At 57.4% G+C, this 63,017-nt stretch overlaps 3 protein-coding genes across 3 annotated transcripts; 1 reads left to right on the top strand and 2 right to left on the bottom strand.

Annotated features, from left to right (window-relative positions):
• Positions 1–937: 937 nt before the first annotated feature.
• On the top strand, positions 938–6,138 carry GPR37L1 (G protein-coupled receptor 37 like 1). Its single transcript, XM_062509591.1, has 2 exons — positions 938–1,591; positions 5,326–6,138. The coding sequence occupies exons 1-2, from the start codon at positions 938–940 to the stop codon at positions 6,136–6,138; spliced, it is 1,467 nt and encodes a 488-aa protein (XP_062365575.1).
• A 3,863-nt stretch (positions 6,139–10,001) lies between these two features.
• Positions 10,002–23,519, bottom strand: ARL8A (ADP ribosylation factor like GTPase 8A). Its single transcript, XM_062509401.1, has 7 exons — positions 23,376–23,519; positions 15,512–15,592; positions 14,476–14,549; positions 12,226–12,319; positions 11,053–11,120; positions 10,279–10,349; positions 10,002–10,157 (listed from the first exon to the last, which is right to left on the bottom strand). The coding sequence occupies exons 1-7, from the start codon at positions 23,496–23,498 to the stop codon at positions 10,108–10,110; spliced, it is 561 nt and encodes a 186-aa protein (XP_062365385.1). The 5' UTR covers positions 23,499–23,519; the 3' UTR covers positions 10,002–10,107.
• A 6,398-nt stretch (positions 23,520–29,917) lies between these two features.
• On the bottom strand, positions 29,918–40,387 carry PTPN7 (protein tyrosine phosphatase non-receptor type 7). The gene is made up of 10 exons (XM_062509492.1): positions 40,328–40,387; positions 38,738–38,966; positions 38,197–38,380; positions 37,684–37,768; positions 37,041–37,117; positions 34,917–35,054; positions 32,963–33,073; positions 32,222–32,379; positions 31,209–31,322; positions 29,918–30,667 (listed from the first exon to the last, which is right to left on the bottom strand). Exons 2-10 carry the CDS (start codon positions 38,866–38,868, stop codon positions 30,574–30,576), a joined length of 1,092 nt encoding a protein of 363 aa, XP_062365476.1. The 5' UTR covers positions 38,869–38,966; positions 40,328–40,387; the 3' UTR covers positions 29,918–30,573.
• Between the last annotated feature and the right edge of the window lie 22,630 nt (positions 40,388–63,017).

Consider the following 63,017-nt stretch of genomic DNA (forward strand, 5'->3'; position numbering starts at 1 on the left):
GAAGTCAGGAGGAAAAGCAGCAAAAAACCTTGAGAGATCTGGGCCAGCAGATCTGACCCCACACTGTTGCAAGAAACATCACTGGAGTCACCAGTCCTTCCTCCTGCCAAGGGCAGGCCTGTCAGCCCCTCATCCCCAGGGAGGTAGTCTGGCCAGCCTGTCCTGAGTCCAGGCTGAGTGTGCAGGGGATGTGCCACGTCGTGCCCACACATGCCACATGAGGCCCAGTGCTGCACATCAGTCCTCCTTAGTGCCACATGCTCCAGGGAAAGAGTGCAATATCTGCCATGGGAAAAGCTGAGCTTGGCTTGGCCAGTGCCAAGCTCTGGGGGCATCCCTCATCTGGCTTGTTCTCAGGGGATCTTGGGGGATGCTTGGGGCATCTTGGAGAATTGGGGCATATTGGAGAATCTTGGAGAATATTGGGGATGCTGAGGGAAGCTGGGGGTGTTGGGGGATACTGGGTGATGCTGGAAGATGTTGAAGGATGGTGGTGTATTCTAGGGGGGATGCTGAAGGGACGTTTGGGGATGTTGGAGAATTTTTTTGGGATGCTGGGGAGCTATTGGGGAATGTTTGGGGACACTGGGGGATTTGTGGGGATGCTGGGGAGAGGTTTGAGGATGCTTGGGGGATGGTCCAGGATGCTGAGGGGACGTTTGGGGATGTTGAGACAAATACTGGGGGTGTCGGAGGATGTGGACCTGCCCAGCCTGGCCGCTGTCCCATCTCCCGGGCGGTGGGTGACCAGCAGAGGGCTCGGCTCCCCTCCTCCCGCCGCCGCTTTATGCTGCCCAGCGCTCCCCTGGCGCCCAGAGCCGCGGTCGGAGCCGGACCGAGCGGCCGTGCCCGGACACCGCTCCCGAGCAGCCCCGGGGGCTGCGCCGCCTCCGTCACACGCGCTCCCGGAGGGTGCGGGGACAGTCGAGGGGGGACGATGCTTTCGCCATCACTTCTGTTACTGCTGCTGCTGCTGCTGCTGGCCCCGGGGGCCGCGGGGATGCGAGGCAGGGCTGGGACCGGCAGGACTCACCATGGCCCGGCTGCCCGGGGCATCCCGGAGGGGCAGGAGAGGAGGGAGAGGCAGCGCCGGGGCACGGAGGAGGACTCCAAGTCGGTGCAGCAGTACGTGCCGGGAGTGCGGGTGGAGTTCCCGCGGCCCCTCAACTCCGCCGGCCTGCACCCCACCAGGGCCCTGCTGCCATCCAGCACGGACCCCTCGGAACAGCAGCCGGGGGTCCCCACGGACAGGGACAGGGCAGAGCCCCGAGCCAACCTCACCACCGTGTCCGACAAGCGGCTGCAGATCCACAACCCCCTGTACCCGGTGACTGAGAGCTCCTACAGCGCCTACGCCGTGATGTTCCTGTCCCTCATCGTCTTCACCGTTGGCATCATCGGTAACCTCTCCGTGATGTGCATTGTGTGGCACAACTACTACATGAAGAGTGCCTGGAACTCCATCCTGGCCAGCCTGGCTTTCTGGGACTTCCTCATCCTCTTCTTCTGCCTGCCTGTGGTCATCTTCAACGAGATCACCAAGAAGCGGCTGCTGGGGGACACGTCCTGTCGTATTGTGCCCTTCATGGAGGTAAGGGGCTGCACAGGTCCCCGGAGGGATCAAGAACTCAGCTCCTCTCTGCCCTCTTGCTCCAGGGCAGTCCATGGTGCTGGGGCTGGCACAAGGACTGTGCCAAAGACCCCTGATTTGGGGCACAGTGAGGAGTTGAGGGACAGTCCCCATAATGACCTTCCCTCTGTCCCAGGCCTTTCCTCGGGCTCTGCAGCCAGCACCGATTCTGCTAGGACTCGGAAAAGCCCATTAGAGCCTCCAGCCAGCACAGGGACTTCTGTTGGCAGGGTCCCTCCATTAGTGTGTTCTTGTCCCAGCTCGACACCCCAAAGCCTGGGGGCTCAGCCCAGCGGTGTGCTGGCCCAGAAACTGGCCACTGCAGGCTGCTGAGGATGGTCCAGGGTCAGGGGGCTTGAGGTGGACAGTGTTGGCCAGCACTGGAACGGGACAGCACAGGAATTAGGTCTGGAAGCCTGAGATTTATGTTTGTCCTCAAACCTCATGTGTGATGTGTTTGCCACACTCAGGGAGAGCCAGGCACCCACTGAGAAGGCCAGAGGGACTGTGGTGGCAGGGGATGGCAGAATGAGCAAGATTGCCCCAGAGGGCAGGATTTGGGCTGATGCTGCTCTTATGCTGGAAGCCAAGCCTCAGTGTGCTCATCTCGTATCCTCAAGGGACCCTTGGAGTCCAGCTGTGCCCTTTTGTGCCTTGGTGGGACAGACAGACCAAGCCTGCCTGTTCTCTGTGGTCAATGCCCCATTTATCAAAGGGTGCAAACACCTGGAACAGCTTAGAGACAGTGTCAGATCACTGAAGACCCTCTCAGGCTTGGTCAGATCAGACGGGGTTCAGAGCCTGCCCCTCCCGCTGAGCATCCACCCCAGTGTTGCGGGTTCCCAGCTGCTACGTGCCCTGCTGGTGCCAGAACAGTCACTTGTGACAGTGACCTGTGACACAGTTGTTATAAATGAGAAACAAAAAGTCTAGATATTTAGCAAAATTTCAATTGCTTTATTTGATATAAACGGAGCAAGCAGAGCTGGGGAACGTGAGGGGTCACCGCCCACACCACGCTCTGTCGAACCTTGGTTTTGCAGCTTCTTTTTTTATAGCTTCTTTTCTTTTTATATGTTTTTTTTGTAGTAATCAATAATTGTTATTTTTTTTTTTGTTGTCATAATTCTGCCAGGTAAGCAGTGGTGGTCAAAAAACATCCGTGGGACTGCTGTGTGAAATCTCCAGACAATTTGTCAAGTAACCATCTGGTTTTGGTAGATAAAGAACAGCAGAAGTGGGAAGTCTGGTCTTAGCAGATAGGTTGCAATTGATTACACAAAGGCAGGAAATCTGATTTTGCAAAATCTTCCAGGCTCTGGGAAAACCTCGTTTTACAAACTGGTATCAAATACAATTTACTTAGAAAACACAATACTCATAACGGGGGTATTTAAACAGAATGGTTTTAATAATATATTTCCCTTTATCTAGTTCTATGTCTTACCTAAGTATTCTGGTTTATACAAACTCCAAAACTTCTATGATTAACACGAATCTTTTATCAATTATCACACAGTCACCTGTGACAGTCACCTGTCTGTGCCCCAGTGCCTTGTGCAGGGTCTGCACTTGTGCAAGGAGCCCTGGCTGTGCACAGCCCTGCAAGCTCCAGCAATGCCAGTGGGTGCTCTGGGTGATGGACCGGGGTGTCCCATTGAGCACAGCCCCAAACCTGCACAGCACAGCCAGCACAGGGATGTGGTGTTTGCTGGGAGAGCCCTACAGCCCCCCCTGCTTGCCTGTGTCCCTGCCCAGCAGGCAAGAGCTGCTCCTTTCCAGAGGTGTCCCACCCAATTCTCTCACTAACTGGAGTGTTTGCCCCATCCCTGTCTTCCATCTCGGGCTTCCAACACTGCATCTGGGTGGACTCAGAGAGGGGCAGGAATTTGCCCAAGCTGGCTCAGTGTCCCAGGGAAGGGTGGGAAAGGAAGGGTGATGTCTACAAAACAGATCCTGTCTCAAGGAGGATCTGAGGAAGATCTGCTGCTCATGGGCTCCCTGTCCCCACGAGAGAACCCTGGGGATGGCACCACCAGGTACAGGGGTTCATCAGCACCAGGGTGCCCTGGGACAGCTTGGTCCAGAGGAATCAGGAAGGGACAAGAATGGTGGGATGTTGGTGCTGCAGAAGGATGAGTGTGTCACAGTCTGGGAAGCACGGTCCTGGTGTGGGGACTCTTGCTCTGCCCCCCAGCACCAGCCCTGCATTGCCCTCCTGCCCTCCCAAGCATGGGCAGAAAGGGGCTCCAGGGCTTCAGCTGGGACCAAGCTGCAGGGAACCTGGGTGGGAGCCACAGCCAGGCCACAGCCAAATCCCCAGCAAAGGGTCAGCTATGAGAGGGGAGCCTATCTGGAGGCCAAAGGCTCATGTCTGGTGGAATTGTGGCTCAGGTCACTGGATGGATGCCAAGGGAAGCAGATCTATCCTCTGTAGCTGCTCAGTGCTCTGGCTGGGAGCAAAGCTGGTTCCACGGACTTCTGGGGACAGGCCGTGTGCAGGGATGTGCTGCACTGACTGATGCCACCAGCTACATCCTTGCCAGGACCAAGGCACCAGGAGAGACAGAGGAGCCTGTGAAGGGTGTAGGGGGAGGAAGGAGACAGCACTGAGGGCTGCAGGTGCCAGCCAGGGAACAGGTCCAGCGTGCTGGGTGCTGGCTGTGGGGCAGAGCAGGCTGCTGGGTGCCCAGGCTGGCCCTGGGCTTTGGGCATAGGAGCTAGGACATGCTGGGAGGTGGTGCTGGGTGCAGGACGCTGGTGCTGGACTGGTGTCCTGATTCTGTGTCTGGGGAGATGCTGCTGTGCATAACCGATGGTGCTGCTGAGTGCTGGCATCACTCTGGTCATCAGTTTCTGGAGTGACCAGCCCAGGGCCAAGGAAAAGGCTGGGAGGGTCGTGGGGGGGGGGGGAGGGGGGACAGTGTTCTGGGCTGTTCCCCATGAGCCACGTGGAGCCCTGGGAAGTTTCCTGAGTGCTGGGAAGGTCTTTCAACACAGGGTGATGTTTGATGGCTTCATGAGGCCAGGAATGGCCACAGCACTGGGACGCCAGCATGTGACTCTGCCATCATCTTAGCCAAGGGCTGTGGGACTTGGCTCCCAGCTCTTGGGCTGGGACTGGGAATGTTGGTCAGTGCCTGGCCAGCCCTCCCAGAGCCACAGCGATTCCTCTCTCTCCCTTGGCCCCCTCCTTTGGCAAAGGGGATGTTTTTCTTGCTCGTCTCAATGCAGCGGAAATTGTCCCAAGCTGGTTTGGGACAAGAGCGCCTTCAACTCACTTGGCCTGTCCAGGCATGCCTTGGGAACCCTGGGAAGATGCTGGTGGGTGTGATGGTCCCTGCTTCTCCTCTGCAAGAGCCATCCAGAATAGCCTGAAGGAAGAGCCTGAAGTACAATCCTGTTGTTCCCACCCTGGCTGGATGGACAGACAGACATCCAGCTAAGCTTCTCCCTTGTGCAGAAAAGGGAGCTGGGCAGGGACTAGAGGGTCAGGGGGCATTTTCATCCTTTCAGGAGTCACAGAAAAGTGGCTCTAAACCCTGGGATGCAGCCATGGGCTGTGACCTCCCTACAGCCTTTGAAGTAGGGGTTGTGGTTTTAGGTAGCCAGGGGTTTGCCATGAGCCTGGTAGAGCCAAACCCCCGTGATGTCCCTGCAGCAGGGCCCACCTGTTCTGCCTCCTCCCTCACCAGGTATCATCACTGGGAGTCACCACCTTCAGCCTCTGTGCCCTGGGTATCGACAGGTTCCACGCAGCCACCAGCCCGCAGGCCAGCACCCGGCCCATCGAGCAGTGCCAGTCCATCATTGCCAAACTGGCCGTCATCTGGGTGGGCTCCATGACGCTGTCGGTGCCGGAGATCCTGCTCTGGCAGCTGGTGCAGGACACGTCGCCCGTGTCCGGTGTGGTGACCGAGTATTGCACCATGAAGCCCTCGTCCAACCTGCCCGAGTCCATCTACTCCCTGGTGCTCACCTACCAGAACGCTCGCATGTGGTGGTACTTCGGCTGCTACTTCTGCCTGCCCATCCTGTTCACCATCAGCTGCCAGCTGGTGACCCGGCGCATCCGCAGCACCGACAAGAAGAGCGAGTGCCGGGGCGGCAAGCACGGCCAGTGCGAGGGTCACCTGAACTGCACCATCATCGCCCTGACCGTCATCTATGGGCTCTGCACCACCCCCGAGAACGTCTGCAACCTCGTGGTGGCCTACATGTCCCCCGACATGTCCAAGCAGACCTTGGATCTGCTCAACCTCATCAACCAGTTCTTCCTGTTCTTCAAGTGCTCGGTGACGCCTGTCCTGCTCCTGTGTCTCTGTCGTCCCCTGGGCCAGGCCTTCATGGACTGCTGCTGCTGCTGCTGTGAGGGCTGTGGCCCCGACACCACCTCCAGTGAGAGCAGTGCCGACAGCAAGCTCAAAACCGAGATGTCCTCCTCCATCTTCTTTGACAAACCCCGGGAGACTCCCCCACCCCTCCTGGCCCTCGGCACCCCATGCTAAGTGCCACTGGGGAGCTGTAGCGATCATTTCACCACCTCCTCCCAAGACCAAACATTGTTTTACCATTAGTACTCATGTCTGGACGTGGAACAAGCAGAAAGACACAGCTCAGGGGGCTGCACCGTGGGCTTCAAACCCAGCATTGGGCAGGTGGGGCTTGAAATCCCAGTCCCTGTGGCTACACTGGTGACCCTCTTGCCTCTGCCCAAAGGTGAGCAAGGACAGCAGCACTCTCCCGTCCTGGCTACCTGGCTGGGCTCCATGGGGCTGCTGCTGTGGAGATGGCACTGTGCCAGAAAGGTCTTACCTGAAACCACAGAGGCTGGCCATGATGGCTTAGAGAGGACACAGCAAACACAAACTGCCCCCTCCCTGTCCCCTCCCCTCCTGCCAGCCCCTCTACAAGCGGAGAAGGTCCAACTGGCCGTATCCCACGGATTCAAGCCGTGCCCTGTATGAGCTCAATAAACCAGTAACCTAGAGCACGTCGTGCTTGCAGCCGCTGGCACTGCTGGGCTGAGCCCTGGGAGCCCCTTGGAATGTTCTTCCCTGCACCTGGGGGGGGGGGCTCTAGGGTGGGCGTGGGCAAGCTGGGGGACAGGAGGGACAAGGAAGCAGCTGTGCCGGAGTGGGCAGTGGTAAAGGGGAGATAAGGAAAGGCTCCAACCCCTTTGCTCCCTCCCTCTGGGGTGATGCTGAGCAGTGCCTGTGAGAGGGGGTGAACCTAACCTCTTAAGTGTTTGGTTTGGGATCATTTGCAGGACTTGAATTGGTCTCACTAAAGCCCAGCCAGCCCAGCACAGGGCTGAGGTACTCCCCCAGCCTGCTGGCTCCCCGTGTGCACTGCTGCTGTGCAGTGCTCGGGGAAGATGTGGGACCACCACCCCCAGCACCTCTTGGGGAGCCTTGGCATAAGAGCATCTCACCCAAACTGCCCCACAGGGCTCCTGGCCCTCATCCATGTGCCCCTTGCAGGGACAGAATTGTCCCAGCAGGACAGTTTCAGGGCATCAGGGTTTCCAAGCCCACATCCACCCCCTGCGCATGGCCCCGGCAGGGGCAGAGGGGGTCAGGGAGCAGGGGGGTCAAGGAGCAGGCAGGACGGATCTGCCCAAGGGCAGCCTGGCCACGGCAGCCCATCCACCGGAGCTGTTAGAGCTCCTTGTCCCAAGTGCTGGCAGCTGCCCCAGCCCCTGAAATGCCGGGGCGAGGGACACGGTTGCCACGGGCAGTGAAAGCCAGGGGCTCACTGCGGGCTTTGTGCGCAACACCCACCGCGCGCTTTGCTTTCGCAGCCCCGTTTCCAGGGAAACAAAAGCCCCAGTTTTCTTTTGTGAGCACAAAACTGGATTTTTCCTTTCATCCTCCTCCCCCCCACCCCGTGCTGGGCCCCACGGTTTGGGAGAAGAGGGGTCTCATCTTGGCACAGGGATGCAGGGGTGCTCAGAGCCCGGGCCATACCTTCAGTCCCCTTTGTGCCCACGGGGTGAGCGGGGTCCCCGTGAGGCTTTGCTGGCTGTGGGGCAGTGGGGGAGGGCATCTCTCATGTGCCTGGTCCACATCGCTCCGTCCTGAGCCCGGGCCAAGGGCGAACAAAGCCAGGCTTGTACTGCAGCCCCGCGGGGCGGCAGGCGTGGGGAGGGGACAGGGGGTGCAGGCAGCACTGTCGCCATGGCCTGCAGCCCCACAGCAGGCACAGCACGCCACGGGATGGGCTGAACCCCGGCCCTGCTCCCACCCTGCTGCCTGGGCACCTGCCAAGCACAGGACACATCAGCAGAGCGCATGGCAGGGGCCACTCCCGGGGACCCCAGCAGCAGTGGCCACCACCTCCCTGCAGAAGCCACCTCCAAAAGACACAGGGCAGGGCGAGCCCCGCAGCAGTGGGCACAGCCCCCTGGGGGTGCAGGGAGAGGGGGAAGGAGCACTGCAGGTCCCCCACACCCAGCAGGGTTCTGCAACATTCTGGGACACAACAGGGGCAGAGGAAAGTCCAGCAGCAATGACCGCAGCGGATGGAATGTCCGAGCAGGTCTTGGAACCCAGGCCAAGAAAACAAGGCACCTTGAACCATGAGAGGTGCCTCCAGCATGACCACACAGGTGCCCAGTGCTACCCTGGGGACTGGGCCCTCCCTCCCAGGCAGGGCCTCGAAGGATGGGTGGCAGAGATTGTGAGGAAGTAACATGATTGCAACCACACCAAACCACACCCACAACGCAAAATTGTTAATTTATTATTAGGAGGCAAAAAAATTGTACAGTTACAAGAATCATTTCCCAACAGAGGTCAAATCTGAGTCAAAAATCTCTCTTACAAAAAAAAAAAAAAAAAAAAAAAAGAGGGGGTGGGGGGTGACAACACTTTACAAGTCATTAAATTAAAAAAAAAAAAAGAAAAAGAAACCTCTCTTTGTGCAATTCTGCAAAAACAAGAACAGAAGGTAAATGCCCAGCCTGATACCCTGGAGCCAAGTGGGAGGAGGCTGAGAGGGGCACTGCAGCCCTCCAGCCATCCCCGCCCTATGCCCCAGCCCTGCACTGGGACCTGCATACCCACCCTCCAGTGCCAGCTCAGTCCCCCTAAACTGGCCCCAAACAACCTGACCAGGCCTCCAGGCTGCACCTCAGAGCCCCAGCCAATGGCACAGACATGGCACAGACAGCCACAGCCTTTCTTACCCCACAGGACTCCCCAGGCCCTGCACCCTGTGCAGACACAGACCAGAGTGTTGTCCCCATAAGCCCTGCTGCCCCTGCCCCGTGGCTCCCATACCTCCCAGTCAGGGCAGCATGGAGTCAGGGCTCCCACACCTCCCAGAGCAGGGGGTGGCATGGGGAGCAGGGCATGGGGAGCAGGGCACGGGGAGTAGCAATGTGGTGCAAGCATGGAGAGCAGGGAATGGGGAGCAGGACATGGGGAACAGGCACAGGGCACACCCCTGGGTCTGGTGAGCAGCACTGAGGGTGCACAGATGCTCTGAGTGTGTCTCCAGGTGCCTCCATGTGTCCCTCTCTCTCTGGCATCCCAAGGGATATCCCTGGCCAGGGCAGAGCCAGCAGCCCCAGCCAGGCACAGGTGATGCCACTGGGCATGTGGGGAGCCAGCACAGCCATCTGAGAGGTTACAGGGGGCTGAGCCAGCCCTGGGACAGGTGGGAGGCAGGTCCCAGCCCCCAGCTCTCCCAGGGACTGCTGGCATTGCTGGGCCCCCAGCACTGGTACCAGTGCCCCAGATCATCCCCCAAGCAGCCAGGCTGGGCAGTGGGCAGGCTTCTGCCCAGGCACAAGAGCAGGGGACACGTGGGGCAGGGGGACAAGTGACCCTGGGCCCCAAAGAGGGGTTGGGAAGTGGAGGCAGTAGGGGGAGGCTGATGGCAGTGGCTCGTGGCTAATCCCTGTCCCCCGGAGGGGTGAGGAGCCTGCAGGTGGCATTGACACGCCCTCCCCCCAGCCCGAGGCAGGAAGGGCAAGGTGGGCACCCCCAACACCTCCAGGGTGGTCTCTGCCTGGAGGCAGCAGTAGGACATCCAGAGAAGAGAAGAGGGCTGGCACAGCCCCATCCCCAAGGGCTGTCTTCTGCTACCACCCTCCTCCTTCTCCTCCCAGTGCTGACCCTTGGCTGCCCTTGGGGAGTCCCCAGCTTTCCTACCACTCACAGGGCCCAATTTAATAACAGCACTATCCCTTAAATTAAAAAATTAAAATATATATACATATATATATATACTGTATACACAGACAACAACAGAACAGTGCCAAAATGGAGGAAGAGACAGGGGAGGAGAGGGGGAGAGGAGGGCAGTCAGACATCTTTACAATAAAAACAAGGACTCTGCCCCAATGTGAGCAGAGTCTGGGGTCCCCTAAAAATACCCATCTAGAGAGAGAGCTGGAGGGACAGAGCAGGAGAGAGGGGCATGGGCTTGTACAATGGCATCTTCCCAATCTGAGCCAGGCCCACGGGACCTCAGCTTCGCCTGGACTTCGAGTGCTGGATAAGCCACTGTAGGGTGATGTCTGCAGAGACAAGGGGACACTTACAGCCTCTGCCTCTGGCTGTCACCTCCCCTGTGCCCAGGCAAACACATGGGCACGGGCTGCCCCCCACAACCCCCATGACCCAGCCCATGGCACTCACCAATGTTGTCCTTTTCTTTGCAGGAGATGGAATAGCAACAGATCTCTCGGTCTTGGATGGCAGAGAGGTTCCTGTGGGAAGGGAGCAAGTGCTGGCTGCAGACACTGAGCTCTGTGGCGTGACCTGGGAGACATCCTCAGGCAGCCCCAGAAGGGTCCTTTTGGACTCTGTCTCTGAGACAGGGCACAATGAAGCAGCAGCAGCTCCCCAGGCTCTGCAGGAGGGTCAGGCAAGGGCACCATCGCTCCATGCCTGAGGGGCAGGGCTGGTCTGGGGGGGTGGTCTGCATGTGACAGGGCTGGAGGGACCCGATCCCACAGAGACCCTGGCCAACAAATTCAATAGGCTCCCCCCCAACCCTGCAGCCAGATGGGGCAGGAAAGTTTTGGGAATGGCACAGTGCCCATGGTCCAGAGGTGCTCTGAGAGGTGGCTGAAGGGGAGGAAATGCTGTGAGTCAGTGCAGAATCCCAGATTCCCCCTGTGAAGCAGCCCAGCCCCACTGTCCAGTGTGGTATCTGGGGGACACCAGCTCCACCAGCCAGTGCCACACTGTGCCGGGCCCCCACACCATCGTGTGGGACCCAACCCTGGCACTGGTGGTTCCAGCTCCTCTGTGTCTGCACGAGGCATCACCTTGAACAACCTCAGCCACCCTCCTCTGCCAGCCCACCCCAGGCAACACAGCGGCACCCCAGATGGTGCTGGTGGGGACATGGCAGAACGGAGAGGGGCTCACACTATGTCACACCCCCTTGTGCCCTGGCACACTTACATCTTCTCAATGAGTTCCTTCTCATCCAAGGCACCGGGCAGGTCCCGCTTGTTCCCCAGAACGAGGACCTGCAGAGCAAGACAGGGAACACCTGAAGCACCCTGCCACCAGACCAGGCAGGAACCTGCTTCTGCCACCAGACAGCCACTACTCCACTAGGACGTCCCAGACAGAGAAACCCCCTTCAGCAGCACTCAGCAGGCAGAGCACTTCAATTAACTGCCCTATTAGCCTGTACACAGCATCTCCTGTGTACTCCCTGCTCCCAGTGCAGAGTTGGCGCCACAGCACATCCTCTCTGAGGAGCACCAGCATCTGCTGTGCCATGTAGGATATTCTCCCAGGAGCCTCTCTGTCTCTGAGCAAAAAGTCAAGTGAAATGGCTAACACTGACGTGATCCAGCAGGAGCAAGCTGTGGATGCCAGGCAGAACCCATTCTGCAGGCAGCCAGCCCAAACCAGGATCAGCTGTTTGTGCCATCACTGATCTCTCCTTCAGGGCTCTTGAGAGCCACAAAAGCATTCTCAGATTGTGTAAGGAAAATAAGCACCCAGCAGGGCTGGTTTGTCCCTCTGGAGCAGCCATGTGACTGTCACCTGACGGGTGGTTCCGGGGCTCTGCAGCAGCACAGGATGAGTATCCCCTGTTTCAATCAGGAGCCTTGTTCTCAGAAGAGAGCCTTCAGAGGCTTGCAACTGCAACATGGTATGTTAGGAGCTTAATTTAGCTGGCAACGGACATTTGGGATCCGTGGCAAGATCTTCAGCTAGCTCCTTTCAAAGGATGCTGATTTGGGATGGCTGGTGCACAGCTCACCTGACACACACAGCATGCCCAGCACTGCACCACATCCAACCTCCTGCACATCACAGCCCAGCAGCTCCCCTCCCAGGACACAGGACCTTCCTGCCACACCATAAATCAGGTGCAAATCCACGTAAGAGGATTTCACCCAGAGGTCCTGATCTCTGCCCTAAAGGTCCCTCTCTGTTGCTTGGCCCAGTTCTGACCTAGAAAGTGTCATTGTCCCAGCCGGCACCCTCAGGAGTGCAGCAGGGAACTGACACCTGCATGAAAGGGGAGCCACTCCCTGAATCTGCTCTGCAAGCCTTGGCAGTGCCCAGCCTTGGCACCACGAGTGGCTGGGGGCACTGACTGAGGCACCAGCTCACCGGGATGCCCTGGAGCTGCGGCTTGTCAAGCAGGTTGTGCAGTTCGTTCTTAGAGGCTTCTATCTTCTCCTGGTCAGCAGCATCCACCATGTACCTGCAAGGGAAGGGACAGCCCTGACACAGGCGCCCAGGTCTCCACGCTCTCGTGGTGTGCTGAGCTCCATGTCACCCTCAAACTCCTCCCACAGCAGCTCAAAGCAAACTGGGTCAGCACGTGGAGGTGGCCGATAACAGGATCCTTCCCCCAGGATGCCTCTTCCCAAGGATGGCTATGGAGCTGAGAGCCCCTCATGTCTCACCCTATCCTTGTCTCTGCAGGTGTCAACCCGCTGACAGCAGGTTCAGACTGGGAGAGGGAAGCCCAGGCAGGAAAAGCTGCAGGACACACATCGTCTCCAACAACATGTGCATATGGCAGCTCCCATGTAAACATCAGGATAGAGGACCAGCAGAGAAGGCAAGAGAAGCTGAGGATGGAGAGGTGATGATGATCCAGGAAGGGGAAGGACCTCCTCATCCCATCAATGGGATAATCTTGGGAGGGGCCATGGAACACGTGGATGTGAAGCCAGTGGGCACCAATGCTCCTCTGAGCAGAAGGGGAGATTTGGGGAAGGATTTTGTTCTTACAGGCCAACTTCTATCCTACAAAGGATGTCAGTGAAGCCAAAACTTCACTGGAAATTTTTGGGTGAGGAACTGGTCAAAGCAGCCTTGATTTCAAAGATCAAGAAGCTTGCAGAGAAGGAGTGGGAAACACCAGCTCATCAGGCTTTGGGGAGTTATTTAAAAATAGAAAAAGAGCTACTAACTACTGAAGTGCTTAACACAGGAAAATGGGAACGCTGTGCCAAGAGGGAAATGCACCCCCAGGGACTGCCCCAGCATGTTGGGCATGGGGGGGAGAGCTGAGAGCAAAGGGAAAGGGACCTGACACAGCTCGATGTGATGAGGGCAGACTCCAGTGTGACCTGGATGCTGACAGGTCCTCTTGTTTCCTGACAACCACATGGGCCAAAATTACAACATTATGAAAGGAGGCAGCAAAAGGAGTGAAAAGACAGATATTTTGTTATTTCCAGCAAAGCTCATTGTAATAAAAACCCTCCTGCAGGTCCAAGGCCATATCCCACCATGGTGACAGTCTGCAAGGAGAAGACACCACTGTCCAAACATGCAGAACAAGCAGTACCACACTCCTCCCCACCAGCCCAGGCTTACAGTTGGGGAGGGCAGCACAGAAAGCAACCCTCCCAATCTCAGGGTATGGTCATTTGGGAAAAGATCCCATAAATCTCATTTTCTGACTGGGTTTAAGTAATCCCAGTATGGTGTCCCAGGATTTGTCCTTTGAAATAGGCAACCTGCTTCCCATGAGTGCCTTGCCATGCTCACCCTGAGCCTGGACTCCCTGGGGTTGCCTTTACTGCACTGTTTGCAAGCAGGGGACACCCAGGGACACTCAGATTTGCTGACTCAGTAGCAGGTGAGACTCCTGCTCTTAGCACAAGATTTATCTGGCAGCATATAAATATCCTGACCTGGAAACCAGCCTCTGGGAAGGGCTGAGCCCCTGGGTTTGCTCAGCCCCTGTGCTGAGCAAACAGCCCAGAGGATGTATGGGAGCGTGGAAGGCTAAGATCTGAGGAACAGAGCTGGACTGAGTAATGCAGCAAGGGAAGAGAAGGATGTGGCATAGCTGGAGGGACCTGGCTGTCCTTTGCTCAAAGCCCATGTTGACATCAGTCCCCAGGGAAAGTATCAGGAAGAAAGGAGGCTCAGGGGGGACCTTCTTGGTCTCTCCAATTCCCTAACAGGAGGGTGAGCCAGGTGGGGGTCGGGCTCTCCTCCCAGGAAACAAGCGACAGGACCAGAAGAAATGGCCTCAAGTTGAACCAGGAGAGGTTCAAGGTTGGATATCACGGAAAATTTCTCCCTAAAAGGGTGGTAAGGCCCTGGCACAGGTTCCTCAGTGGCAGAGTCACCATCCCTGGAGGTATTCAAAAACCATCTGAGAACACAGTCTAGTAGTGAATATGGTAGTGTTAGGTTAATGGTTGGACTCAATGATCTTCGAGGCCTTTTCCAACCTTCATAATTCCATGATGATTCGGTGATTCTAACTCCTGACACAGGTGTCCAGCTTGGGCAGCAAAGGCACCCCAGCACCCTGGGGTGGGGTGATGCCCCCAGCCCCTGGCAGGGCTCAGCAGCAGCACAGGGGTGGCAGCAGGGCTCTGGGATACTCACACGATGGCACTCACTCCACGGCAGTATCGCTCCCACATGCTGCGGAACCGTGGCTGCCCGCCGATGTCCCAGAGCTGTGCCGGGGAGATGGCAGCGTTAGCACCGTGCCCATCACCCCACACTCCTGCCCGACACTCTTCCTCCCCCATGTGGCCACCTGGGGCATTTTGGCCGTGTACCAAGCCCACCCCCATCCTCTCCTCTTCAGCTCCAAGCTCATGAGGAGGCTCCTGACCTGATAATGAAGGGAGAAACCTCCGGAAGAAGAGCTGGAGGATGCTGAATCCCCCTGCACTGCGACTCTACTGGCATGGAGGGACCCCCTGGCCCAAGCCGGTGCTCCTCCCCATGCCCATCACACCTCCTGGCATCTCCCTGAGGCATTTCCCATTTAAAAACATTAGGCATACTCTCAAAAGCATTCCTGCAGCAGCCAGAGATCCCCCAGCCAGCTTTTCAAGCCTGTCCAACAGCTATTTCCCAGTACAAGCCCGGGCCCTTGAAAAAAACAGAACAGGTAGAACCCTCCTCTTCCTTTGCTCCCAAGGCACAGACCACCCCTGCAAGCCAGGATCTGTTTTTCCCAGCACTACCACGCTCAGCCAGGTGATCACATCCGTAAGTCCCCACCAGGAAGCTACAGGTATAAGGAAACCTCCAGCATTGCAGCCCAGACTGACTCTTACTGCTTAAGTGTGGAACTCCTACAGCCCTTTCCACCACCTCCTCTGGTGGGTACCTGCAGGACACTTACAGGGCAAATCTTTTACTTCCAGATGTGAATCACAGTCTCTGGAAACGTTACCAAAACACATCGATGTGTTGGAGACATGATTTAGTGATGAGCATGGCACTCCTGGGGGAAGTGTTAGACTCGATCTTAAAGGGACTTTCCACCCTTAATGCTGCTATGCTTCTATTCCATGAGCTGCAGCTAGGATCCCTGGAGTTCTTCCACCTCCAGAAGAAGAGCCACCGATCTCCCTCCCTCACTTTCAACTTTAATCCCTCACCAGCAGTAACAACTGCATCTTACCTTTATGGTAACATTCCCTTTGGTGATCTTCCTCATGTTAAAACCCACTGTTGGGATCATGTCTTCATTGAACTGTCCTGACTGCAAGGAACAAGGTGAAAGAGCGTTAGGAAGTAGAGGAACAGGGCCAGCCTGCCCTGGCAGGGCAGCAAGGCTGACAGCCTGGGATAACCCCAAAGGCTCTGCCAGCCCTGCCCTGGGCACGGTGCAACCCTCCTGCAGGTCCAAACCAGGAGCACAGAGCCCAGGAGACACGGTGACACCAGGACTAGGGAATGTTGCTCTATTCCAGCTGGGAGAAAGCCTGGTGGGCAGAGGGAAGCCATTGTTTCATTGTCCAGGGCTTGGTGAGCATCTTGCATGTAAATCACCCCCTCTTTGTATACCACTGTTATTAGTACTGATGCTCATACTTTCCTCTTATCTCGTTGCTGTTTTTAGTAAATTGTTCTTATCTCAAGCTGTGATCTTTGCCTTTTGTGCTTCCAGTTTGGAGGGGGAAGGGGAAGCAAGAGGCAGCAAACACCTGACACCAGTGGGAGCACCAAACTGGGGAATACCATTCTTAAACCATGAGGCTGTGGCTGCTGCAATGGGCACAGGTGTCCTGAGTGTCCCAGTGCAGTCCCCAACCCTGTAGCGAGCTGCCAGCCTCAGCCCTGTTGTCCTGGTGGGCTGGGGGCTTGCCCATCCCAGCTCTTTCAAGCCCTTTGTGGGAGGAGGCTGAGACCTTCATCCTCTGCAGTGACCTCTGGTGAGGCAGCCCTGCAAGGACTCCCGGGGTTTCAGGCTGGGCTTCTCACCCATGGAGCCACCTCCTGCTCCAGCTCCTTTCCAGCTGCAAGTCCTGCAGGTGCCAGCATGCAGCATGTTTCCTGCTTTGGATCATTTAGGGCCCAGCTCAAAATCAGACTGACTTCTGCTTTCAGGCGAGTGCTGTCTACACGGGTCGTCCCTCAGTTCTCCATCCTGCCTGTGCTGGATAACTTGGGGGTCACAAAGTGTCCCCCTCCTGCCCCCAGGAGCTGCTCCCAGTGCTGCTCCAATGTCTGTTCAGTTTATGGATCACACGCATGAGATCCCTGTGGGGCTGAAGCATCCCAGCACTGCTGTGGAACAGGTCAGGACTGTGGGAGCAGTGAGCAGGAACCAGCCCTCTGTTGATGCTGGCTCATGAGCCCACGTGCCCAGCACCACACCACAGGGTCTGGCAAAGCCCACCCCACGTTCCAGTGTGCTGCTCAAATCCCAAGGCTGCAGGACAGGCCCAGGTGGAGCAGCACACAGGGACGTTATGGGCAGTCCCAGCAGTGATGTGGCATCTCTGGGGCAGGAGACAGGAGCTGGCACAACCCACTGCCTCCAGCAGCTTCCCTGGGACTCAAACCAGGCTTAAAGCCTGTACATGCATCCTGAGGGGAGGCCACGCTGTGGAATGCTGAGGAGCCAGTAGGGCAGAATGTTCCACAACCAGGAGAATGCAGCTGTGGGGATTTTGGCCACCAGTGTCAGAAACCTGCAGGAACCACCAACCATGGCCAAACTCATCCTAGCAGCATTCTACTACCTTAAAACTCTCAGTTTCTTGAGGGCTTTTCTCTTAGTTACAAAAACCTCAAAACAGGAAGTCAGTTTATGCTATTTTATCATAAGCAGATTTTTGTGCCTGGTTCAGTCTGTGCCTCCTCCAGATGCAGCACATCAGCAAGTCCCCAGGGTTTTCCTGACCTCCTCCAAATGCTCTGCAATACACTCTGCTTCCCTTTTTCATATCCCTTTCACATCCAGCAGCAAAACCCAGCGGCCAAGGGGTGTTCAGGCCATGCTGCACCCAGAAAACACTGTGAGGAAGGGCATGGGGAGAGGAGGGGAAGCAGGCAGGGATCCACAGGGGATGTCTCCTTTGGATTGAGGTTCAACACACAGCTGAGCTTTATGAAATGAAGAAATTCTCAGGCTTTGATCGGTAGACATGGAGAGCAGTTCCTGAAGAGCTCTTGGAAGCTGCAGGCACCACCCTCAGGAATTCCAGACCACATCATGGGATCTGCTGGCTGTGCAAAACCACACAAGATACGGTCCTCATGTGATAGAAGCTTCTCCCAGGAAGGGTGTCAATGTAGGAGCCAGGAGTCACCTCTTCTTTCCTCCATGGGTGGGACAGAGCATGTCTGTGTGAGGGACCACAGCCTTGCTCCCTGCCCCAAACCCCTCTCCCATTGCAGCACCTGCCTCCAGGCTGTCCACGGCCAAGGGGCCAAAACAAAACCATTTGAGTTTTCCCAAACAGGCTGAGCTGGGAATGCAGTGCATTGTGTGGTCCAAGATGGCTCACATGTGCTCCCTGTTGTCCCAACACCCACAGAAGCATCTTGCACGTGCTTTGCCTGCATCAGCTCCTCCTGCACCAGCTGCTCTCTGAAAGCAACTCTCAGTGGTGGAAACCCAGCTTCCTCTTCCCTCTCCAACTACTCCTGACACTGGTGCCTTCAGTAGACTTTCAGCTCCCTGCAGGGCCCAGACATCCAGAGCTCCACTGCCAGGAAAGCAGTGAGCACCCAGATAGAGACAAGCAAAAGCTTCACTGGACACATTCTTCCCCAAAATTTTGATTATGTAATAGACATAGCATCCATGCTCACCCTGAAGATGATGCCAAGCCACACCAATTGCTTAAGAATGGGATTCCACTGGGAAACACAAAAATCACTGCAGGCAAGATCTACAGACTCCAGTTCCTTGCTGGTTCTGCCAGAGTCACCTACTGCTCTGCACAAACCATTCTGACTTGGTGCCAGGCCTGGAAGGCAAGAGATCTTTTTGCCTAGCCCAAACACCTTCCAGTTGGATCACTGGGAGAGGTGGCCAGAATTCAGGTTTTGCCAGGGCAAGTGGTGCCCCCGGCTCATGCTGCGCCCCACCCTGACACAAGCACATAGTTACTGCATCACTGCCATTTCAGCCAGGCTCAGACAGGGCCTGGGACCTCAGCTCACTGGCACATACAGAGAAGCCATCTCAGCCTCCACCTGCCCTGGTGAGCAGCATGCAGGGCTGAGGTGGCCAGGCCCTGCTCCTCACCACGGCCAAGGGGCTGTCACCCTGTCCCAGCACAGGATGACACTGAGCTGATGTGACCGGCTCTAGATAAATCACTGCTGGCTGTTCTGCAGCCCTGCTCCCCAGAGGGCAGAGATGGCAGTGCTGGAAGCCTAACCCTGGATCTATTCAGTTGTGCTTCCACCAGAGCACGGCCCTCTGTGGGACAGAGGCAGGAGCTCAAACCGCCTTGGGTTGGGTGTCTCCCAACACTGCCTGGACCATCCCCAAAACTGCCCAGCCTGGCACTCCTGCAGGCATCTCCCACCACGTACCACTTGAGTCCTTGCCAAACCCTGTCCAAGCTCTAACATGGAGGGAAACTTACATATAAAAGATAAAAAAGAAATGTTTTATGATGTGAGAGGTGAAGCTCTTGCACAGGTTACCCAGAGAAGCTGTGGCTGCCCCATCCCTGGAAATGTTCAAGGTCAGACTAGATGGGGCTTGGAGCAAACCAGCCTAGTGGAAGGTGTCCTTGTATGTACCTGCCAGTGGTCAGGGTGTTGGACAAGATGATCTTTAAAGGTCCCTTCAAACCCAAATCACTCTGTGATCCTACCTCAGGAATGTCACACTGTCCATTTTTCTTGGCTCATGTTGACAGAGCTTGCATCAGCAACACAAGACCATGCCCCAGCCACATTCTCCTCCTCTTCCAGGAATATGCAGAAACTCCCCAGAAAACCTGCAGCCTTCTGCATTATGGTGCAAAGACACACCTGTGGAGGGCTCCGATGCTGCATCTGGAGGCAGAATGACCATGAGGCAGCATGAGAACCCACGGCCACCTCCCAGCCATGCTGGCCCTGCCAGACCCCACTCGGGGGGCACACCAGGAGTTCCTGGGAGAGGTGGGTGTCAACACAGACTGGCACAAATGCATCAGAACAACATCTCCCTGCTACTTCCTCAGCACCTCTCTCCTCTACCTCCCCAGCAAACCCTGGGGACCTTACAGACTTGGAGCTGCACCTTCCCTCCGAGGCTCGGACACCAGAGCACCAGAGACACCAGAGCATGCTGCCAAGAGGGGCCAGCTGCTGGTGACGGGGTCAGTGTCTCTCTGAGGGTGGGTGCGAGCAGGTGCTGAGCTCTGCAGTCCCCTGAGCCACTACCAGGCCATTCCTCTCCTGGCTGCACTGTTGGGAGAGCTGGCTACCTGCCACACCATCCACCATGCTACCTGTGCCAAACATGAGGCTGATGTGGTTCCACAGGATGGTCAGGTTGGAAGGACCACAGTGGGTCATATGATCCAACCTCCATGCTCAGCCAGGGCCATCCCAGAGCACATGGCACAGCATTATTCCCAGACAGTTCTGGAATGTCTCCAGTGAGGGGGACTCCACACCCTCTCTGGGCAGCCTGTTCAGTGCACAGTCACTGCACAGGAAAGAAGTTCTTCCTCATGTTCAGGTGGAACTTCCTGGGCATCAGTTTCTGCCCATTCCTCTTGTTCCTTTGCTGGGCCCCAGGGAGCAGAGCCTGGTGCAAACTCTGATCCCTCCCTGCAGGCACTGATAGACACTGATGTGGGCCCCTCTCAACCATCTCTTTTTGGCTGTTTGGCTCAACAGCCTCAGCCCCTTCAGCCTGTCCTCATAAGAGAGATGCTCCAGTCCTGTCAGCACCTTCACAGTCTCCACTGAACTCTTGCAGCACTGGTCTGAATCACTTTCCAGGCAGGGCTGAAGCACAGGACGGTGCACCAGAGCTCCCACCACATGTCCAACAACCTAGCACTTGTGGTTTCCCTCTCCTGGAAGGCTCTAGCACAGGTAGGATGTGTTTGATGTTAAAAAGCAGCTTGTTTCTAATCATGAACTGACAGATTTTGGGCCCCAGCACCCGTTGAGAAGCTCTCCGTGCCTTCAAGTAACCCACGTTGCCACCAGACTGGTGAAAAGGCAGCTAAAAACCCACTAGCTTCAGATTAAATCAAGACCAGGTGTATCTACATTTTTCACTTCTCCTTGCAGAAAAGACTTCAAGCCTTCAAGACTTCAAGCTAGGAAAAGAAAAAATAAGTCCTGGAAAACCAAAGCCCCCAGGCAGATGACCCAGGAGGAGTCACTCCGATCAACCATAGCGGTCTTCAGCAAAGCCCTTGCACAACCACAGCCACCCACCTTCCAGGGAACCACAGTCCATATTTCAGTCAGGTGCAGCTACAAATCCTGGAAGAAAAGGATGGTGCCAATCCCCCCCCCGAGAGCAGCTCCAGTCCCAGAAAGGTTTCTTGCAACATCTCTCCAACAACCAAAATCCCATACTTCTTCAGTTCAGGTTTTATCCCCCACAAAGTCCAAATCACAGCTATTTCCTCCTCCAACAACCCCATTGCAACACCCTAAAGGCAGGAGCCTGCAGACCTTCTCAGGCAGTTCCTGTCCAGTTGGCATATTCTGTGTCATGCTTCTATTTTGCTGTGCATAACAAGTCCTTCTTTCCAGAATGTCTTCTCAAAAGTTAGTGCCCCCTTTTGTGTGCATCTGCCACAAAAGTTGAACTTTCCAAGTAACTTGAGAGGCCGAACTCAGCACCCTGAGCCTGATTGTTATGTGAGGGTCTCAAATACCCCACAGCTGACCTGAGAGGCCAGCAGGCCATGGTGCCAACTTCAGCCACCTCAAGAGCTGCTCTAATTCCTCTAAGCCCCTTTTCTCTACACCAGCAATCCTGGCTAAGCAGAGAGTCCCAGACCCCAGTGTCCTGCCAGGGGGGTCTTGCCCACAGAAAATGTGCCAGGTACAAAGATTTACTCACAGAAGCAAACCCCACAAAGCTCACGCGGAGCCCTGCCTGCTTAGATGTGGCTGGGAGAGGAGGAGGCATGTGGGGAACAGGGAGCCAAGTAAAACCAACCCTTGAGGTGTCCAGCCCTGTACAGGCAGAACAGCGCAGCAGATCTGGGATAAAGCTCCATCACACCTCACAGCTTAACTGAGTGATTAAAACCAACACTAAATTAGTTTGCCATTTTTAAGGCAGTCTGAGTGCTGTTAACAGGTAGCAGCATCCCGCAGATCCAGAGCAGGAGCAGTCCATGGGTGGCATCGCCACGTCCCACCCTGGCATGGGATTGCAAAAGTTGACTATTAAACACACAAATGGGAGGGAGAGGTCCTCTGAAAATAGGACTGGTGCTCAGGGTCACTGCCCCAGAGCCAAAACGCTCCAGGTCTCCAGAAGCTGGTGTTGGTTTATGGGGGGAACCAGCAGGAGACTGGAGCACTGAGAAGTGCGTTCCAGCAAAACAGCTTGAGAGCAGGAGTGCCATCGTGTCCAGGATGGAAAGCATTTTAGGATGACCTCTCTCTGTCACTAGACACTTCGGGAAGGACAGTTTTGCTCCTCAGCACCTCCCAAAGAGCATGGCTCCAGCAAAGAAACCTCCACATGAGCTAAAAATCCCCTCTGACAGCCCAGCAGCTTCCAGCACCCTGAGCAAGCAGCAACAACTCGCTCTGCTTCAGAGCCATGGCAGGCATGGACTTTGGAAACACGTGCAGGGACCAGGGGGCAGTGGGGGAACCAGGGCAGATCTGCATCCATCTCCTTCCATGAAACTCTCCGAGGGCAACAGCCCAAGCCCACCTCTGCAGGATCCTGCCGCCTTGCACCATCACCTATTGAGAGGGCGAGAACAACCCAAACGGCAAGAGGGGACACTCAGCCGAACATCCCCACGCGGGAAGCCACGCCCTGGGCTCCGGGCTCCGGGCTCCGGGATCCAGGACGTGCAGCTCCTTATCCACCGCGGGATGCAGAGACACCGCGGCCGAGGCAGCGCGGCCGGGGAGAGAGAGGCCGGGGTTGGAGGGGCCCAAGGCGGTTGTCGCTGCCCCGCTCGGAGCCGCTGCAAGAGCAGCCGGCACCCACAGGACGCTGCTGCTGGCGGATACTTCCCGAGGAAGGTCGCCATGCAAACACCTCCCACACCGGCGCCCAGGCAGGGAAGCCCGGTGGCACCGAGCCCGGCAGGGTCGGCATGAGGGCCCCACCTGCGCGTCCCGGCGGCGGCAGGGACGATGACAAAGCGCCTGCTGGAAGGGGTACCAGAACGGGAGCTGCCCGGTCCCCAGGGCCGCGGCTCCCGCGGCCCCAACGGGGGCCACTGCCCGGCCAGGGCACCGGCACTGGCCGCTGACCACTGCGGAGCTCCGGCCCCAGAGGGCAACGGGGGCCGGACCCTTCCCCAGGGCCCGCTCCAGCTGTGGCCCCGAGCACCCGAGCCGAGTGCGGGCTCCGAGATGCGGGGAGCAAACGCTGCGGTGTGCCGGGCCTGCACCCCACAGCGCACCCCAACACTGCATCCCGCACCCTGCACCCTAATACTGCATCCCGCACCCTGTACCCCAATACTGCATCCCGCACCCCACACTGTACCCTAATACTGCATCCTGCACCCCACACTGTACCCCACTGCTACATCCCGCTCTCCCAGCCCGCACCCCTCCTCTCCAAAGGCATTTTCAGCCTGGGGTGCAAAAGGGCGGAGATGTTCTGAGAAATACCCAGGGGTGCAATGGGGACATGCAGTGGGGGTGCAATGAGGGGGTGGCAGGCGCGGGTATGCAATGGGGTCGTAATGGGGATGCAATGGGAGTGCAATGGGGATGCAATAGGGATGGAATGGGGATGCAATGGGGATGCAATGGGGATGCAATGGGGATGTAGTGGGAGTGGGGGGGGGGGGGGGTCCAAGGAAGGGCACGTGACCCGTTGGGGATGGGGCGATGCGGGGCGTCCCCCGGCTCACCGCGATAACGTTGACGAAGGTGGTCTTGCCCGAGTACTGCAGCCCCACCAGGGTCAGCTCCATCTCCTCCTTCCAGAACAGCGCCCGGAACCAGTCCAGCAGCTTGTTGAAGAGCGCCAGCATGGTGCCGGCGGGCCGGGCCGCGCTGAGCGAGGCCGAGTTGAGCCGAGCGGAATCGGGCCGGGCCGGGCCGAGCCGAGCCGAGCCGAGTGGGGCCGGGCCGGGCAGGGCCGAGCGAGGCCGAGTGGAGCCGAGCGAGGCCGAGTCGGGGCGGGGCCAGTCGGGGTGGAGCCGGGCAGGGCCGAGCGGTGCCGAAGGAGGCCGAGCCGCCGCCTCCCCCCCGGTATTGTCCGCGCGCCGCGGGCCCTGCTGCCGCACCGCCGCGCCGGGTGGGGCCCGCGCGCCGCCTGCGCCCGCCCCGCGGCCGCGCCCCCTGCCGGCCCGGAGGACCCGGCGCACCGTACAGCCGGGCCGGATCCCCGGACGGCTCGGACAGGCCTGACACCCTGGAATGGCCCGTAGCCCTGCCCTGGTCACTCCCGGCACCCTCGCTCCCCCCCCCCCCCCCCCCCCCCCCCCCCCCGGTAACCCAGGGCTTCTCAGATCATAGTACGTCCTGAGGGAGGGGTGGATGCACCCTCGTACCACTGCACCCCACAGCCCTGCTCCCCGACACACCTGTACCCCCAGCTCCCCTGCAGCCTGCACCCAAAGCCTTCCTGCAGCCTTCCCTCTATGCCCCTGCATTTGCTACACCCCAATATCCCTCCAGCCTGCACTCCTGTGCTCCCAGCACCTTTTCACCTGGTGCCCACCGCACCGCTAGCACCAGGCACCCCCACCTCCATCCCCCCCCTGTGCCCCAGTGACCCCCGTGTTGGGCACCTGCACCCAGCACTGCCAGGTACATACCCTGAACCCGTGGCACTGCCCCGCCGCAGCTGGCACCAGCCCCTCCAGCCCTGCGGCTGGGCTCACCCCAATCCCGCACCTGTACCAGTCCTCCCAGACCCCAGCCCTCCCACACACCTGGGAGTGCCACTGGGAGCGTCACTGGGAGCCCTGGCACACACAGCAGGGCTGAGCCAGCCCGTGGGGCTGCCCCCCTGCCCTCCTGCCCCACTGCAGCCCGTGCCACCGTCCCCCTGGTGTGTCACCTGTCACACGTACAGCCGGGGCAGAACAAACAGCACCTGGTCAGCGGCCAAGGCAGGAGCTGCCCCTGGCCATGGGTGCCCCTTGCCCTGGGCTGGTGGCAGGTGCATCCAAAGGATGGAGTGGCAAAGTAACACCAGGGGTGGCGAGGCCCCAGCAGGGATCCTGGCTCCTGGGACTCGGGGAACACCGGTGGATGAGGTGGGAGGACCTGGAGGTCCAGCCCTGAGGGGGGTGCATCTTGGTGTGATGGGGCCTCCATGGACACACAGAGAATCTCATCCACTTGCTCTTCTCTTCGGTCATGGGCCAGTCACAGGCTTTGTGGCTTTGGAGGCTGCACTTTGACCTGGTGTTTCAGTCTCAGTTTCCCCAGGTGATGCCTGCGTGATGGTTCGGGTGCAGGCTGCAGTGGGTGCAGGGATGATTGGGGTGCAGGCTGCAGGGATGCTGGGGGTGCAGGTGTTTGAGGGGTGCAGGCACTGTGGGTGGTGCTGGGTGGGGGTGATGCAGGGCACGGGGGTGCAGGGGTGCTGGGGTTGCAGAGGTTCTGGGGTACTTGAGAGTGCAGGATGTGGTCAATGAAGGGGTGTGGGCTGTACAGGGGTGTGCAGGAGTGATGGGCCCAATAGCCAGGGTGGGCAGTGGGACGTAGGGGGTGCCAGGAGCCCCAAGCAATACCATAGAAGCTGACAATTCCCACCTGGAGAACGAGATACAACCCAAAGGCACAGCTTCCTCGAAGGATGTTCCTGTGAGACCTCTACCCAGCCTGCTGCCAGAACAGCTTTCAGCCATCGGGGTTGGGCGCTGCAGCCACAAAACCCTCGTGCTTTGCCCCTGCTCAGCTCTGCTGGGCTGGGTGCATGCAGAGCTGCTCCAGGTGTGTCGTGACTGTGCCTTGGCTCTGCTGTGCTCTCCCACACTGTGCTGAGCACTCAGGGCAGGGGCTGCCTGGCCATGCCATGTCAACAGGGTTCAGTTCCATCCACGTGGAATTTGAGCCAGTCCTAAAGTGAGGACTGACACACCAGGCTGTTTGTAATTCCCCTACACCAGGTCCTTTATTCCAGCAGCTGCTGGGGAGAGCCCATAAGTAGCGGTTGCTGGTGCTGTCATGAGAGACAAAGATGCTGAATCCACTGCTGGGGCTGCCTGAGTCAAATGTGTGTGCATAGGAAATAGGGAAACTGAGTTGGGGTTCAATCCACCTCACAGGGGGTAGCTCAGCCCCTGGTAATTAGTGGTGGGGAAGTTTCTCTCATGAGCTGTAAGTCATGGGGGAGCTGCCTTTGTTTTCAGAGACGGCATTTTGCTTTCTGATCTGCTGCAGCCTGCTTAGGATTCCTGTGCTCTCAAAGGGAGGCCTGAGGAAGCATAAATATAATTGTTTTCTGCAATCACCCATCATAACTGCTCATACCCATAACTCCTCAAAAATTCATTGTCCCCCAAATCTTGCATGTAATTTCTTCTTGAAGATTTTTTTTTTTTCAAAGAATCAGATGATTGTTCAGGCTGGAAAATACCTCTAACATCATCAAGTGCAACCATTATCCCAGCACTGCCATGGTCACAACTGTAACATGTCCCAAGTCACCATCCTGTAGGGATGGTGACTCCACCACTGCCCTGGGCAGCCTGTGCCAGGGCCTGGCCACCCTTACGGTGAATAAATCTTTCCTAATATCCAATCTAAAACTGCTCCCAGTGCAACTTGAGGCCGTTTCTTCTTGTCCTGTTCTTGTTCTCTGGGACCAGAGCCTGACATCCCCTGGCTGCCCCCTCCTGTCAGGGAGTTGTGCAGAGCCAGAAGGTCTCCCCCAAGCCTCCTTTTCTCCAGGCTCCCTTTCTCAGCTCCCTCAGCTGCTCCTGGTGCTCCAGACACTTCCCCAGCTCTGTTCCCTTCTTGGCATTTTAAGTGTCTTTCTTTTCATGAGGGGCCCAAAACTGTACCCAGCATTCGAGGTGGGGCCCCACAAATACAGGGGGAAAGCAGATTTTAAATAAACATCCCAGCCCAAAAAATGTCCCTACACCAGTTTGGGGCTTCCCCCCTCCCAGCATTCCTGTAGCACTGGAGCTGTTAGAGATTGCCCCTGGATTGTAGTGATGTTCCTGCAGTCCCTGCCACAGAAACTGCCCATCCAGTGCTCAAACCAAACTCACCCCTCACAGCATGGACAACAGCTCAGTTGTTGACCATCCCCCACACTGGGAGAGACATGAACAAATGAGCAAAAAAGATGATTTTCCTGCACTATCCCCACTCCAACCCACCCTATTTCCCTTACCTCCATAATGGGGAGCCAGCCCTGACAGGTTTGGGGACATTTGGCTGATTCTCACTGGTTTGAACCAGGGTCCCAAGCTCTGCTCCCTGCAGAGGGTCTGTGGTGGCACATGCAGGGGTGCACATAGCAGATCTGGTCCCCGTGGCTGCACCCTTGCAACACTGTCCCCAGTGGTGTCACCCCATGGTGTCCATGCCAAGAGCTGGGGACAAGGCAGAGCTGTCCTGTGCAAGAGCTGGCACCACCCCAGGGCCTCTCCAGACAAGAGCATGTTTGACATTCTCAGGAAGTTTTGATGTGGTTGCTCAACCAAGTTCCTTAAGGAAACAGAGGTCAGGTCTGTGCCAGCCCACATGGGAAAGGGGTGTCTTTTCCTCATGCTCTCTTGGCTGAGAGTTTAACGCTGGCTTAGCAAGGACCAGCACAAAAAGCTGTGACTGCCATGTCCCACAGTGTTCCTGGTGCTCTCAGTGCCCAGGTCACCCCTCCCTCTGGCTATGGGTGAGTGCTGCAGGGTGGGCCTCATCCTCTGTGGGGTGCAGGTGCTCCCATGGGGCCTTCTTGAGACCCTGGGGCCCCAGTGCTGTCTGGAAATGTCAAAGGATGCCCTGAAATGTCTCCAGGTGATGGCTTGGTCACTGATTACTCAGAGTCCATGGGTGCTGTTGTTTGCCATCACTCACCTGAGAGCAAAGCTGTTATTAATTACTCAAAATGCTGGATTTTGGCATGTGCTCTGCCTTTCCAAGAACCTGGTGAAGCAGTGCTATGTTCAATGGCATTGAACCTTTCCACCAGCTGCAAGTGAATTTGGAGCATTCTGGGTCTACTTGCCACCACCAAAGCTGGTGTGTGCCACAACAGCGATGTCTGCCATGTGGCCACCATGTTTTGTTCCTCCCATCCCAGTGAATTATTGCAAGGGAAGGGAATGGATTACCACCCTGGAAAACCCTAGGCCAAAATTACAGTCGTGTAGATAGAACAGGATCTTATACCTTGTATCTTTATACTTAATATATTTTCTTACATGTAAGAAAGAAATATTTTACAAAGAGGGTGGGAGGCCCTGGCACAGGTTGCCCAAAGAAGCTGTGGCTGCCCCATCCCTGCAAGTGTCCAGGGGAAGGCTGGACTTGGAGCAGCCTGGGATAGTGAAAGGGTTTGGGATTGGATGGCCTTCAACCCAAACTGTTCTGTGATTCTGTGGAGCAAGGACTTTTCCTGAGCCCTGGGCAGCACCTGGCTTCCTGGGGACACGGTTCTCAGGATGCTGCAACCAGGGCCCCCAGTACCAGCGTGCTCTGCCTGGCTGGGCTGTACCTCCCGTGGAGCACAGGAACACTGTGAGAAGGATAAGGACAGTTGGAACCATACCTGGGGTTTAAGTGGGGGAGTGAGGAACAGGAGCAATCTTGGCAGTGCTGAAATCCCTGGCCAAGCTCAGGGGCTTAATGCTAGCCCAGAGCATGGAAAAGCATGAGATTCTGGAGAGATTGACCCTGTGAGTGGTGCACTGGGTGAGGCAGTTTCTCAGGACACTCAGGACACAGTGAGAGCAGATCAAACCCTGCTGCACCCCTGACATGGGCTAAGCCCAGGATGGAGTTTGGCAGTAACACAGACCATGGTTCAGCACTGCTCAGGGAGTCAGTGCACAGACGATGGAGAGAACTCAAACAGTGGCCAGGTAAGTGTGGAACAGACGGAGCTGCTAGAAATTGAGATCAAAAGGCAGAAAACCTGCTTAACTGATTATAATCTGCATCAGACAGCTGAGCTGGAAAAACTCCCAGCAGCTGATGGGGAAGCTGGGAGGAGGTGACAATACCCCTGATCCAGCTGTGATCCTGGTGCTGCTCCTGCATGCCTTGGGAGACACTCATGCAGCCTGAGCCTGCCCTAAGAGCTCTCCTCTGGACAGCAGACTGAAAGCATGAGGAAAATGGTGCGTGTCCTGCTGTCCAGGGAGTGCATGAAAACTGTTCAGGTGCAGCTTGCAAGTCTTCAACTTCTCCTGCGTGATAGCAGTAGGCATGGAAAGACTTGAGGAGAGGGATGCTGAATAAATCCTGTCACACAGGTCAAACCTCTATCTCCAGAGACACCATTAAAGGCAACAGTGTGACACCAAATTACCTGAGCCACTCACTGACCTGCAGGGAGCTTGCAGAAGCTCTACAGCCTCTCCAAGTGCCTGAGCATCATGCAGGAGTCCCACAGAGAACACAATTCCCCCCTAAAGCACCTGACTGGACAGGCTGGTGCATAAGAAAGGGCTGACCTGGCACTAGGAACAGGGGGATTTCTCTGCCAGGGTGATCAGAATGCAGTAGGTGAAAGGATGTTACTTGAGATCTGCTCCTTTTCCTGCTGCTGGGCCAGGAAGCAGATTTGTTCCTGGTGCCAAGGGAGGGAAGTGGACAGGGGAGGCCATTGGGCAGTGATTCAGCTGCATTTTGGGGACCCATGGAGTGGTGAAGGGGCAGGTCATGCACAGAACCCTGAGCCACGGAAGCTCAGGGAGCCCAGGCAAGCTCAGACCCATTCAGCAGGAAGATTGATCCTTTTTTCTCTGGATCTCACACTGGGTCATGTCAGGGCTTATGACATGGGCAGGCACAGACTGGGCAGATCCCAGGGCTCCTTTGAGCCCTCCCTGCCCAAGTGGGTGCCCATGGGCCAAGGGCAGCTTTGAATACCTTCATAATTCTTCAAAATACTTGACAGAATATTTCCATCTCCATGCTTTATGACAAAATGTTTTTCTGTCTTCTATTTTTTCCCCCTGGATTTATCAGTTAAAAAGATAACCTAATAAAACCCAAATATTATTTTGTTCTGATTTCAGGAAAAAAACCCCAAGAATTTAAAATCCCCAGCCCCATGTAATAGAAGGCAACTGGGAACACATCACTGCAAACTGCACTTGGGAATCTCCCCTGCTAGGGGGAAGGGAGGTTCAGGTTGGATACTGGGGAAAATTTGTTCCCTGAAAGGGTGGTCAGGCACTGGCACAGATTGCCCAGGGAGGTGGTGGACTCACCATCCCTGGAGATGTTCAAGAAATAACTGTACATGGCAATTAATGGTACAGTTTAGTGGGCACAGCGGGGTTTGATCAGAGGTTGGACTCAATGATCTTGGAGGTCTTTTCCAGCCTTAATTATTATATTATTCTACCTTAAGGCTGTTGAAAAGGTGTTGGCTGAAGGTGGAGAGGAAAGCAAGCTGTGGAACGCTGTTAGCTGAGTGTGCACCAAGACATCAAGGTGTCCTCAGCAAGAAGAGCTTCATGGTGCATGTTTGGAGCAAGCCCAGCCCTGCCCACAGAGGATGCACAGCCAGGACAGAGGCTTCATTTATTTCAGGGTAGTTCCAGCAGTGCGGTGTCTAACGGGGTGAACATTTGTGTGCAGCTGAAAGGCAAATCGTGCTCCTGGCATCTGCCAGCTGCAGTTCCTCTGCACAGCTTGCTCTTCTGGTCCGGGATCTTGCACCTCTCAAAAGCCAAAGCTTCTTTCTATGGGTGAAATCTGCCTGGAGCCAGCAGCAGTGGCCACCTCGAGCACCCACTGCACCACCTCACCTTGCTCATCCCCAGGGTCCCCATGGGCTGGCTCAGCTGTACTCATCCCAAGATGTTCATGCTGCTGCTCTGTGGCCTGGCAGCATCAGGAGAGGTTTTGGTGAAGGTGTCCCCGAGGCTGGTGCAGGAGAGGTCAGAGCAGGGAGCCACAAGCCCTGAACTAGCGGCCTCCCCCTTCTGGCAGCTGGGAGGCATAGAGAGCTAGTGTGTGATGGAGGAACTGGTACTGCTCGCTCGTCTGGATCATCCCACCTCTGCAAGGGAAAGGCAGGGCCCACTGACACTTCACCGAGCACAGAACCCTGTTCCCAGCTCTCTGCCCCAAGGCACAAATATTCCCGCTGTGTCCCCTCTGAAACAGGCACCAGAGCAGCCCAAAGAATAGAAGGGTTCAGAAGCATTGCTGGGCTGTTCAAAGTGAGATTCGCACCTGATTTGGTGCTAATTTTCACCTGTATTTCTTGAAAAGTGGCCAGGTGGAGTGTTTCTGGATTTAGTGGCTGAGCTGAAAGGGAGGAGCAGATGGCTACCAAGTTCACATTGCTTCTCCTTTCCCTCATGTCCTCAGGTCAGAGCTACAACAGCTCTGACAGCAGAATCAGCCTGGCACTGGGAATTGTTTGCTATCCACACACCTGCATCCCCCAGCCACCTTTCTGGTTTCCATCAGAAATCGTCCCCATGACCCCTTGGGATGCCCATCCTCGTGTCTCTGCCACAGTCCTCCCACAGCCCTGATCTCAGGCTTGGCACCCAGCAGGACCCTCCAAGGAGCCCCCTGCTCTGCGTACCCACCTGTCTATGCGGAGACGGCACACAATTCCCAGGATATCCACCTCCCCCTTGTCCTGCAGCTGCTGGCACCCAATCCTGGTGGCAATGAAGGAGCCGGTGCGGCCAATGCCTGCACTGCAGGACAGACAGACACAGACACAGCTGTGTGAGCTGTGACAGCATCCACTGCCACACCTGCATCCCGCTGAGCTGGATGCATTCCTGGATTGGTTTGCTGTGATTCCTTCCTAGAGGGATTCTGAGGATCTGCCCTCAGCTGCCAGACCAAGCTTCTTAGCCAGGCACCAAGAGCCATGGGCTGGGGTCACTCTGCCTTGGCAAGGAGTTCTTGCTGTGATGCACAGCCCAGCTGAGGCTACTCTGGAAGCACAAAACCAGTCTGTGCCCATCCTTGTGCAGTGCAGGGGGCTCTGCAGCCCCATCCCCTGGCAGCTGGCCTCTAACCCCAGCACCAGTGGTTTGCACTCAGCCTGCAGCAGTGTATGCTGCATGTTCCATAGGGACAACTGGGTGCTCTGCTCCACTGTCCCCAAATTCACTCAGCAAGGATAGAAAATAGGCAGAGGCCACCTCCTGCAGGAGGGCTGTCCTGCAACATGGCTCCACATCCAAGCCACAGGCCATGCTTGGTGGCACAGGGAGCAGGAATCAGAATTACAGAATGGGTCAGGTTTGAAGGGACCAACCATGGGGTCACCTGGTTCCATCTCCCTGCTCAAGCAAGATCTTCAAGAGCTGAAACTGTGGGTGTATGGTGGAGCTGCTGGTTGGATCCCAAATGTAGACCCTTCCTGCTCCCACCCTGCTGGACCCAAGGGTTGGATATGCCACCATCCCACTGCCAGGACAGGAGCTGCTGATTGACACTCAGTTGTGGGTGGCTGTGCCCTGGGATTTCTGCACCACAGTGGGATCCATGCATGAGGGCTCACGTGGGATTTTACCCTCAGGTATTTGCAGACTGACCCCAAGGAGAAGCACAGACAGGGCTCAGGTGAGGTACAAGCTCTTACCTGCAGTGCACCACGATGGGCCCTGGGCTGGCTGCAGTCTGCAGAGCCTCCTCCACCTTGGATACCAGGTGCAGCAGGGGCTTGGCTGACTCAGGTGTTTGCTGGTCAGGCCAGGAAGGGAAGAGGATGTGTTTGACCTTGCGGTGTTCCTTTCCAAGCTTTTCCAGCACAGAACAAAGAGAAATAGGGATGTCAGAGGACGGGCCAAATGAAACAGGGAGTTCAGCTCAAGCAGAGGCCAAGCAGCGTGTACCCATCTCAGCCACTCTCCTGAATCCCTCTTTGAGCCCCTGCCAGACCTGAGGGAGAGACCCCTGGGCCAGAGTCAATGGATGTGTCCCATCCCAGAAGATGAGAACAGATGCAGAATGTTCCAATACTCACCAGAGTCCAGGAAAAGCAAGCAAGATCCTTTAGGCTGGTGTCAACCCAGGCTGACTACAAAGAGCCCGTGGGGCAGAGCCCAAAGACACAGTACAAAACCACTGGGCTGGTGGTACTGCTCTGCCCAGCTGGCCACTTCTCCTCTGTACCCCAGGGATGGGTCCTGCTCCCTCTCAGCCTCTCCAGGCAGGAGGGGCTCTGCAGACACCTCCTCTGACAGGGGCTCCTGAGAATCATGAACCCTCCTCTTTGCTGTCACACAGCATTGCCGTCTCACTAGAGATCCCAGGTGTGTCAGGGCCACTGCTGGGCCCCAGCATGCTCCCTCTCTGACCTCAGGATGAGGCTCAGACCCACCTGGATGGAGAGATCCCGGACCACGTACTCCACAGACTCGCTCACCCCCTGCACGTGGATGGTGAATGGGCCATAGGTGCCCTCCTTCTCAGGCCAGTAGTGGACACATTTCTGGAAAACAAGGCAGGTTTGTGGCTGTGGACATGCTCAAGGCACCCACTGGGTATCTGAGCTGTGCTTGAGTCAGTGCTCTTGGGAGGGGGCATCACCGTGGGGGTGGTAGGGGAGTGGGGAAGGTGGATGTAGAGTGATACAGAGGGAAAGCAAAGGCGGGATAGATCCCTATCCCTGCATCTGCTGCCCTGCAGCCTCTCCCATGCCCTGGCTTTCAGGCCCCAAGGATGCATATGCCTGCTCAGCCCAGGAAGCTTCCAGATGCAGCAGGACCCAGGGCACAGGAAGGCTGTCAGCTGGGAGAGAAGGGAGCAAGGACATGACCAGGAAAGAGAGTTTCCAGTTCTCAGTTCCCCCAGGCAGGTGCTGTTGGCTCCAATCCCAGAGGCAGAAGCAGTGGGCAGCACTGCCCCTCTGGCCTCCCAGAGCCTTCCCCTGGGTTGGATCCCCTGGCTGAGAGCTCCCAGCCCAGGGGAGAGCTCTGAGGGTGGGCAGAGGGGCACTGCTGCCCACTGCTTCTGCCCCATCCCTAGGGGTTGTCCTAAACCTTTTATCCTATTAGCCGGCTGGGGTTCTCCTCCTCCACTTCTGATTCATCAGGGAATCCTCTGAGATGAAAGCGAAATAAGTGGGGGCACAGACCCCACATTTGGCCTGGCACAACCTTTTGCTGTCATCAGTACCCCATTCCCTGCTGTGCCCCTGGGTCGGCCTGGGCAGGGTCAGAGCTACCTCCTGGGCAGGGTCAGAGCTACCTCCTGGGCAGGGTCAGTGCTACCTCCTGGGCAGGGTCAGAGCTACCTCCTTGGGAAGGGTCAGTGCTACCTCCTTGGGCAGGGTCAGTGCTACCTCCTTGGGAAGGGTCAGTGCTACCTCCTTGGGCAGGGTCAGTGCTACCTCCTGGGCAGGGTCAGAGCTACCTCCTGGGCAGGGTCAGTGCTACCTCCTGGGCAGGGTCAGAGCTACCTCCTGGGCAGGGTCAGAGCTACCTCCTTGGGAAGGGTCAGTGCTACCTCCTTGGGCAGGGTCAGTGCTACCTCCTTGGGAAGGGTCAGTGCTACCTCCTTGGGCAGGGTCAGTGCTACCTCCTGGGCAGGGTCAGAGCTACCTCCTGGGCAGGGTCAGTGCTACCTCCTGGGCAGGGTCAGAGCTACCTCCTTGGGAAGGGTCAGTGCTACCTCCTTGGGCAGGGTCAGAGCTACCTCCTTGGGAAGGGTCAGTGCTACCTCCTTGGGCAGGGTCAGTGCTACCTCCTGGGCAGGGTCAGAGCTACCTCCTTGGGAAGGGTCAGTGCTACCTCCTGGGCAGGGTCAGAGCTACCTCCTGGGCAGGGTCAGTGCTACCTCCTGGGCAGGGTCAGAGCTACCTCCTTGGGAAGGGTCAGTGCTACCTCCTGGGCAGGGTCAGTGCTACCTCCTTGGGAAGGGTCAGTGCTACCTCCTTGGGCAGGGTCAGTGCTACCTCCTTGGGAAGGGTCAGTGCTACCTCCTTGGGCAGGGTCAGTGGTACCTCCTTGGGCAGGGTCAGTGCTACCTCCTGGGCAGGGTCAGTGCTACCTCCTGGGCAGGGTCAGTGCTACCTCCTTGGGAAGGGTCAGTGCTACCTCCTTGGGCAGGGTCAGTGCTACCTCCTTGGGAAGGGTCAGTGCTACCTCCTTGGGCAGGGTCAGTGCTACCTCCTGGGCAGGGTCAGTGCTACCTCCTTGGGCAGGGTCAATGCTACCTCCTTGGGCAGGGTCAGTGCTACCTCCTGGGCAGGGTCAATGCTACCTCCTTGGGAAGGGTCAGAGCTACCTCCTGGGCAGGGTCAATGCTACCTCCTTGGGCAGGGTCAGTGGTACCTCCTTGCTCTCCTGGAGCTCGGTGATCATGACGATGAGAGGAGCTTCCTCCTGCCACACCATCTCCCAGAAGTCACTCACGGTGTTCAGCATGGGTCCCTGTGTGGCAATGTACTCCCGGGGCCGCCCCGCGTAGCCCTGTGAGCACAGGGCCTGTCAGGGAACCTGGGGGGACCCTGAGGTCTCTGGAGACTTGTCCCCAGGTCACTCCAGCCCCCACGATGCTTTTTTCCTCTACAGTCTAGAGGCTGAGCCACACATGCTGTTTCCTACTAAACCTGTCCTTAAAATGTTTTTCTACATTTACAGAAGAACCACCAGGCATCCTCCCTGTCCTGCTGGTCCCATCATCCCATCCCGTCATTGGCCTTGTACACCCAAGTTCCTGCAAGAATCTCCAGGCTATCCGTGTGACAATAGACAGTGTGATGGATGCCTTGACGAGGCAAAGCTCATATAAGGAGCTGCACTCCTCACTGTGGGCATTTTCACAAGGACAAGCAGGAACTCCAAGCGTCCTCTGTCTCCAGACACTTCTCCTAGTATAAAATTGCCAAAGGTATCAAAAATCCAGGCCTTCCCAGCAATCTGTTAATAGTTTGATCTCACAAGAAGTTGCACTGGCCCAGTTAAGGGGCAGGGATGTTTTCAGGAACCTTTTGCAGAGTTCTATTTTCATGCCTTAAGATTATTTGTTTTCTAGAAAATATGATTTTCCATTCAGGAGACCTGGGAATTCCACCTTTCCCCCACACCCATGCTAAAAAGCATTTCATGGAACACCATCATCAGGAAGAGCATCAATCCCAGGTGGGGTTGATGTGAACAAACACCTGAAGAGCCCTCCCAGATTCCCGTGCCTCCCAGGCAGGCTGGGTTGCCAGTTTTCTGATGTGCCCACAAATTCCTGCACTGCTACACCTTTGGAGAGGCAAGGGGAAGGAAGGGGTCAGGAAGTCTCAGCTGCACACAGGGGTGTCTGGGCACAGGTGTGTGTGCCACAGGGATGGGCAGTGCTGGTGCATTGTCAGCAGTCAGGTGAGACAGAGGAGATGCCACCCCACTCCAGGGTGTAGGAACAGAGTGCCAGTGTCACCTGATGTGCAGCGCTGCACGCTGTCAGACTGCCCCAGGAAGACACAGCTCATCTGCTTCCCATGGTCAAACTGCCCTTGGACCTCCCAACAGCTCTGGGCATGGTGCTCTTGTCTAAAACCAGCTCCCTGCCAGGTTTTGGTTGCTGCTGTCTCAGTGGATCTCAGCCACAAGCACCATCAGAAAAAAAAGCTCCTAACTGCCCTTCAGCTCCACCCTGCTCCCTCTGAGCACCTCCCAGGGGTTTGTCCGTCATCCCAAATAGCATTTTTTGTGGGCTACTTTTCCAAGTCCTGCTTTCCCTCACTGCCAAGCACTCACAGCATCCATGGCCCCACCACTGCTTCCCAGTGCCAAGGGAAGGGAGCTGCAGTGAGATTAATTGCTCAGCAAGAAGCCTACCCACCAGGCAAAGCTGGCACCTGGCTCACACGAGATCCCGTTCTGGGAGAGACTGCAGCCTGCAGGGCTTTGCACAGGGATAGCTGGGTGGATAGCAAGGCCAAGTTGTCTAAGTAACACCCTAGGGTCTGGGGATTTCTCAGTCTCTGGAAAGGAACCCCACGGGGTGCCAAAAGTAAGCTACACCCCATTTTCATTAGCTCTCTTCCTGGGAAATTGCAACAAGCTCCCTGAGCAGAGAGGAAATCCCAGGATGTGTGAGGTTTGAGAAGCTCTGAGCTTCCATGATCTGCTGACACAGCTTGCCTCCCATGGCTTTGCCAGACAGTGGGCCAGTGTGTGAGGAGATGGAGATGCCACTGCAAGGGAGCCTTTTGGGGTGTTCAATCTGCCCAGAAGCTGAGAGCAGCTCTCTCATGAAACTCTCCTACCAACAGGAGCAGTGTATCTGCCCTGTGTAGATGGAGCCAGGTCTCTCCAGCTCAAAAAGGGGTGGCAAGTTAAGTCTGCTGCCCCAGGGCAGCCACAGGAGAGCAGGTGCCAGTGCCCCAGCATGTGTGACCCAGTGTGGCACCTGCAGCCTGATGCCTTGTGAGCCCTGGGCTGCAGGCCCTGGAGGACACTCACTGTGATGTAGTTGGCATTTATGTAGCTGTCTTCCTCCTGGCTCCCAGCCCTCCTGAGGCAGACCCGGCTCTCAGGATCTGAAAGATGTTACAGGTGTTACCCAAGGGACTGATCCTGCCCATCCTCCCTGCCTCAACCTCAGGGGCTGGAGGCTGAGTCCTCCTGCTCCATGCCATGCTCAGAGCAGTCTGCACCCTCCTTCAGGCCTGTTCTTGTCCCACTTCAGCCTCACTTCCCTGGCAGGGCACAGCCCAAACCTGCAGATACCATAGCGAGCAGGTGGGGTGACTCACCTGCAGTGATCCCCCAGGACAGAACCTGACTAGAGCCCAGCTGAGTCCTCCCAGAACATCCTCAGCCTTTACACTCTTAGGGCCACACTGTTGGCACAAGTAAGGCCCCAGGAGTGCTGCACACCTGGGTAGAACACTCCAGGGAGCAGCTCCCCATGTACCCCCACAGCACAGTGGACATGCCCTGGAACACAGCACCCAGCTCCTGCAGCATGGGCAGAAGGAGCAGGAATGACAGGAACAGCAACAGCATCCAGGGGTGCCCACCCCAGTGCCAGGGCTGCTGGAGCCATCCCTCACCCACAGGCAAACACAGCAAATGGGAGGTAAAGGGACACAGTGGCACATACTGGGGAGAATGGTTTTGTATCTGTCCTTGAAAGCACGTCCAGGGATTTCCAGCTCCTCCGGACTCACAAAGTTGGGTGGGATTTTCTGCAGGGGGAGAAAAGAGCCATGAGGAAAAGCCCATTGCTGCCACTCTGTGTTCCCTGGTGGTGGCAGACCTGCTTGCCCAGCAGGGCAGAGTTGACCCAGGGACCCAGGGGCATCACCAGAGATGCCAGCTCCTGGGATGAGTCCTGTCTTTATTCCAGCTGTGGTGGGACTCCTTCCAGAGAGGCAACCCTGGGAGAAGAGCATGGAATGGGAGGGCAGGACAGGGTTTTCCAGGGATGCCAACAGGACATGTGGGCACCAAGGAGCAGGTGACACGTGGGCACCCTCCCCTCTGTTTGCCCTCACCTCCTGCCCTCCCACTGGGGCTGTGGGGCACAGCTGGGCTCAGAGCCTGATGTTCACCCCTGCCAGTCCCACCAACCCCTGCCACCCCTCCTGGGAGGAAGGAGAGGGAATCATCGCACCGAAAACTCCTCTTGGAGCTGTGCCAGGCTCTGGGCGTGCTGCTGGAGCTCCTGTTTTCTCAGCACATGGCTGGATGTCCTCAGAAACTTCAGTGTGATGTCCCGTGGTGTGCAAACAGGTTGGATGGGCTCCACATTCCCTAGAGAGCTCATGTCCAGTACTAGTGAGACATTGGAGCCCCTCCTGAAAGGCAAAGGAGTCCTTGGCTGACCTACTGCCACCCTGGGACAGAAGGACAGCCCATCCCGCTGTATCATTAGTTAAAACCACCCCACACTGAGCAAAAGCCAGATGGAGACCCCAGTAGATGGGGAGATTGAGGAACAAGGAACTAGCTGATCATTTTGCCTTTTTCCTGGGAAGCCCCTGAAGGATGGTGTGGAGATGTGTCCTGGGCAGCCTCCCCCCTGGGCAGGCTGGGGACTCAGACCTGGCACCTGCACATGCTGGCAGGCAGAGTGCTGGCAGGAGGGAATGTTAGGGGAGCCCTGGGGATGAGCAGTGCCATGGGTACCCTGGCCAGGGCTGAGGCACACTCACCTCTCCTGCAGACGCACGTGCTTCTTGGCAGAGGGGCTGGGCTTGTCCGGCTTGTCCATGTCCACTGCAGCTGCCGGGGCTGCCAGGCTGCCCTTAGGAACTCTGGAGCACACCAAGCAGGCTTGGACCATGCTGCAGCAACCACAGAGCCCTTGTCCTGAAGCACAGCAGGGGCACACAGTGGCCCCTCAGCTCCTGGGAAATCATGGAGCCATCAGAGGAAAAGCAGCTGGAAAAGAAAAGTCAGATCTGAGAGATACCACAAGGCGGGGTGGAGCCCCCGACAGATGCTCTGCAAGCAAAGGATGGGTTTTAAGTCCTCAGTTATCCTCTAACCAGAACCACCAGTCCCTCTATCCAGGCAGATGGAGAGCTCCCAGTCCATTCACCTTCACAGATACCTGCAGCCCTGCAGCACCACTGGTGACCCTGGGCATGGCACCAAGGGCCACCTGCTTTCCCTGAGGGGAGAACACTGTGGTAACAGGGCACAGTCTAGTTTGGGGTAGCCCCAGATGCTCTCCAGCTCCATGGAAGCACATGCTCTGTGTTTCCAGCCCTTCCCCATCACATCCCCCTGCTTCATCCTGGGGACGTGGTGGGGAAGAGTGAGAACTGGAACACCTGAGCACGACAGCGTTCAGCAGGTGACACAAGGTGGCTGTAGCCACTGCATGCAGTCTGGCCATCTCCTGCTGCAGGGAGACACAGACCAGGCACCCTCAACAGCCTCGTGGCTCTAGCAAGGGAGGGATGGCCCTGGGACAGCCTTCTGCTTCCTGCAGGTCTCAGCAGCTGTCAAGAGGAAACTGCTTTGTCTGGGTGGTTGAGCAGAAGGTGATGGGGCAGCCCAGCTGGTGAAGGTGCCAGACATTCTCCATCAGCAGCGATGGGTCAGCCCCTGGCAGGGCCGGGGAGATACAGGTGATGCTGATTCACCTCTGGACACAGCTCCTCATGGTGCAGGCAGCACCCTGGGATCCTGAGCCTCCTTCTCATCCCCAGCTTCCTCCATGAGGAGGAGACAGATGCACAGTGACAGGGAATGATGCAGAGTCAGAGCTCTAGGTGGGCAGGGTGGGATCCCAGGCAGTCCATTTGCTCAGGGAGGTCTTGTGGAGAGCCGGGGTCCACATGGTGGTTGGGAACAGAGCAAGGGCAGGAGCTGCTCCCCAGGATTCCCTGCTGCCCAGCAGCATTTCTGGGAGTGACAATGCCACCACTGCCACTCACACCATCCCCATGTCCCTGCAGGGTGTCCTGGTATTCTCCATCCAGGCAGGACAAGAGCAGCTGCTCAGCAGAAGCAGCACCAGGAGAGATCCTGACCAGAGACAGCCCAGGCTCCCATCCTAGCAGCTGTCCAGCCAGGAAACACCTGGGAGAGGGGCCCAGGGAAGTGCCTCAGCTGCCAGTACCTGCAGGGAGAGCGCTCACATCACCTGCCCAGCCTCTCAGCCTCGCCTGGGGCTGCCCATCCACATGCACACGCCTACCGCCCCTGGGTGCCAGGGCCCGGAGCTGCCCGGCGGGGGCTCCTGTCCAGCGTGGTGGGCTGGGGGCAGCACGGGTGGGCTGGGGGGCTCCTACCTGTGCCCTGTGCCGTGGGCTTGTCGGTCTCAGCCCGCGGGCACCGCGCCTGTCGGTCTGACACCACGGTTTGAAAGTGTTCAGGAAGCTGCTTATCAAAGGAGCTGCTGCCTCTGCTGCTTCCTCTCCCTCCTTCTCCCCCACCCCGGCTGCCGCCCACACACATACCGGCCACATCTCCGCAGCTCGGCTCTGCTGCACACCCAGCCCAGCTCCACACCGACCAACCTCGTCCTGTGCCTGTGGGCATGGCCTGGCCTCTCCCTAAGCCCTGGAGTGTCTCCACGGGTGCCTCTGGTGGGGCTGGTGGGGTGTCCTCGATGCCCTCTGTGACAAGTCATGGCCAGCGCTGGTGCCACCCGAGGGGCATGGAGGAATGGGCAGGAGCCAGCCTCGGGGAGGTGAGGCCAGGTGCTTTGCATGGTGCTGCTCTGGGGGTACCACAGCCCACCTGCCCCATAGGAAGCCAGAACAAATCCTCCCGTGCCTGCTGTTCTGCCCATGTCCTCTTGCTCAGGCTGTACCCCAGCTGCTCCCCATCCCACTGTGCAATGTGCCAGGGCTCGCTCAGTGCCACCTGCCTGTGTGCAGTGTGCTCCTTGTGCCACCCCACTGTCCCCCAACCCCTCTGTCCACATGGGGACAGGGCAGGGGTGTATTTGGGGCGAAGGTCCCTAGGGCCTGGTTCAGGTAGGCCAGGTCTGCCCTTGGGGCACTGCACATCCTTCCTGAGGCATCCCCACTGCTCTTCCTGTTTGCTCTCGCCCAGGCTCTGCACACTTCCTTCCTCCTCAGCCCCCACCCCACGGCGCTGCAGCAGCTCCTGCTGCACCCCGACAGCCTCACTGACCCCAAACACCTTTTCCATGTCGGCTCTGTGGGCTGCTCTGCCCGGAGCCACCCCAGCCCAGCTCACTGAGGTGACGGTGCCGTCCCTGGGCTGTGCCAGCACTGCTGCTCACCTCGCTGGAGAGCTGTGTCTGTGCACACCTGTGTGTTTGCACGTGTGCCACAACAGCTTCCCTGGGCAACCTGGGACACCCTGCCAGTGCCACCTTCTACCCAAAGGCCGAGACATAAGAGGGCCCAAGCTCCAGAACAAAGTTCTGGGCTTGGTCAGCAGCAGAACAGCCTTATCCTAGAGGAAAGGCCACCAACACCCGTGTCTTACCTGCAGATCCTAGAGTGGCTGGAGGATGGGCTGAGGACTTGCTTCCTGCCCTATGTGGGATGAAAGAACACATCTGTAAGGCCTAGAGGCAGCCCCACCACACACTGCCCTTCCTTCCCACCTGTTCCTGACAGAACTCAGGAGTTCCTGGGATGACCAGCACTGCAGGACTTAAGAAGGTGTCTGCATAAACTTACTCCCAATAGGAACCAGAGTAAATAAACAGGGCTCTGAGCTGGAGTAATAGGCTGTCAGGCATGCAGAAGCTTCCTGAGGCTGGGACTGTATCTGCCCTCTCAGTGTGGAGGGCACCTGTCCCATCGGGGTGTCTTTGAACTTAACAGGCTCCTGAGGATAGAGCCAAGATGCAAACCCCTGGAGCTGCTTTTCCTGCCTTTTGCTGGCCTGACCTTGCTGTCTCCTGTTCTGTTCCTCTGCCAGTGGTGGACAAGTGAGTGACAAGCTCAGTGTGGCATTGGGGCAGATACTACAGGGCCACCAGCACATGCAAGTCACGAGGAATGTGTCAGTGACATCTGTGCACCAACACTCCCTCCCAACCTCCCCAGCTGCTGGTCACCTGTGACAAGGAGGATGGAGACAGCTGGACCCTCGCAGAACTCATAGGGTCCAGGGAATGCCCACAAATCTGCCCAAATGAACAAAGCAATAGGGCTGTGACAGCTGGGCTGTCCAGGGTCCCCTGCTGGATGCAGGAGGCACCATAGCACATCCTGATCCTCTGCACAGTGAGCAGGAGACCCAGGACAGCACTTTAGGAGCTGGATTTTGACTGGTTTTCCCCAAAGGGAATGGGAACCTTTTACCAACACATGATTTGATGCAAGACACAAACTCCAGCTGCAAAAGGAGTGTGGAGCAAAGGCTTCTATGGAGGCCAGGAGCTACCTGTGTGCTGCTCATTTCAGTGATCTGTGGCCCACTGTGATTTAAGAGATTTGGTGGGCATTTCAAAGGATTTCAGCAGTAAGTCTCTTCTTCCTCCTGCCAGGTTCTGCCTTGTTCATGAAATACCCCTGGATGCTGCAGGAAAGATGCTGATGCACTGCCTTTGCAAAATGGTTTATTTGGTTCCACTCGAATTTGGTCCTGGCAAAGGACCCCACTCAGGGTAAAAGGAGGAAGCTGAGAAGCTGGGATGCAGTGTATCCTCTGCCTCTGAAGCATCACAACACCAAGGTACTTGTGCTCAGGGATATCCCCAGAAAAGCCTTGCAGCACTTTCCCTCAGCTGCTCACTCACCTCCCTGTGCTGCTGGCTTGGCTCTGCCAGTCATGCACCTGCCTGTGCTGGCTGCAACTAAGCAGGATAACCAGGATATAGCTTCTGGAAACTACACCTGCCCCCCTTGGGTTTTTCCTTATGCCGAAAACTCTGAAGGAGACTGAGGGGACAGTCCTGGCCATGGCGACTCACCCAGGTTAGGAGGAATGCAGTAGGGATGTTGTGTAGTGATGTGCCATGGCCCAATCTCCTAGGAGCAGAAAAGTTTGCACTGCTGAGATGTCCTGACCCTTACATAGCTCTGATGGTGCACAACTGGACCCCAGTGTGCTCCCACCTGCCAGTATGGCTACTCTTCCTCCCTTCTGCCAAAGCACCAGCATGCTGAGGAGGTGCACTTGAAGGGAGAGCGTGGGAGGGGACGCAGACCTGTGGAGACCCACAGCATGAAAATGAAGGTGCTGGTGGAAAATGAGGTGTGAGCAGGTAGAGATAGACTGGATGTGAGGGAGACCAGGAGCAGAGGGAGTCAGAACACACTGCTTGACCCAGGGCTTTTTTCAGCTCTCAGTGCCACCCAGGTAGCAAGCTGTCCCCTGTACCTTGTTGCCCCCACCTGTGTCTGCTGCCCTCCTGGGACTGAGCCCTACCCCCCTCCTGCCTGCCCTCTGGGGTGCATGGTGGGTGCACACACACGTGCAGAGGAGATGTCCCTGGTCACTCATCAGTGCCCATCCATGCTGGTGTGCAGAGACGTCAAGCAGGGAAGTCCAGGGAATGCCCTTCCTCCCTCCCTCCCTCCCTCCCTCCCCCCGAGTGCACCTTTGGGCACTTCTGGCCACTTCTGAGCCCCTGCTTAGAACACAATGCTGCCAGCTGGTTCCTCCTGAGGGACACTGGCTGGGTTCACAGAGGGTGCACTGGGGAGGAAAGAGCTGGGTGATGTTCTGGTCAGGGACTGTGCCTTTCGTGTGCGGCCGTGGTTGTCCCATGTCACATCACCAGCTCTGCACCAGGCGCATCAGGCTGGCCTGGGGAGCTGAGCTGCTGGATCCTACAAAGCAGAGACTGCTGGGGCTGGGGTGCTGGCTTTTAGGGGAGATGATTTCCAGCCTGGGGGCAGATCCCAACCCAGGGTCAGTTTGCTGTAAGGACAGGACCAGGACACCAGGACAGCCACTGCAGTCTGGAGTGAGTGAAGAGGAGCCTGACAGTCTCTGGGGGCAAAACCCAGGAGGGGATGGGAGGAAGCAACACTGAAGGAAATGGCTCCAGGTAGGTCACTGCTGTGCCCCTCACCTTCCTGCCTCCTTCCTCTGGTGGGGAAGGACTGGTGAGGTCCCAGAACAGGAACATCTCTTGTCCCCCGTAATTTCTGCTCTAACCTTGGTGTCAGTGGGGTGTGAGGGGTGATGATGATGCCCAGAGTGGTGCTGGGAGGGATGGTGATGGAGGGATGCACATGGAAGGAAGAGTCCCAACTATTACCACACCAGCCATTCACCCTAACCCAAACAGGTATGTGCCAGACATGGGATCCCCTGTGTCCTCTGTCTGTGGACATCTGTTCATTAGGATTATCTCTTAGGATGTAGGGACGAGAGAGGTCTGTGACAGAGTCTCAGGGGTCTTGAAGGGTCCTTATAGATGTGGCTTTACTTTCAGCGAGATATGGGTTCCCTAGGAATTTGTGCTCTGGAGAGCAAAATCTGGATTTATTCCTGGCTGGTACTTGTTTGTTCACTTGCATTTTAAAACTCCACTTCCATGGGGTCATCTTGCACCTCTGGCCATGATTTCGTAGCCAGTTCCCTTTGTGCAAAGAGCACCTTCCAGCTCCAGACTGGGACCTATTTTCTCGCTAATGACCTGCCAACCCTTTTGCCCATTTCTGCCCCCCAGCCTCCTGAGCATGGGCTCCTTCATGCCTCCCTGCCCTGATGCACACCCCAGCAGCTCTCCTCACCCTCTCCACACAAAGTCACCTCAGGCTAGGCAGGCACTGAGCTGGCACCCAAAGCACAGACGCTGCCCCACAGTTTCTTTCCCCAGGACTGCCAACCACACCATGGCTTTGTCCCATCAGTCCCCGTCACCTCTGGGTCCGGCACTCAGGAAGGGATGGTTCTGCTTCCGTTGGCACGACTGGGAGTCAGGATGTCCCGCAGGCTTTTTGGAAATCAGCCCATCTCCTCCGCTGCCTAAACATCGCTCGCAGGCTTGAAGGTGCAGCTGCCTGGGGACTGAGCAGACTGTCTGCACAGCGGCAGGGCACGGGAGGACGGTGCGGTCATGCCGAGCATCCCGCAGAGCCGGCCGTGGGGAGCGACCCTTCGGCACCTTCCCTGGGGTCCGCTCACCCGCCCGCCGGCCTGGGCACCTCCAGCACCCGGCAGCCGAGGGAGGCACCTCCGCAGACTGCTTTTCCGGAGAACAGCGTCTCGCTATTCCTGAATCCTCCACGGCAGCGCGTTCCCAAGGACGGCCCCGGCAGGAGCATCCTCCTGGCAGGGCTGCGGGAGCTCAGAGCCCGCAGCGCAGCGCTGCCGGCGAGCCCGGAGCCTCGGGCATCCCACGGGATGGAGCTGATCTGGAGGCAGCGGATGAGATGAGTGACCTTTCTCCCCGTGGCCGGTGACGGTCTGTGCAGAGTTTGCTCCTGCTGCTGCCTGGCTTGAGCTGGGTGTAATCAAGCAATTGCTGATTCGTTTTGCCAAGGCATTGCCGCTGATCCTGCCAGCCGCTGTGCTTCTGCCCTCTCCTCAAGGAGAACCAGAAGAGGAGTTTAGGACCTGGATTTCCTGCTTATCTGCTGGATTGTTTTCTTTGAATCACTCGGTTTGTTCAGCCTAGAGAAGAGGAGACTGAGGGGAGACCTCGCGGAGTTTTTCTACATCCTCATGAGGGGCAGCTCCAGTCTCTGCTCTCTGTGACCAGTTACAGTACTAGAGGAAACAGCTGGATCTGTGTCAGAGGAGGTTTAAATTATAAAAGGAAAAAGTTTTTCACCCAGTTTTTCACCTTTGAAGTTTTTTTCAAGGGTGATTGAGCACTGGAACAGTCTCCCCAGGGAAGTGGTCACACTCCAAGCCTGTGTGAACTCAAGGAACATTTGGACAAAGCTCTCAAGCACACGGTGGGATTGTTGGGGTGTCTGTGCAGGGCCAGGAGTTGGACTTGATAACCCTGATGGATGCCTTCCAGCTCATCACAGTCTATGATTCTATGACTGCTGAGTAGAACCGTGTTTGGTTTCTGGAATAAGATACTCCTGTATCTCCTGCAAACAAGCTGAGCTTTCCTCCAAATTTGCCAACAGAAAAGCAGAACTGGGGAACTACCAGCACCACTGGGCTGGGCTGACACTGATGCAGAGCTGGTGTTGCTGTGGACTAAAGAAAGTGCCTTGGCACAGGAACACTTCCCCTGGGGAAGGTGATCTCCCAGAGTGAAAGTGCTTTATATCAGCTTGGTTTGTTCCTCTCCTCATGTGGGAAGAAGCTCCTCCTGTTCATTTTACAGTGGAGTAATCACATGGAGGACTGTTCCTAAGCCAGGTGTATAAAATCAGGAAATGACAGAAACATTAAGGTTGAAAAATCCCTCGAAGATCATTAAGTCCAACCATTAACTGACCACTGCCATGTTCACCACTAATTCATGTCCCCAGAGGGTGAGGGTAAAAGGGGATATAAGCCAACACATGGGACCAGACCTCCAAGATGCTGAGACTTTGACACTCTGACCAACAAATATCAGTGGAGAAGCCACAGAGGGACAGCAAGAGCCACAGAATGACTGGGTTCCCAGGACAGCCTGCTGGGGATGCAGCACCAGTATTGTGGCCCCATCCCTGCCATGGCAGGGACACCTTCCACTGTCCCAGGTGTTTCAGCCTAGCCTTGGACACTGCCAGGGATCCAGGGGCAGCCACAGCTGCTCTGGGCACCCTGTGCCAGGGCCTGCCCACTCTCCCAGGAGGAATTTCCTCCTCACATCTTGTTGGGTGCAAGCCCATGCTCCTGGGGATGTTCCTGCCCTGTCTCATCCATGTGTCACTTTGGCTTGTCCTGTGCTTCCCTGGATGCCTCCTAGAGAGCTGTGCTTGTAGAAACAAGTCTGGAAAATGCTGTGTGCTTTGGTTTCCCTTGGGGAGTGAGCCTTGCTTGGACACCTGTGGGTTGGCCAGGAGGCACACACACATCCTCTTGGGAGGCTCCAGACCACAGAGCTGCCTGCAGAGCCCTGTGAGCTGTGTGGGCAGGAAGAACTCTTCTAGGAGCAGGACACCCCCAGCTCTACTCTGTCCTAACAGCAAACAGGGCAAAGCAGGTCTTAGTGAAAAAGGCACGAAAAGGAATGAAAATCCTGAAGACTCATCATGTTATTCCTGTCCTGGGTCCCCTGGCACACTGTAGCAGCGGGGATCTCGGCAGCCCTGTGGAGTTTGCCCAGCACAGCCCAGCTGCTCCAGTCCCTGGGCAGCTCCCTCGGGGGACACCGAGCCTGGTGACTTCTCACTGGGTGTAGGGGCCATTATCAGTAATAGGAAAAGAGCTGGGCAGGAGGGGCAGGAGACAGAGACCCAGAAGAAAAGGAAGCCGTTAGAAAGCTGTCACTTCCATTTCTGCTGCACGAGAAGCTGTGCCCATGCACCCACGGCTGCTGGGGAACAGCACTGCCCCGTGGGCTGAGCTGCTCTGAGGTCGCAGGGGAGGGTTTGTGATGAAGGCACAAGATGAAGATCCTCTTCTAGCCTTTGATAACAGCTAGAAAGGTGGCTAAAATAGCCCATACTCAGTCAATGTCCTCTGCAGAAATAGGAGTAGTGAGTCCAGCAAGTCAGTCACTGCTCAGGGGTTGAGATTCTTAACCTTGCTAAAGACAGACTGCATGTGATGCTGTATCCTACCCAGCACAGGACAGATCTGTAGGTGCAGCTGCCTGGAGCCAAAGGGCCAGGGAGGATGTTCCAGCAGCTTGTATGTTAGGAAAAATATCTTCACTGAAAGGGCGATCAGGTACTGGCACAGGCTGTACAGGGTGGAGACAAAGGCATGGAAATGTGGCACTTGGGGACACGGCTTAGTGGTGAACATGGCAGTGCTGGAGCAGTGGTTGAACTTGATGATCTTAGAGGGATTTTCCAACCTGGACAATTCTCTGTTGATTCTTACATGGCAGGAGGCAGAGCCCCTGACAGCCATGGCAGGTCCATCTCTCCAGCTGGAGATGGGCTGTGGATAAGCAGAGGCAGCCAGAGGGCAGCAATGCAGAGATGATGGATCTGCCCAGTGCTGCTCCTCCAGCCCCTAGCAATAACAAAAAGTGGGCTGTCTGCTTTTGAAAGCTGTTCTGGATTGTGCTTTCTGGCCTCAGAAATTCAGGAAGCTGCCATGTTGGGCCATGCATGCTCCTCCTGGGATTCCTCTGAGTCCTCCTGGTCTTGCTGCAACTGTGTGGCCGTAGGTGTAAGCCATGGGAGCTTGCAGCACATGGGGTCTGCTTTGTCCCAGTTCCAGGCATCAGAAATATTCCTGTCTGCTCACAGTGGAGAGGCCATGGTGCTTGCAGCCACAGATGCCCCAGATCTGGAGGAAGAACAAATTGTGAGCTTTTTAGTTTCTGTCACTGTGCAGTGCTGCAGCTGCTGGTCCACCATCCTACCCCCATACTTGACCTCTGGCTTTTGAGGAGCATTTTGGGGCAGAGTGGGTTCCTCTGTAATGCTGAGCCTACCTGTAGTGCTGGGGCCCAGGTCTGTGCTGCTGGCGAGTGAGGGAGAGGATGGAGAAGCAGCAGCTGAACACTCACAGGGCTGCAGAGAAGGGCACAAAGGCAGCGAGCTCTGCTCTCAGCTGGGGCAGGCCCTCCCTGCCCTGCCATGCCACCCCTGCCAGCTTGGCATCCTAACACTGTGGCAGATCACGTTCCACTTGGGCACTGCTCCTGCCAGGGGCAACTCCAGCTCCTGCCACAGCCCCTTGGGCAGCTCTGCCTGCCCTTCTCCTCTGGGCCTCCTGAGCCTGTCCCCAGAAGCACTAGGGGGGACGCCTGAGTGAGCTTTGGGGTTGCTCAACTTAGGGGAGCTGGAGTCCAGCTGGAGGCCCCACAGAGCCCTGATGCAACATCCTGGGCAGGAGATATGTGGGGTACCCTGCAGAATTGCCTGGCTCTGGGGCTCTGACAGGACCGTGTCTGCCTCCTGCTCCATCCCTGCAAGGGGCTGGTTCATGTTTTTGTCATGGTCAAGGATGACTGAGCATGTAAGGATACACGACTGGATCCTGAGGAGGTCCAGAAGGATCCTGTTTCCCACAAGGAGCCAGGATAAATTCAGGCAGTGAAACCCTCCTGTACACCAGTGTCCTCTCTGCTGCCTCTTCCCCAGGGATCAGCCTGGCCCCAGGGGCTGACACAATACAGACTCTGCCAGGGCCCCTTTTAATAATGTGAAGAAAAGGAGGGGAAAGGTATGTTTGTCAATGAAGAAAATATCTGTGTGTTTCCCTGGAGACATGCTGGGATGGTTCCAGCAGCCCTGGTACCCTCCAGGGCAGAGGGGAGTTTCAGTGACAGGAGAGCTGGGCAGAGAGCTCTAGGCTAGAGCAGAGGAGTGGAGGCAGGAGCTGGGTGGGCAGCCCTAGGCAAGGTGACCTTACCTGTGTGCACCACTGCAGGCAGGCTCAGGGGGAGCAGGGACAGCCCTCAGGCTGGAACAACACTGCCACTGCACAGGACTCTGCTCAGCACCCTACATGCACTCAGGGTGCATGGCCTGGGTTGGGTGGAGCAGGACTGGGGGACATGGAGACAGCAGGAATGTGCCACGGGGTGCCTTGCCCTTGTCTGTGCCTTCAGCAGCACCCTGCAGACCTGCAGCACTGAGTTCCTGCTCCCCACAGCACCAGCCAGGAATGCCCAGCCTAGGCTGGCAGCCTGAGGAGCTGCTGGCCATGCCTGTTGTTGACAGGCCATGGGAATCTGTCCCTAAGAATGACCAATCAGGCAATGTCCTTGGCCTGGGTGACCACACATCTGGATGGCCCAGAGGGGAAGGAGCAGGGCTGTCTCCTTGTCTTGGTTTGAAATACAGGTGTCTGCCAAGGAAGGCAGGAACCACCCTTGGAATGGACAATAAGACCCTCTTCCCTCCAAAATATAACTTTGAAATTACAGAGCTTTTGGACAAAAACACAGGAAAATGAACAACAGTTCTTTATTAGTATGTATAAAAAAACCAACCAGCCACACCAGCAGTTAACAACTAACAGAACCACAGACCCAGTGACCAGTACCACAGACCAGTGCCCCAGAAGCAGTCCCAGTGCGCCGAAACCGGTCCCAGTGCCCCACAACTGGACCCAGTGCCCCAGAACCAGTCCCAGAACCCATCCCAGTGCCCCAGAACAAGTCCCGGTTCCCCAGAACCAGTGCCAGTGCCCCATAAACAGTCCCAGAACCAGTACCAGTTCCCCAGAACCAGTCCCAGAACCAGTCCCAGTGCCCCAGAACCATTCCCAGTGCCCCAGAACCAGTCCCAGAACCAGTCCCAGTGCCCGAGAACCATTCCCAGTGCCCCAGAACCAGTCCAAGTGCCCCAGAACCAGTCCCAGTGCCCCAGAACCAATCCCAGTGCCCCAGAAGCAGTCCCAGTGCCCCAGAAGCAGTCCCAGTGCCCATCCCAGTGCCCCAGAACCCGTCCCAGTGCCCCAGAACCCGTACCAGTGCCCCAGAACCAGTCCTGGAAGCAGTCCCAGTGCCCCAGAACCAGTCCCGGAACCCATCCCAGTGCCCCAGAACAAGTCCCGGTTCCCCATAACCAGTGCCAGTGCCCCATAAACAGTCCCAGAACCAGTCCCAGTTCCCCAGAACCAGTCCCAGAACCAGTCCCAGTGCCCGAGAACCATTCCCAGTGCCCCAGAACCAGTCCCAGAACCAGTCCCAGTGCCCCAGAACCATTCCCAGTGCCCCAGAACCAGTCCCAGAACCAGTCCCAGTGCCCGAGAACCATTCCCAGTGCCACAGAACCACTCCCAGAACCAGTCCAAGTGCCCCAGAACCAGTCCCAGTGCCCCAGAAGCAGTCCCAGTGCCGGTCCCAGTGCCCCAGAACCCGTCCCAGTGCCCCAGAACCAATCCCAGTGCCCCAGAACCAATCCCAGTGCCCCAGAACCAGTCCCAGAACCAGTCCCAGTGCCACAGAACCCGTACCAGTGCCCCAGAACCAGTCCTGGAACCAGTCCCAGTGCCCCAGAACCAGTCCCAGTTCCCCACAACCAATCCCAGTGCCCCAGTCCCAGTGCCCCAGAACCAGTCCCAGTGCCCCAGAACCAGTCCCAGAACCCGTCCCAGTGCCCCAGAACCTGTCCCAGTGCCCCAGAACCAGTCCTGGAACCAGTCCCAGTGCCCCAGAACCAGTCCCAGAACCAGTCCCAGTGCCCCAGAACCAGTCCCAGTGCCCCAGAACCAGTCCCAGAACCCGTCCCAGTGCCCCAGAACCAGTCCTGGAACCAGTCCCAGTGCCCCAGAAGCAGTCCCAGTGCCCCAGAACCAGTCCCAAAACCAGTCCCAGTGCCCCAGAAGCAGTCCCAGTGCCCCAGAACCAGTCCCAGTGCCCCAGAACCAGTCCCAGAACCCGTCCCAGTGCCCCAGAACCCGTCCCAGTGCCCCAGAACCAGTCCCAGAACCCGTCCCAGTGCCCCAGAACCAGTCCCAGAAGCAGTCCCAGTGCCCCAGAACCAGTCCCAGAACCAGTCCCAGTGCCCCAGAACCAGTCCCAGTGCCCCAGAACCAGTCCTGGAACCAGTCCCAGTGCCCCAGAACCCGTCCCAGTGCCCCAGAACCAGTCTCAAAACCAGTCCCAGTGCCCCAGAACCAGTCCCAGTGCCCCAGAACCAGTCCTGGAACCAGTCCCAGTGCCCCAGAACCCGTCCCAGTGCCCCAGAACCCGTCCCAGTGCCCCAGAACCAGTCTCAAAACCAGTCCCAGTGCCCCAGAACCCGTCCCAGTGCCCCAGAACCAGTCTCAAAACCAGTCCCAGTGCCCCAGAACCCGTCCCAGCGCCCCAGAACCTATCCCAGTGCCCCAGAACCAGTCCTGGAACCAGTCCCAGTGCCCCAGAACCAGTCCCAGAACCAGTCCCAGTGCCCCAGAACCAGTCCCAGTGCCCCAGAACCAGTCCCAGAACCCGTCCCAGTGCCCCAGAACCAGTCCTGGAACCAGTCCCAGTGCCCCAGAAGCAGTCCCAGTGCCCCAGAACCAGTCCCAGAACCCGTCCCAGTGCCCCAGAACCAGTCCTGGAACCAGTCCCAGTGCCCCAGAAGCAGTCCCAGTGCCCCAGAACCAGTCCCAAAACCAGTCCCAGTGCCCCAGAAGCAGTCCCAGTGCCCCAGAACCAGTCCCAGTGCCCCAGAACCAGTCCCAGAACCCGTCCCAGTGCCCCAGAACCCGTCCCAGTGCCCCAGAACCAGTCCCAGAACCCGTCCCAGTGCCCCAGAACCAGTCCCAGAAGCAGTCCCAGTGCCCCAGAACCAGTCCCAGAACCAGTCCCAGTGCCCCAGAACCAGTCCCAGTGCCCCAGAACCAGTCCTGGAACCAGTCCCAGTGCCCCAGAACCCGTCCCAGTGCCCCAGAACCAGTCTCAAAACCAGTCCCAGTGCCCCAGAACCAGTCCCAGTGCCCCAGAACCAGTCCTGGAACCAGTCCCAGTGCCCCAGAACCCGTCCCAGTGCCCCAGAACCCGTCCCAGTGCCCCAGAACCAGTCCTGGAACCAGTCCCAGTGCCCCAGAACCCGTCCCAGTGCCCCAGAACCAGTCTCAAAACCAGTCCCAGTGCCCCAGAACCAGTCCCAGTGCCCCAGAACCAGTCCCAGAACCCGTCCCAGTCCCCCAGTACCAGTCCCAGTGCCCCAGAACCAGTCCCAGAACCCGTCCCAGTGCCCCAGAACCAGTCTCAAAACCAGTCCCAGTGCCCCAGAACCCGTCCCAGTGCCCCAGAACCAGTCTCAAAACCAGTCCCAGTGCCCCAGAACCCGTCCCAGTGCCCCAGAACCCGTCCCAGAACCCGTCCCAGTCCCCCAGTACCAGTCCCAGTGCCCCAGAACCAGTCCCAGAACCCGTCCCAGTGCCCCAGAAGCAGTCCCAGTGCCCCAGAACCAGTCCCAGAACCCGTCCCAGTGCCCCAGAACCAGTCCCGGAACCAGTCCCAGTGCCCCAGAAGCAGTCCCAGTGCCCCAGAACCAGTCCCAGAACCCGTCCCAGTGCCCCAGAACCAGTCCCAGTGCCCCAGAACCAGTCCCAGTGCCCCAGAAACAGTCCTGGAACCAGTCCCAGTGCCCCAGAACCAGTCTCAAAACCAGTCCCAGTGCCCCAGAACCCGTCCCAGTGCCCCAGAACCAGTCTCAAAACCAGTCCCAGTGCCCCAGAACCAATCCCAGTGCCCCAGAACCAGTCCCAGAACCCATCCCAGTTCCCCAGAACCAGTCCCAGTTCCCCAGAACCAGTCCCAGAACCCGTCCCAGTGCCCCAGAACCAGTCCCAGTGCCCCAGAACCAGTCCCAGTGCCCCAGAACCAGTCCCAGAACCCGTCCCAGTGCCCCCGAGTCCCGAACCCGTCCCAGGCGCTCCCCCACGTGGCTCTTTCCCCTCGCTGCAGTTCCAGGTTCCGCCGCCGGGGGCGCTGCCGGCTCCAGGCCGGGCAGGGCGGGGGCGCTGATTCCCCCGCGCCGGCAGGGGGCGCTGTGGGCCGGCCGCGCTCCCTCACGCGGTAATGGCGGGCACGGAGAACGGGCCGCCTTTACAAACCCACGGGACAGCGGGGCCCAGTGCCCCTGCGGATGGCGAGACAGGCTGTGGCAGGAACCTTGGAGCAGCGGCTGGAACGGCAGAGGCGTGCACACCTGGATTGGCAAACAAAATGCAGCAGGAACTCCGCAGCTGTAGCAGAGCCGTGGGGTGTCCTGGCAGGCACCGATGCTGGAGCGAAAAAACCTAAAGTAATGACAGAAAACAACAGGGCTGGGCAGTGGCTGCTGGGGAGACACACCCTTCGGGATGGGTCGGGTCCTGGGTTTTCCCCCTGAGGTACCCCAGTAGATGGTGAAGGCTTTTTCCAGTGAGGTCGGGTGTTAATAAGGTCCCAGTTCAACAGACGTTCTTACCAGCAAAGGCTCACTCACAGTAAGGAAGAATCTGAGAAGAAAGCTAATGTCTTTACAAACAATTTGCTGGGTAAGTGGGGTCTTAATATCTCTACTAACTTAAGGCAGTGGGTTTGTTGCAGAGCCCAGGCAGCTTGTTTCCAACAACAGACAAGGGTCTGCACAAGCCTGAACTTCTGAACTTTGGGGTAAAGTAAGGCTGAAGGTAAAATAAGGTTCAAGGCTGCACCTTCCCAGTACCCCAGCCAACAGGAAAGGAAGAGGACAACGTGTGCCCAGGAGTTTGGGATAAAAGAAGGCTGTGCCCTCGAAGACTTGGAGAGAGAAAACCCTGTGGGCATGTGCTCCGGTAGACTCCCTCCTTTTTTTGAATAAAGTTGTAGGACTTCTCTTCTCCTTTTTGGACTAAACCTCTGGAATTTGTGGATTTTCCTGACAAAGCAGTACAGGGCTTGACTCCGTGGTGGCTGTGAATTCTCCCCACAGTAGGAACAATTCAACTGTTCCCCTCAGGTCCAAGAGCCAGAGAGAGGGCAAGGAGATGAGCCCAGCCCCTCACCTCCCAGCCAAAATCTCGGGGTATCTCTGTCCTTCCCAAAAGACAACACCCCAGCTAAGAGAGTAGCCAGCTGCACCCTTTCCCCCACCTTGGCCACTTATTTTGTCTCTTAAGTACTGTTTGGAATCATCTCTTATGCAACAGATGGGACAAAATTCCCTGAGAGAAAAAAAAAAAAAAATCCTAACCTCAGGCACTCCTGCTGCAGGTCTCTGGCAAAGGTCGAAGCTGATCTTTTGCAACCTCTTCCTCTGCCAGATGTTATGCAGCAGAACTTGCCTCCCAGACAGGGGTCTGCTCTGAGACCAGGCTCTGTGCAGGCAAGTCCTCTGCCCCAGAGGTGCTGGAAGAGCTCCTTAGAAAACAGGAAACCACTCAACCAGAAGAAGCAGTGAAACATTCCCTTATTCTGCGATGTTTGTTGTTTTAGTCTCTCCCAGCCAAGTGGCTCAAACTGAACGGCAGCCTGGCTGATCCCTCTGAGCCTTGGGGCCATTCCTGCAGGCCTTGCAGCAAGCCCAGCCCAACCTAACCCAGCCACCACCCAGGAGAGATGCAGGACAGCGTGGCTTTGCAGCCCAGATGCAAAACACATTGTTAATGAGTGCCCAGGAGAGGTTGAGTAGGCTCAGAAAAGCTTGATGCATCACCGTTACCAGCTTGCTCTCCCTCCCCTCCAGTAGCAGAGCAACTCTGCTTCCTGGTGTGTGGATGGTAAACTGAGGCAACCAGTTGGTAAACTGAGGCAAGGCAGGCGTGTTCCAGCTCAGAGGTGAAAATAGCTTCTGCCAGTGCTTTGGGTAGGGACCAGCATTCCAAGTCTGACATCTGGGCAGGTCTCCAAGCCTTACAGATGCTCCATACCCCCAAACCAGGATGTCCAATTCAGTGGACACTTCTCTGGGGACTCCTGGAGAGACAAGGCTGAGTTCTGTGATGCTCTAGAAGACCTAGTGAATGGTCCCACTGACTCTAGTCAAGCAGCAGAGGTTGTGGCTGAAAGCACAGACAAAATTGTCAGCAGGCAACAGTGGAGGGTGCTGATCCTGCATCCCTTTGCGACTGCCTCACCCATGCTCCAGAACTGCAGCAGCTCCAGTTGAGGCTGAGCATGTGCCAGCAGAGCCTTTGGCAATCAATGGCTGTGGGACCCGTGCTTGTGGCCAGGATGTGTCCCAAGAAGCAGCTACCGCTGGGATGTGTGTCTGCCCACAGCAAGACCCTGGGGAGCAGCCAGGCTGTGCCAGCCCCCAGCGTGTCTCAGCTTGAGAAGGGTGGTGTTGGGGCTCCCTGCAGCTGGGCTGGGGGAATAGAACCCAGAATGGGTCCCCCAGCTGCTCCTGTGAAGAAACAGAGCTGCTTGTGCTGGGGGCTGGATGCAGAAAGCAGCAGGCACTGCTGACAGTCTTCAAGATGGACTCGTGTTGTGTTTGGCTTCAGGAGCCATGGGAGATGCCAGGGAGAAACTGAGGAGATGCACAAGCAGGCACTGGCAAGGCTGCAGCCACACTACAGGGACAGGGGTGCCACGCCACCACTTCCCAGGACCACTGAAGTGCAAAGGCCTGTCCCCATGCTCTGGGACACCCAAAGGTGTCACAGCCACAGGAACAGATGTGAAAAAGTCCAGGCTTGCCGCTGGATACAGTGGTGGTGGTGGCATTAGTGGGGGCATTGGTGTTGGCACTGGCACAGGCCAGGGCACATGGGAGAGGGACAGCAGCTGGGCAGTAAGAGGGGACAATGCCCTGCCTGTGACCTGAGCTGCCAGGATCCTTCCTACCCTGTGACATGAAAGATGGGCGGGCTTTGTGTTTACTCCTCTGAAAAAGAAACCTTCCCTCTGAAAACAAAGCCTTTTGTGTGCAAATGAAGCTGTCTGCAGGTTTGTTTTTATACAGGAAACTTTGAACCAGAGGCTGGGGCTGGTTTCATTTTGACTAGGGATTTTCAGCTCATGGCAGTATTTGGAAACTGAGCTGCTTTCCAAATTTGGAGGCTGGGTTTCCACATCGCTGTGGAGTGTGGCACAGTGTCTAGAGCTTCCTGTTGCTGTCCCTCTTCCTGTCTGCAGGAAGCTTAGCCCAGCTGAGGTGCGGATGGGTGCCCTTTGGGGGAAGGCTGAGTACTTTGAGTGGAAGCTGAAATGTGTGACCCACCTTTGTGGGACTGGCAAGGGCTGGGTGCAGAACTCCTGCACTGTGCCCTGCAGTGCAGGAGCAGTTCCTGCACAGAGCAGGAACTGCTTTCATGCGAGGCTAAGCTGGTCTTATCCAGCCAGCCTGTGGCGAGGAGATGGGACATGTGAGATCCAGACCTTTCCCACAGCTGCAACTGGAGGAGAAAGGAGTCCTCACACTCAGTACCATGGCTATTGTACCTCTTCCTGCCACATCCACCAAGGTGGGAGTAGAAGTGCCTTGGGACCTGCTCCCAACTTTCCTCCAAACCCACTGGCAAGACCCTTCTCCTTGTCCCCAGAGACCAGCTGCCACCTGTTCACCAGGGTGAAGATAAGTGCCATTCTGGACAAGCTTTTGGAATGCTCTGCACCTCCTGAGGCAATGCACAAGCTCCTTTCCATCCCCTCTGATGAGGGACTGAAGGGTCAGGATGCTTTTGCTCTGGGATGGTGCCTGGTCTGATGGGGCTCTGAGCAGCAAAGCCTTTGGCAATCATAACCCACAGACACCTTCAGGGCTGGATACCTGTGCTGACTTCATCACTGTGCTGGGGCTCTCCCTGTTCCTCTTTGCAACAGCAGCAAGAGGGTATGCTCAGCATGACCAAGGGTCCCAGCACCTGGCTGAAACCACAGCATGTGGCAAGGTGCAGGGAGGAGTGAGCCATGCCCAACTTGCAGTGTTGGCACACAGCTCCTGCCCAGGGAGTGCAGACCCTTGCCCTCAAGGGGCCACGGGAGATATCCCTGTCCAGCTGATCCCTCCTCCCCAGCATCCTGCAGCTGAGAGCTGGGCGAGCCCAGGCGGGCCTTCCCGCCGGTCCAGCCCAGACTTGAACGTCAGGGCTGTGCACAAGCAGAGTAAACGGGTGAGAGTGAGCGTGCCAAGTCGGCACCGCCAGGCGCGCAGGAACGGGCTGTGGACCACGCCAGGGACATCCACCAGCTAAGGTACAGGTCCCATTCCTTGTCCCACTCCCTTTTCCCAGACACCTGGTCAAAGCCAGGATGTGTGGAGCAGGGAAAGGAGCGTGGAGCCTCCTGCACCCTGGCATGGTGGAGGAAAACCTGATGCCACAGCCCCGGGGGGGGTGGGTGGCAGGGGATGGGCAGCCTCTGAGCCGTGCCTGAGGAGCAGAGCCTGGCACTGGGTGGAGGTGCCTGCAAAGGGGGAATCTCTTGCCATGGTGCGGCACAGGCGGGCACTGGGAGCTGTTTCATTATTATTTCTTGGGTCTGCGGGCATGGCATCCCTGCAGCATTGGGCACCCTTGCTGCCAGCCTGCGCTGGCACTGCATCACAGGGTGGGAGCGGAGCCCCACAGGATTCACAGGCTGTTGGCAACGGGGTGAGTGATTTTGGAGCCAGGTGCTGCCCCACTACTTGCAGTAGGTCTGGGGCCAGCACTATCCAGGCTGCTCTCAGCCCTCCCCAGTGAATGCCTGTTTCCTGGCCAGGGGAAGCTGAGCCTGCTCAGCCCCAGGGGCAGCACCCACGCCCCGGGGGTGCAGAGCAGGTCTGCCCGGCTCTGCCGGCTTTGGGCGTGCTCCGAGTCACCGCAGCCCTGCACTCCCATCTCTGCAAGGCGCCTGGCTCGCACCCGCAGGCATCCAGGGCTCAGCTGCCAGGGCTTCAGCAGCGGGTGGGGGAAGCGAAGAGCATAACCCAGGTGATGGTAACAGAGTCATTCCTGCCACTCCTCGCTGTCCCCCAGCCTGGACAGTGTGGCTGTGCCCTGCCCTGCAGAGGGGTGATGTCCCCCACTGCCTGCCTGCCCTCCCACCTCTGCAAAACGGGAAGAACTCCAAGGTATCAAAGCCTGGGCCAGGAGGCGGCAGCGGCGCTGGCAGGGCTCCATGTGGGAATGATTAAACACTTGCCAGGGGTTGGAGAAGGAGCATCCCAGTGCTCTAGGGTTTAGGGTTGAAGAACCATGGCGTGTGAACCTTGCGAAGCGAGAGGTCCCATTGGCACCTGCATCCTCTGCAGGTTCTGCCCTGAGAGCAGCCTGTTCCTCTTGTTCTTCCCTCACAGCCCTGGGCAGCACTCAGCACCTCAGAGTGGCAGAGGGGACAAAATGTGGCCTGGGGCAGTTCACAATGCTGGTGGGCACTGGGAGGGACTGAGGGACAGGGACCAAAGGGTTGGTGTTGGCCTGAGGCAGGATAGGAGCCCCAGAGCTGCTCCCAGCCCAATCCCAGTGGCATTAGTACCCCATATCATGGGGCCCCTGGGCATATGTTGCTGTGGGGTGCCAGGTTGGATGCACAGAACCCTGCCCAGGGAGGGATGTCAGAGCTGCCATAGAGACATCAGGGCTGCATGTCCAGACAGTGGCAGAGGCTCCTCTGTGCAGTGCCAGTATTGCCCACAGCATCAGGTCGTGGCTGTGCCCTCTGAGTGACAGATCGAGTCCCTGTGGGAGTGTCTCCTCAGCCACATGCTGTCCCCTGGCAGGGGGCCCTCCCTGTGCCCAGCCTTGGGAGCATCACCTGCCACTGTCACCTTGCACAGACCTCGTGACATAACTGGGACCCTTGGGTGAGGCGGGCACTCTGCTGTCAGTGCTGCCCATCCTCACCCCAGCAGGTGCTGCCAGGTATGCAGGACCATGCTCAAGCCTAGGAGATGCCTTAGCAGAGGCAAACGCCGTGCTGCCAGCATTGGTGCCCAGGTGCCCAGGGTACCTGGAGAGGAGGCCAGCGTATGGAGCATAAAGTGGGTGGACCCTGCTCTGATCTGGGATTGGCTCTGCTTGGGAGGACACCCCAGAGCCTTTGCCAGGCAGGGCCTTTGCCACTGCACTGTGGCTATTGTCCCTCACCACAGCATGAGCAAGACCTGACACCACAGTGACAGACATGCTGGCTGGGGTCCCCTTTCCCATCTCTGCTCCTGGGTGATCCCCCTGGAGCCCAAGGCAAGAGCAATCCCATGCTGAGGTCCTGCCCCAGGCCAGAGGCGGTGGCTTGGCTGCACAGCCCCAGACCCCTCCCAGCCCGAGCCATGCAGCTGTCCCGGGCCGCGGGGCGTCCCCATCCCCCTGCGCCTTGCGGTAGCGTTCACTGCTTTGCGGAAAATGTGATGACTCGGCAGCCCCCGAGTTTCCAGGCCTGGTTCCAGCTGCTGGGTGGAGAAACTTCTGCAGTTGTCTTTAGGTTTGGCACAGCTGAAGGCTTCACGGTCAGGGGGGACTGGAGGGGAGATCTGGTATCCCCAGCTGAAGGAGGGTTCTTTCTTTCTCTGTGTCCCTACCTGAGGTGGCACAGTGTCACTGAGGTGGCCATGGGGAAGGCAGGGCTGGCACAGGATGAGCAGCTTCTGTCCTGGCTGGAGGCTGCTGAGCCCTGCGGCGCCAGGGATGGGGCCTGGGCTTGGCTCCCAGCAGTGCTTTTGGGCTGTTTCCACTGCAGCCACAGCCCAAACTCCCTGAGCTGAGGGAGCACAGCCACTGGGACCCGAGGTTAAATAAGTGGGGCTGGTATACACACGTGTCCCCGTGGCAGGGGGTGACAGTTTGCTGTGCCACCAGGACATGCAGAGGCTGCAAAAGCTGCTGGGATGTCTCCTGGTCAACACTCAGAAGCCAGTCCCATCCTGGAGGGCAGCAAGGCATCCCCCAAGCCTGTCTTCATGCTGACTGAGGTTACCTCCCCTCCTGGCTGGGGAGGTGCAGGGCAGCGGCACAGCATGGCAGCAAGATCCGAGGGAAGTCTGTGTTCCAGAAATCCCTGCTTGGCTGCTGAGCCCAGAGATCAGAGCAGGTAGAACAGACCCTTTTCTCCTTGGGTAAGCTAGTGTTCAGAGCAACTGCCTCCATGGAGGAATTGTGCCCCTGTGCAGGGCCGCAGCAGCAAGGGTTCTGGCTAGAGGTGGAGATGGCTGGCTTAGCACAGGCTGCTGCAGGGGGACCGAGGCTGTGCCCAGGCAGGTGCAGTGAGTATGCACAGACTCGGGTTCTCTCCAGCTGGGCTGGGCAGGCACAATCCAGCTGGAGTGTCCCAGGACTCCAGTGGCTGGGTTTGTCCCCTTGTTGGCCTGGAGCTGCTCTTTGGTGTGCTTTGAAGCGGCAGAAGCTCCACCTTGACTCTAGGCTGGGAAAACCTCCTGTCCATGCCACCACAGCAGGGTTCACTGCCTTTTGACACTGGGGTATGCAACATCTTTTTCCAGCATTTTCCTTCAAAATCAAGGCTCCTTCCTGTCCCATGTCCTGGATCACAATTCTCAGCCCACCAAGGCCCTCCAGCCCCTGCTTCATCAGCCAGGGGTTGCTCAAATTCAGCTCTTCCATCACCTGCCAAACTCCAGGGACACCACAGTCCCCAGCACTCCTTGCACTACCTCTCTCTCAGCCACTCTCCAGGCTGCTCATGGCAGCAAACAACCCCATGCTCCCCATCCACAGTGTGGCCACCTGTGCTGGCAGCCTGCACCCTGCAATGGACCTGCATGGGGACATCCACTGAAAGCCTCTTTGCAAATGTGTTTTGGGGACCAGCCAGCTGTAACGTCCTCGATCCTGCCCTGGGCCCCCGGGTAAACCTGGCAAACCCTCACTGCAGCGAGGAGCTCCAGCCTCCTCCCAGCCGGCTGCAGCTGCCCAGCTCTGAAAAGGGGCCTTTAAAAATAGTCCCCAGCCCACTGGAGATGTCAGCAGTCAGTCCCAAATCTCCCCCTGTCTCATTTTTGGGGAGGTATTCCATATCAGGGGCTGGAGGACCTCACCCCAGTACCTCTGAGCACTCACCTTGCACTCAGGTCATTGGGGGGCAGCCAGCTGCCCATCAAGTCAGTGTATAGCAGCAGGAAAGGTTATCCCCAGAGCTGGCTGTGGCACTGGTTGATAGGTCAGCCTCATTACCCAGGTGCTGGTGGATCTCAGTTCCAAATGCTTATCAGGGTATCTCTAAGAGCCACAGCTGCCACCCTGGGCATCCATCACTTCAGCAGATGTACATATGGCATTTTTGGCATTCAGCCCTTGGAACTGTGGGCATTAAAGGTTAAAAATCTTGCCTGTGCTGGAACCAATGCATTGCCTTTTGCTCCCACCCTGATCTCTGTGTTCAGGGTGCAGGGGAAGGATAGGTATGGAGACAGTGACACAAAGAGGCTTTAGTGGTAGAGATGTACCTTTCTGCTAGGGGAACATGTGATTCATGGACAAAGTGACAAACAAGCCCTCACTGCTGGGCTGAGCTGCAGGGCCAGGGCTCCTTTATCCTCAGCCCACTCCAGGCAGGGACCTCTGCAGAGACGTGACTGTGACCACGGACCCGGACTCCTGGCACCAGTCCCATTTGGCCAGGACCTGGGAAATTAACTGTTGCCCATGCAAAGGGAAGGGCACTCATGTTCACTGTCCCATTTCCCAGCTGGCTCCATCAGCCTAGAGCTTGTCAGAAGGGTTGGGGTATAGCCCTGGGGTTGGAGACGGGTCCTGGACCAAGTCCCCTGTGTCGTCCTCTCTTCTTAATTGCGTGCAAGAGCTGGAGCTTTTCCATGTCTTTGTCCAGATATTAGGGATTCTTCTGTCTGTCACAGCTCCTGCCTGACAAACTTCTGAGTCTTTTGTCGAGGGATTCTGGTGTTCTAGAAGACAGGTGTGGGACATGTCCTTCTCTGTAAGCTCGGTGGCTTACAGTAATGAGCAGAGCTTAAACAGCCCCCATAGATGGCCGTGCTGGCCACTGGTATAGACTCCCACGGCCACAAAGGCTATACTGGCTTCCGGACTGATGCACCACTGAACCTCTTCCAGCACTGTCCCAGATCCCTAGCGCTGATGTGAAGCCAATGGCATTTCTGCTCTGAATGCGAGCTGGCACTCGGCCACGCATTGCTCACACACCGCACAGCACCGCACTGCACGGCCGGGCACGCCGCCCGGGGGCACAGCCTGATCCCCGGGGCAAACCCTCAAAGTACAGCGCCGTCCCACACGGCCACAGCTCGATTCAACCACCCTCACAGATGGGCAAAGCGTGTTTTGGGCACCTCTGTGCCCGCGAGATGCCACGCCCAGGAGCCTCTCGGAGTGTGCACTGTCCCCGCCGCAGCCTGCGGGCCGCCGGGCCACGGGCACCGCACGGGAACACGCCAAACCCCGCTCCCCAGCCGCACCTGCGCGGGAATTAAAGCGCACACAGCTGAAGGGTGCCTGAAGGTGCGGGACAGAGAGAGCCGAGGGCGTACAGCACTTCACGGCCATACTCGTGCCCTAGCTCCCTCCAGCATGCCAGCCCAACGTTGCTCCCACCCTCCTTCCCTCCCTCCCTGCGCTGGCGGCTGGTTCGGGCGAGCCCTCCCAGCCTGGAGCCGCCATCAGTCCGGTGCTGTCTCCTCCCCTCCCGCTCCTCCCGCCCCT

This window comes from Cinclus cinclus, chromosome 27 (genome assembly GCF_963662255.1).
Source record: "Cinclus cinclus chromosome 27, bCinCin1.1, whole genome shotgun sequence".
Classification (NCBI taxonomy): Eukaryota; Metazoa; Chordata; class Aves; order Passeriformes; family Cinclidae; genus Cinclus; species Cinclus cinclus.

Excerpts from the sequence above, each read along its gene's own strand:
- GPR37L1 (XM_062509591.1), top strand. The coding sequence starts at position 938 with ATGCTTTCGCCATCACTTCTGTTACTGCTGCTGCTGCTGCTGCTGGCC. Across the intron at positions 1,592-5,325 it reads GTATTGTGCCCTTCATGGAG|GTATCATCACTGGGAGTCAC; the intron begins GTAAGGGGCTGC and ends CTCCCTCACCAG.
- ARL8A (XM_062509401.1), bottom strand. The coding sequence starts at position 23,498 with ATGCTGGCGCTCTTCAACAAGCTGCTGGACTGGTTCCGGGCGCTGTTC. Across the intron at positions 15,593-23,375 it reads CCTTCGTCAACGTTATCGCG|TCAGGACAGTTCAATGAAGA; the intron begins GTGAGCCGGGGG and ends TGTTCCTTGCAG. Across the intron at positions 10,350-11,052 it reads AAGGAACTCATTGAGAAGAT|GAACCTCTCTGCCATCCAAG; the intron begins GTAAGTGTGCCA and ends CCCTTCCCACAG.
- PTPN7 (XM_062509492.1), bottom strand. The coding sequence starts at position 38,868 with ATGGTCCAAGCCTGCTTGGTGTGCTCCAGAGTTCCTAAGGGCAGCCTG. Across the intron at positions 37,769-38,196 it reads AGCTCCAAGAGGAGTTTTCG|AAAATCCCACCCAACTTTGT; the intron begins GTGCGATGATTC and ends CTCCCCCTGCAG. Across the intron at positions 31,323-32,221 it reads CCCATCGTGGTGCACTGCAG|TGCAGGCATTGGCCGCACCG; the intron begins GTAAGAGCTTGT and ends TCTGTCCTGCAG.